The 64,909-nt window shown below is 36.9% G+C and overlaps 1 protein-coding gene across 1 annotated transcript; it reads left to right on the top strand.

The window, feature by feature from the left end:
- The first annotated feature begins 5,628 nt into the window (after nt 1-5,628).
- LOC122310298 lies at nt 5,629-17,314 on the top strand. Its single transcript, XM_043124180.1, has 11 exons — nt 5,629-5,743; nt 5,897-5,964; nt 8,302-8,523; nt 8,611-8,649; nt 8,983-9,112; nt 14,172-15,275; nt 15,384-16,014; nt 16,114-16,371; nt 16,466-16,571; nt 16,676-16,850; nt 16,956-17,314. Exons 1-11 carry the CDS (start codon nt 5,629-5,631, stop codon nt 17,312-17,314), a joined length of 3,207 nt encoding a protein of 1,068 aa, XP_042980114.1.
- The last annotated feature ends 47,595 nt before the right edge of the window (nt 17,315-64,909 follow it).

The raw sequence follows: 64,909 nt of genomic DNA, 5'->3' as shown, positions 1-64,909 counted from the left end.
ATCGCTTATATGATCTCAACACTCAATAATTTTTTTCAAGACGTGATGTCATTTTCCATGAATTCATTTTTCCTTTTCTTGCTCCAAAAAAACCACTAGAAAACAATGTTTCCCAACATGAGATCTCTAAATTTATCATTGATTCACCTCCACTTGCCCCTCCTCCTATTTCTTCATCATCCGAGACCACTCCTACATCATCCAGCTCTACTCCTTCTTCCCCTATATTCCTTACTGCACCTCCCCTTCGTAGAAGTGAATGTGTCAGACAACCCTCCATTCTCCTTCAAGATTTTCATTGTGGACAAGTTAGCACAATGCCATCAACTGTAGCTTCAAAACAGGCATCTTTGACTAAGTCAGGTACTCAGTATCATTTAAGTACCTCTATTTCCTATGATACTTTGTCTTTTGCTCATAAAAATTTTGTTGATACCATTTCAAGTGTCCTAGAACCCACCTCCTATACCAAAGCTGCCTTAGATCCCAAATGGCAAGAAGAAATGCAACGAGAACTTGATTCTCTCACTACCCAAAAGACTTGGTCTTTGGTTTCCTTGCCTGCTGGTCATCACCCCATTGGCAGCAAATGGGTCTATCATATCAAATATAATTCCAATGGCACAATTGAATGCTACAAAACTCGATTAGATGCTAAAAGATTTTCTCAACAAGAAGGATTGCATTACACTAAAACATTTTCTCCTGTTGCCAAATTAACTACTGTTCATTGTGTTCTTGTTGTTGCTGCTACAAGAAATTGGCCATTGTATCAAATGAATGTGACCAATGCCTTCCTTCATGGTGATTTAAAGGAAGAGGTGTACATGATTCCACTTCCTAGTCTTTGTCGAGAGGGGGAGAAACTTGTATGTTGATTGCATAAGTCCCTTTATGGGGCTTAAACAAGCTCCTCGAAATTGGTTTTCAAAATTCCCTCATGCTATCAAAAGGGCTGGCTTTGTTCAATCACATGCAGATTATTATTTATTTGTGAAGACTAAATGCTCCTCTACAACTATGGTGCTTATCTATGTAGATGACATAGTGATAACTAGAAATGATGCAACTGCTATACAAAGTCTCAAACACTTTCTTCATCAACACACTACAAAAAAAAAAAAAAAATTACTTGCATTTATATTATCGGCATTTGTCTATGTGCCAGTAAAAATATATTATTTGCCAGTGCTTATTTTGTATGCTGGTAAATTATTGAGTTTTCCGGCACTTATATCGTTACGCTGGTAATAATATATAACTTTGGCAACGTTTAAAAAAATACCAACAATTGATCAATTATATGCCAGTAAATTAGTAGTTTGCCGGTATTTATATTGTTACGCCGGTAATAATATATAGATGTGGCGGCGTTTAAAAAAAATGCCGATAATTTATTAATTATATGCCGATAAATTTGTAGTTTGCTAGCATTTATTGGTTACACCAGTAATAATATATAGTTTTGGTGGCGTTTAAAAGAACGCCAATAATTGAGCTAAATCTATGCCAGTAAATTAGTAATTTGCTGGCATTTATATTGTTACGCCAGTGATAATATATAGCTTTGGCAACATTTAATAAAATGCCAAAAATTGATCAATTATATGCCAATAATTTAGAAGTGTATCAGCATTTATATTGTTATGCTGGTAATAATATATACCTCAAAGATGCAAGACTATTATAAATTTATTGGTACTTAAAGAAATATTAAAAAGAATAAAAAAAACTTATTTAAATTATACAAATAAAAAAATACTTAAGTTCTTGCAAAAAAAACAAAAAAAAAAAGGAAAAAAATCATAATGTGTCATTGCCACCACCTCTCTTACTCAAAAAACGAAACTAAGAAATTAACCATAAATAAAATATGATGAGTCCATATATGGCATAACTATAAAAATTATCTCAATTAAGGAAAGTTGCAAATACCATTTAACTAAAATATTAATATAATTACTGCTATTAATGCAACAAGGAAAAAAGACAAAAAAAAAAAAAAAAGAAAAGAAGAAGAATAATCAAACACAAGTACTACTGCTAGAGAGGAAGGCTACGTGGGAATAAATGAAAAAAAGGAGAAGAGAGTTTGCTAGAAGCCAAAGCTGAGGGAAGAGAGACGGTGTGTTTGCAAGGAAGAAAATAGAAGTAACATTTGACAGCCTCACGCCAACCTACAATGCCACTTTGCCAGGTCTAGAGGCTTCAAATTTAAAAGTTAGGTTTACATTTTAATAAATTTGTACTTAGAGAAAATTTAAGAATCTTCTCTATTTTCTATAAGTAGAGCTTAGTGCGCTTTATTTTAAGGGTTTATTTCTTGATAAAAGACTAGCTTAATTTAGTTTTGGACAAATAAATGGTTCTAGTAAATTTGAATGAATTACATTTCATACATTATAACTTGAAACTAAAGTTATTTTACGGTTTAGTGGTCAAGTTGTATATATCCGTCTTATTTCAATGTCTATTTTTGCATTAATCTAACTACATTCTATTATTTAAAACTAGGATTTAAGAGTTTATTTAAGATTTAGTGGTCAAGTTCTATATATTTACTGTCGAAGATCTTAAGCAATTTCTTGATCATTCAATCTACAAGCGTTAGCCTTGTACTCTAGCTAGGTGGCCATAATTTGATTGACAATATAGTACGATGTTGTAAAGTTGGTGTTGATAGTATGTTCATATCATTAATAATATTAATATTACTATGTCACTATAGTTAATAGTACTATCATAAATGATATAGTATTAGTGTAACTAATACTATAGTGATTTATATAATAATTTAAATATATAGATTTGAAGTATATTATTAATAGTAATATAAGAATGTTAGTATAAGACCATAAAGTATAAATTGTAATTAATATACATTATTTACTAATGTATATTAGTATTACTAATTTACCGATATAATTATCAAAATAAATATATTGAAAATTTATTAAGCGATAAAATGTTATTAATATATATATATTATATTTAAAGCATATGATCAAATAAATATTCATATCTAAAATTATAATAACATTATTATATATTTACATATTAACATAAAGTTATAATAACATTATCTTATATATAATAAAATATTATTATATATAATATATAATATTTGGATTAAAGAGTACTGAGCAAGCTAGTCAAAACTAAAACTTAATATAGTACATTTCCTTCAAAATATTGTCAAAACAAAAGCTAATGAATGGCGCCTCCATTGCCTCAAATTTTCAGGAAATTTAAATTTCCCTCTCACAGCTTAACACACTGCAATCTCCCAAATTCCCTTTCTCCCCCAAACTCCCTTTCTCCCCTAAATGACCTTCACTTTCTCCCCCAAACTCCCTTCACTTTCTCCCACTTTCTCCCTTGCTGAATGCACTTCTCTCTCGATTTAAGAGGAAATCGACATCTGAGATCAAGAAGGAATGACAATGGGGTGAGGAAATCGCGATTTGAGGTATGCTGATTTGGTAGAGGAAATCGGCATTTGTGTGTTTGCCCTAGATTGCCTCTCCAAGTCTCCCTTCCTTCGAAATGTAGGTAAGCTTCACAATATTGTTTGGTCTGTGTATTCCTTCGAAATCTAGATTCTGTGTTTGCCCAAATAGCATGGTTGGTCTGTTATACAACAGTGATTATTGTGTGGTCTCATGTTTGCCCAAATAGCATAATTGGTTTGTATAAAAACAATAATCCACTTTAAATTTTTTTGTTCCTTTGCTGATTCCTTCTGCTTTGGTAGTTTCTCCTTGTTTTTGTTTTCTTGGCTAATCCCACTCTGAAATTCAAGCAGCTTTCATTTTCATTCGAACCCACACCTCTCTTGTCCTCTCTGGCTGCCAGTGGACGAGAATGAATGATAGAGGAGCTCAAGAGTTTCTTTTTCAACACTATTGCCTCTGGACAACATCCATAGGTGTTAGTGGGCTTATTTAGGGGAAGTTTAGATAGTGAGTTGAGATTAAATGAGATGAAAATTGAATAAAATATTGTTAGAATATTATTTTTATTTTGAGATTTGAAAAAGTTAAATTCTTTATTGTATTTTGCGTGGGAATTTGGAGAAGTTGTAATAATTAGATGAGATTAGTGTTTTTTAATGAAATAGTTGTTACTTATATAACATTATTTTGTTTTATGATTCTGTGGACTGTTATGGTGCTGCATGTTTTGTTATCCCCTTTCTGTTGACGCTTCTCTTACTCTAGTACCCACCATTGTTGCTGTTGCAGGTGGACTACAAGTTTAATACATCAACTAGCACTCAAGAAATACTATGTGCTAAAGAGCATTTTATGTCTAATCTTTCCATACTGTTGCAGTGGTCTCCATTTTCAACAAAATTATAGCTTTCGAAGCAAGTAAGATCATTTGACTTTTTTTTTCTTCCATTACATCTTGCTCTTTTCCCTTTTTTGTGCATATTCATTGTGTTAGTATTTAAATATTTAAATATGTTCATTTGGTTAACTGAAGTGGTTTTACTCTGAGCTATCAAATGGGAAGAAAACTCAGAATTGTGGTGTTAGTGTGTGTACTGATCAAGATGGCCTTGTTTGGTATGGCCAATTAACACGCATAATTGAGGTTATGTATTATGATGGGTCCCAATATGTGTTATTCAAATGTGATTGGGAAGATGTTGCTCGGGGTAGAGGTTTCAAGGAGGACAAGTTTGGCTTTACTATTGTAAATGTTTCTCATCTAGTACACACTGGTAGTCGGATAACTGATGATCCGTTTGTTTTATCTCCTCAAGTATCTCAAGTATTTTATGTAGCAAATGAAAGATGTCCAAATTGGGTCGTCGTCGTTAAGACAAAACCAAGAGACGTGTATGACACTGGTGAAGAGGAAGTGACTGACGACGATGAGGATGAATATTTAGTCAATGAATATTGTATTAACACTTCCAACGATGAAGTACTTGGTATTGATGATGTTGTGTGGACGCTAAATGACATAGATGGAATGACAATTGAAACTCGCTAATAGTGTTGAGGTTTCGTTTATCTATAGGTTTGTTTACATCAATTTTCTTTTATATAGGCTTGTTTAGTGGTATTGTTTTTACTATATCATTTTGTTGGTACTTGGGTTCTTTAATTTTGTTCCATATTTTTGTAAAATCCAAGTACTTTGATTGTTACTACGGTATTCCTCCGCCACAAGTGAGGATTTATTAATAAATCCAGGCGGAGTCACTAATGGACATGTGACTACCCTCTAATTAATTTTTTTTTTTTTTTTAAATATGATATCTCTTATCACATAAATCTATCTCATATCATGCTCAAAATATTATTATTTCTATTGATTTGCATATATGCAATTTTTTTTTTTTTTTGTATAGGTACAATGGGTACAAAAAAGAAGACAAAGACTACCATACCACACTTGCGAAGACAATCTACAAGACTACAGGGTGTCCATAGAGAGATACAATCTGATAGGGCGGCGCATTCATTACCTTCTGTCGATGGGTCACCCCTTTCCGTTAATAGGATGGTGGAGTCATCACCTTCTATAGATTGTCATTCACAGCCATCATTATCTTTACAGTAAGAGACCCAACCTTCTACATCTAGCCAAATGGGAGGACAACTATCCACACATATGGAGATGAGCAGAGAGACTGAGCCATGCACATCTGTACCAATAGCACCTAGTTCAGAAGTAGAAAATGTCAACTCATGTTCCGACATTAGAGATCGCTTTGTTGTCATCGTAGGTATGTTTATGTTTTTCTTACTTATTATTTATTTAACTATGAATGAAGATTTACAAAACACTAACAATGTAACTAAATCCATTTTTGCAGATAGTAATTGCGATCGAGTAAAGAGACCATTGCACTTGATTCCTGACATTTGACATCTTCCAGAAGGGGAGCGCATTGAAATGGAGCTCAATATTCTTGGTCAACCTATAAAAAAGCCAGACTCAAAGGTGGTAAGGTTTGGTGGTCTGATAGCGAGAAGTAATAAGTTGGTTCCAATAATTTACAAAGATGGAGGTTGGTACTGTGACGCCCCCAAATCCCCACGCACGGACACGGGAAAATCGAGACGTCCGGATGATGACATCACGGGTCACCACCCTAACGACGTGTGCCAAGTGTGTGCAAAGGCAACATATGTGCACAAAGAAACACGCAGCGGATAAGCAAGTCAATAATTAAGTATCAGAATTTTTCTTGTTTAATACAAAGCTATTCCAAAACGTACATAAATAAAATATTACAAAACACGCATATAATAAAATATCAAATACAAAGCATAACTTCAGCAACCCGGCGGAGCCGCATCCTCGGGCTCAGCCTCCTCCTCCTCATCCTCGAACTCTGTACCAAAAGCTACGGAACCAAAAATGGTACTGCAGGTAAGTAAAACCCAAACACTACCAGATAAAAACACATAGGACTCAAACAATATGCATGAAACATGCCCAATGCACGAAGCCCACAAAACACGATTTTTCCACACACGCCAAAAATCCCATTTGGCCCAAAAACACATCCTTTCCGAAAAACACGCCAAAAGTCACATTTGGCCTTTATCCGACTCAAACCAGAATCCATATTATCCGTATGCACCATGACCTCCCCTAGGGGTCATCCGCACACCCTGGCTCCAGTGCCACACCGCAGAGTACCACTACGTATGTGACACCTAACGAGCGATGCCCAGTTCCACGCCCCGCGTGTTCGTAGCCAAGCATCCTCTAGCCCTCACCAGCGAAGGGCCACGGAGTCAGTGCATAGAGCGATGCCCGGTTCCGCGCCCGGCGCGTTCGTAGCCAATCAACCCCTAGCCCCCGCTCCTGTCATCGCCCTGCGACAACCCAGGGGACATCACTCAGTTTATTCCACTCCCGAGTGACCAGAGGAGCTCCACCGAGATAATACCTCATCCCGGCTTGGGGTCGTGATACACACGCACTAGTAAGACCACTTACGCCAATACACAGGCTTTTCACACTATTTCACAAACACACGTGCATGCACCATGCAATGCCATAACAATGCATAATAAAATAATCCAACAACATAAATCAAATAAATAGGCAACTCCGTCCTCCATCCATCCGACCCCCGAACTCCTCGGACTCAGTCCGGAATCAGCCAACCAACAGATAAAATAAATTGAATGAGCAATATATATTTAAATCTGAAAATAGGGTTTGGAAAATACTTACAGCGCTATATGGCAATTTTAGAAAACACGCGGCGTTGCAAACGGCGGAGAAAAAGCAATGTCACAGTGAAAATTCACTGTGGCCATGGGTTGTGAAAAACCCACTTTTGAACGGGGACAAACTAGGGCTTGGAATTGATAGGGAATGGTCTAGGGATGATTGTGAAGCTATTGGAAGTGGTGGTTGGCCGTGGGTGGCGGCGAAAACGCCGGAAAGAGGCCGGATTTCCCAAAAAGGAAAGCTAGCTCGTAGGAGCTGTTCCGGTGGTCGTTGGTGGCCGAAAATAGGTGGGTTAGGACGACAAGGGACCGGTGATGAAGTGGTGAAGAAATGGTGGCAGGAGGTGGAGCGACGGCGGTGGATCGGAGCAAAAGCCGTGCGGGCTTTAAAGAGGTTTTCCGGCCAAACGGCCGGCCGGATGGGGGTGAGTTTTGGTGGGAAGGTGCGCCGGAGGGAGGGGAGTCGAACGGTGCCGACGGTGAGCCGCACGATGGCCGGACGGCGGCGATTCGACGGGTTGAAGATTTTCGGCGTGAGGGAGAGAGAAGAGAGAGAGAGACCGGGGGGGTCGACGCGGGGAGAGAGAGGGAAAAAAAAAGAAAAAAAAGAAAAAAAAGAAAAATAAAGGAAAAAGAAAGAAGGAAAAAAGAGGAAAAGGAAAAAGAAAAGGAAAAAGGAAAAGAGGTGTAGGGAAAAAAAATGAGGTCTAATCCTCATTCCGGAAAACAAAATAAACCGCCGAAACGAGATTAAAACCACAAAACAACTAAAAGAAATAAAATACAACATCAATTAAATAAAATAAAAAAAACAATTTTAAAACGCAATAATTTAAAATAAATAACTAATATATTAATTAAAATAAAAACAACCATTTCAGCGAAAATACACTCAAAAGCGGGTCATCACAGGTACCTAATACCGTAAAGGAGGAAGCGTGAGGTCTTATAAATGTATGATTTTTTATAAAATCATATTAAAATATTATTAATAATTAATAGGTATATTTTGAATTTTTTTTAAAATATCATATTAAAATACAAGTGGAGGTCGGTATACTCACACACTTGTGTAAAGTTATTTTGACTGTAGGGCATGTTTAAAGTTCCTGATGACAAATTGGATGTATTCAAAAAATGGATACTAAAGGACTTGGGGAAGAAATGGAAAGACTACAAGCATGAGTTAAAGAAAAAGTTACTTAATGAAAAAGACACCTTTGTAGCACAAATTGTGGCAAGGGCAAGTCCCGATATGGTGGACTTAGAGCAACTGACAGAGTTGGCCAATCTTTGGTTCGATCCAGAATATATGGTAACAATGCACACATTTTTGTTATAGATTTATGAAGTCAACCAACTAGTTAGTTTCATAATTCTCATAATCTTTGTGATGTTGTAGTCAAAATGTAATAAAAACAAGGAGTGTCGTAAGACGCAGGTGATTGTTCACAGCGGAGGATCGAAAAGTTTAGCAAGATATGCCCATGATGTGGTATTTATTTAATTAATATTTATTTATTGTTGAATATTTGTTAGTTCTTTGTTTTCGATATATGTGTTTAATCCAAAATATTGGAAGCAAAAAGAATTAATTAGGGCATTGCCAAATCGAGACCAGTTTTTTGTCAAGACCCATAAAAAAAAGGATGGTATACACTACAATGATGAAACAAGAAAGAAAGTGGTATGTTTATTTTCAAATTTATTACTTTTTAATTTTAATGGATTTATAAGATGGAGAATAATGTGTATTTTTTATTGTCTATTACAGGTTGAGATGGAGAAACTTTTAACACAGGACACAAATCCTATAGAAATGGGGTCTGAAGGAACCATGAATTGGAAATCAGATGATATTTATTCAAAAGTTGTGGGCCTAGAACGGCCTGGACGTGTGTGCGGTTTGGGGTTTGGGCCAACTCCTACAAGGCAAACTTGTCAACATTCACTACCAACTTCAAACCAAGAAGATGGTATATCAAAGGAAGAGTTGGATAAAATATGGAACGAATTAACCAAATTGCGGAACTTAGTAAACACATTCGTGCATGCACAGGTGAGCACCCCACATATGTTTAGTTGATATCAGTCAACCCTATTTTGGAATTTTTGGACCCTAATTTGAAGTTATATTCAGGCTTCAGGACAAAATCAAAATGAGAATGAAGAGGAAGAGAAAGATGAAGAAGAGGAAAATGCTGAAGAGGAGGAAGACTATATTAATTGAGACTATATTTATGGTATTTGTCATATATCGACGTTTGCTCTGTTTAATGGTATTTGCAACTTTCCTTAATTAAGACTAAATTTATGGTTATGCCATATATTGACCTTTGCTCTGTTTTGCTAAGTTGGAATTAGGACGGATTATAAAAGGATAAGTGTTGGATTATGCATATGTTTTACTACTCTTTTTGGAAGTTGTGAATCTTAGTGTGATGTTTAACATATTTTGTCATAAAGTTTGCAAACACCACATTCTTTTTTAAAAAAGAATAAATATGAGATCCATATTAAAAGATTAAATTTTTAATAATACACTATTTTTTTTTCAAAAGGAATATTGTACGACACTTGAATAATTTTTAAAAGGAATGCACAATACTTACATTACTATATTGTACATTACATATTAAATATTAAAGGATAAATATTAAAGGAAAGAAATTAAACGGTGTCACATTAAGATCTCGATGCACGAACTCTCTTCTTTAGTTCTATTTAACCTCCCTCTCTCTAGAGCTGGAATGCAATATATGGCATTTACAGGTAGGGCATCCTAGAAATTCAACTAAGATTTTGTAGGTATTTTCGTGTCATTTGAATAAGTTTTTTTATTATTTATTTTACTATCAATAAATTTATAATAGCCTTCATCGTTGGCACTATATATTATTACCGGCGTCAGAATAAATACTTTAGCGCATTTATCAATTACTGGCATTTCATTGATCAATTTTCAGGATTTGGTAAACGCCGCCAATGCTATATAATTATTACCTGTGTAACAATATAAACACTGGAAAACTACTTATTTACCAGCATAAAGTTAATCAATGGCTGGCATTTGTTCAAACGATATAAATGCCAAAAAACTCAATACTTTATCGGCATAAACTCTATCAGTTGTCGGCATTTTCTGAAATGCCGCTGATGCTATATATTATTACTGGTGGTAGATTAAAAAAGCCAGCAAACATGATTAATATAACGGAGTATAATTAATAATGTATTGGCGTTTGTTTAACGCCACCACAACATATATTACCACCGGTGTAACAATCTAAATGCCCGGAAACTAATAATTTTCCGGTGCATAATTGCTATTTTCGCGGCGTTATTATAAATGCCGCTAAACCTATATATTATTATTGGCGTAAAAATTTAAATTCTGGGAATCTCAAAAATTTACAAGCAGAAACATTAAGCGCCGGTAAATTTATATAACTACCGGCGTATAAACAAATGCCGCGGATGTAAACACTGCCAAATTTGTTTTTTTTTTTAGTGCAGGTGGGCTTATTTTTACTGGGTTTTGAATTATGTTGTGGGCCCAGCCCGTCTAGCCCTATGAAGCCCAACCCCTTTTTCATTCCAGCCAACCCTCTCTTTGTCTCTATGCTATGCATTTTGGCTTCAGCCCTTAAGGCATTATTTCACCTCTTTCCCTCTGCTGTGCTGACCTTTTCTTCTCTTTCATTGGAAATTTTCTACTTCTTCTTCCATTATGCCATAGCTTTCATCTCCTTTCTTTCGAATTGCAACGCCGTCCTCTGCAGCCAACCTAGCCTCACCCCATAGCCTCATTGTGACTTCTTCCACCGTCGATCGCGCCACCACCATTTTCCCCTCATTCCTTGCTCAATTTTGGCCCTTTTTGTGCCCTGTTTTCTCTCCCAAAGTCATGAGCCTCCATGCCATTTCTCTCCCTTAATTTCTCCCTTGGTTATTTTATGTTCAAACTTGTGAAATCCCCTTGCATTCCTATTTGTTTTGGTTTGACCGTTGCCTTGTTTTGACCCCAAACTGTGAGCTTCTAGTTTTATTTTGCTTGGTTATTTTCTCTCTTGTTGTGCATGCCATTGTCAAGCCTTTATTTTCTGGTTTTTATTTTATAAATCAGCCCCTTTTTTCTTGAAAATTCCCTTCAAAATTACTTGTTTTCAAAATCCATTTTCTATCCCAAAAAACGTGATTTTTTGTGATTTTATTTTCAGGTTCGCTTTTGATGTTAAATCTGGTGTTCGTGCACTTCATCTTTCAAAATTGTCTTTTAGCACTATAAATAATTTTCCAAATACCTTTTTGAGATTTAAATATATTTTGTACAAATAATTTTTTGTGATCTGGTTGGTTTTGCCGGACGTTGAGTCCGATGAGTCCGGGGGTTGGTTGGATTGGAGGATGAAGTTGTTTGTGAGGTTGGATTGCACTTGGTATTTTCATGTCTTGCTTGGGTTCATGTTATACACTGCATAATTGCATGCATGTTCATGAGCATGAATGAAAACTGGGTTTTTATGTGAGAAATGGTTTTGGGCTGTGTGTATCATGACCCCAAGCTGAGATGTGATATTATTTTGGTGGAGCTCTTTTGGTCACTCGGGAGCGGAATATACTGAGTGACATCCCCTAGGTTGTCGCTGGGCAACAATGGGATCAGACAGGAGTGTAACGCTCTCGTGCCGACTCCATGGCCCCTCTACTAGTGGGGACTAGAAGATGCTGATGGTCATTGCTCGTTACAATAGGAGCGAAACTGGACATTGCTCGTTATGAAGTCACACACAGGGTCGTTAGCCGTGGTGTAACAAAAGGAGTCAGGGTGTGCTGATGGTCCCTAGGGGAGATCGGTACATATGGTAAAAATGGATAATGAGCCATTTTCTGGGAAAATGGCAAGTTTCGATAAATGAATTTATGTAAACCATTTTCTGTGAAAATGATGGATTTTTATACCAAACTATTTTTTGGAAAAATGGTGGATGTTATTTAATGGATTTGGTTTTTGGGCCAAAATGAGATTTTGGCTTGTGTTTGAAATAATTATTTTTGGTAAAGGATGATTTTTGGGTTTCATGCATATTTCATCATATGCACACATTTTGTTGGTTCAATGAATGTATTTATATCTCTTGGGCTGTTTGGTCTATTGCTTACCTGTGGTACCTTTTTTGTTACTGTAGATTTTGATGCAAATAAAGATGCAAAGCCTGAGGATGCGGCTCCACTGGAAAAGTGATCTGGGATCACTTTCTAGTGTATCGGAATTTATTTCCCACTTTTGGTTATTGTATTTTGGCTTTATTATATTTTTATTTAGATAACTGTAATAGTTTTTGAAACGCTTGTATTTAACAATTCTGGTACTTAGTTAATTGACTTTAACTTATCCACTGCGTCTTTTGTCTTACACATGTTGCATGTGTGCACACTTAGCACTTGTCGATGGGGTGTGTGACCGGTGTTGTTATCATCTCGATGCCTTGATTTCCTTGTGTCTGTACATAGGAGTTGGGGGCATCACAATGGGCAAGGTTTTCATATACAAATCTGAAAATAATCTTCACATAAATCCCAGAATACACATGTGAGAAAGTCATATACATAAGCCAAAGTTCGACCAAGATAGGCATCAATCAATTTGCTACTTATTAGCTTTCAACACTCGCAATCCCACACATTTGAGCAATACCCTCAATTTACAAGCCCAAAATGAGACTCGGTTCACCATACAAGTCACAAAACTCAACATTAGCAACTCAAAATTCAAATAAACAAGGATCATAAATCTTAGTACCAAAATCATGTTCTTAACTTATCAAACCAAATTTACCAAGCAACTCCTAGGGCAACATGACACTTCAAGTTGCAACTCCAAATTGAAACAAAATTCATGCAAGCCGAATTGAGCATATTCTAACTTCACCAAAAGTGAAATCATTTTTCTCAAGAAGCGATATTTGCACATAAGCCATCATGCTCTAAGCTTGAGTACCAAATGAGGAGAAATAGAAGAAGAAAATAGGCTCATTGAGATTGCACTTGGAGGAGAGAAACTTGCTCCCAACTACTCTCCCAACTTACACACTCGGTGAAGTGGTGAAAATTGTGCAAGTGAGGATGAGTGAGGGTGGACGGGGTAAACAAAGGCACATGAGATGGGAGGGGGTACAAGGGGTAGGGTAGGGTGCTTGAAAAAGGTGTAGGGCTTTGTAAGAAAGCATGGCCTTGCCTTATTGTACACTACACCTTCTTACACTTATGTACTAAACTTGACATATGTAAATGAAGTCTAAATGGAAGGTAGTGATAGTGTCATGTCTAAAGTGAGATTTTCTAGTGATTTCAGGCCAACTTAGGCATCCTACATGGCATGGTGACAACTAGTTGATGATGTGGCACACTGGATGCCACATGTTCCCCAATTGGCATTCGGAAATCACAAAAATTACTATTGCAGCAAAAAAATTCTAAACATTCTAACGAATCAAATGGTGCAATTCTTTTTTTCTAATTATGATCCTAAGTACCATAAGAAAATCCAAATAGTAATATGGTCTCTTTACGGATCATAACTCAACTATGCTTCCGAACTAAAATCCTAACTAGTTTTAATCCATGAATTTTTCTTAAGTTTTCATGGAATAACCAATTATCCAAATTAAAGAAATTCTTTTAGTTGAATTTCTTTCGGGGCATTACATTACTCAAATTGGAAAGCTACTTATAAATTAATCTTTTTTATGTTCCCCCGAAATTGAAAATTATTGAAAGGTGGATATAATATAAGTTTAATTAAAGGGAAAAAAACATCTAAACGAAGGAGGTTTTTTAATCTCTAAAACTATAGCTGATCACATCGTGTTTATTAAATTAACACTTTCGGATATATTTTACAAATCAAATTTGCACAAGGTTCTAGTGAAAGAGTTAATAAATTTTACAATATGTTGAAAGATGCTGATGAGCCATTATATGAAGGGTGCACAAAACATACTAAGTTTAGTGCTATCGTACGTCTCTGGAATATGAAGTGTTTGGGTGGATTGAGTAATAGCATATTCACAGAATTGCTTGAATTTGTGAATGAGTTGCTCCCACCAGGAGCATCATTGCCTAAAAATGCATATGAGGCGAAGAAGTATATGAATGAGTTAGGACTTGGATACGAGAAGATATTAGTATGTCCCAATGGTTGTATGTTATTTTGGAAGGAAAATGAGAATTTGGAAACATGCGTGGTATGCGGAGCGTCAAAGTGGAAGCAAAAAGAGTCTATGAATGATATGTCTAAAAAAGGTAAAAGAAGTCCAGCGAAAATATTAAGGTGGTTTCCGTTAAAAACAAGGTTGCAAATGCTTTTTATGTCATCGAAGACTTCTTCACAAATGAAATGGCATGCTGTGGGCCGTACAAATGATGGGGTATTAAGGCATCCAGTAGATGGCATGGCCTGGAAGACGTTTGATACACAACATGATGATTTTGCCTCTGACCCCCGCAATGTTAGGCTTGGTTTATCTGCAGATGGCTTTAATCCTTTTGGGAACATGAGCATTTCTTATAGTACTTGGCTGGTTATGTTGGTACCTTACAATTTACCTCCTTGGATGTGCATGAAACGATCAAGTTTCATGCTATCGTTGATTATACCGGGACCATCATCACCTTCAATGAATATAGATGTATACTTAGAGCCTCTAATATCAGAATTAAAGGAATTATGGGAGGTTGGAGCACCAACCTATGATATTTGCTCTAGAGAGATCTTTACAATGTGCGTAGTTTTAATGTGGACGATAAGTGATTTTCCTGCGTATGGTGATTTGTCTGGGTGGAGTATGAAAGGTCGTTTAGCATGTCCTATTTGTATGGGTAACACACGATCTAGATGGTTGAAACATGGAAAAAAGTTTTCCTATATGGGGCATAGACGATTCTTGCCAAGTAATCATAGGTGGAGAATGATGGCAAAAACATTTGATGGTACACGAGAAATTGATCCTTCACCTACTATGCCAACACCTGATGAAATCTTGGAACAATTAGATGATTTAAATTGTAATGATAGAACAGATCATAAAAGAAAAAGAGTTGTGGGGTCGACTAGTGTTAAGGAACACTCATGGAAGAAATGTAGTATTTTCTTTAGTTTACCATACTGGAAAGATAATTTATTGCGTCATAATCTTGATGTGATGCACATTGAAGAAAATGTGGTGGATAATATTGTTGGCACACTATTAAATATTGATACAAAATCAAAAGATGGCATAAAGGCACGCCTTGACTTACAAGAGATGGGTTTGAGACCACAACTTCATCTGATTATAACAGATGCAAACAAGACATATTTGCCTCCTGCTATTTTCACAATGAGTAACAAAGAAAAAGAAGACTTGTTAAAGGTTATACAAAATGTAAAAGTACCAGATGGTTATTCTTCAAATGTTTCACGTTGTGTCAAGCTTCAACACCGTACTATAGTGGGCATGAAGAGTCATGATTGCCATATACTGATGCAACAGCTCCTGCCAATTGCATTACGTGGATCATTACCTAAGAAGGTAATAGAACCATTAATCGAGCTATCTGGATTCTTCAGGGGAGTTTGTTCCAAAATGTTGCGGCTTGAAGATTTGGACCGATTGGAATCTAGAATACCTTACATATTGTGCCAATTAGAAATGATATTTTCGCCATCATTTTTCACGGTTATGGTTCACTTGACTATACATTTAGTTGCAGAATGTAAGCTTGGAGGACCCGTTCATTATCGATGGATGTATCCCGTTGAAAGGTATGCTTTAGTTATTGTACTAAAAGTCATGTGCGTCCATTAAAGTAAGAACATATTTTTTAAAAAATAATAAAAGTAATCTAATGATTTATGTGGTAGGTACCTTCACCGACTTAAGTTTCATGTGCATAACAAAGCTGCGCCAGAAGGTTCCATTGCTGAAGGATATTTGCTGGAGGAATTATTGACATTTTGTTCTCGTTATTTAGAATCCGCTCTAACAGTTTTCAATAGACCATCTAGAAACCCGGATGATTCTAAAGGGAAAGTTGTTGACGTTCGCCTTGATTTTATGTCGTGGACCCAAGCACATCGCTATATTCTCTTCAACTCTGATGATTTCACTCCATTCCGCATGTGAGTTGCAATGCTTGATACCTATGAATTAAATTATATTTAATTTATATTTGTGAAATTGTAACAGACATTTCCTATATGAAACATATAATAGGATGCACTTGGAAATAATGAGGCATACAGTTGATGGGAATCATTTATCGAATGATGAACTACAGAAGAGGCACGAAGACCAATTTTGTAATTGGTTCCAAGACTATGTATGGATTAGACACCATTCAATATTGTATCACAATATTAATTTATTATGCCTCTGTAGCTAGTTTTTATCATTTTAATCAATGCTAATAATCCAACCTTTCAGGTAATGAAAATGGATGACAATGGAAGAAGCAAATTGGGCCAAAAAGTTGTAATGCATTCTAAAGGACCCATGCGAGTTGCCAAAGAATTTAAACGAATTGTCATCAATGGCATAAAATATCGCACTAGGAATCACGAAAATGGGAAGAAAACTCAAAATTGTGGTGTTAGTGAGTGTACTGATCAAGATGGCCCTGCTTGGTATGGCCAATTAACACGCATAATTGAGGTTATGTATTATGATGGGTCCTGATATGTGTTATTCAAATGTGATTGGGCAGACGTTACTCAGGGTAGAGGTTTCAAGGAGGACGAGTTTGGCTTTACTATTATAAATTTTTCTCATCTAGTACACATTGGTAGTCGGATAACTAATGATCCGTTTGTTTTATCTTCTCAAGTATCTCAAGTATTTTATGTGGCAGATGAAAGATGCCAAAATTGGGTCGTCGTCGTTAAGACAAAACCAAGAGACGTGTATGACACTGGTGAAGAGGAAGTGACTGACGATGATGAGGATGAATATTTCGTCAATGAATATTGTATTAACACTTCCAACGATGAAGCTATTGAACTTGGTATTGACGATGTTGTGTGGACGCGAAATGACATAGATGGAATGACAATTGAAACTCGCTAATAGTGTTGAGGTTTCGTTTATATTTCTATAGGCTTGTTTACATCAATTTTCTTTTATATAGGCTTGTTTAGTGGTACTGTTTTTGCTATATCATTTTGTTGGTACTTGGGTTTTTTAATTTTGTTCTATATTTTTGTAAAATCCAAGAACTTTGATTGTTATTACAGTATTCCTCCGCCACAAGTGAGGGTTTATTAATAAATTCGGGCGGGGGTCACTAATGGACATGTGACTACCCTCTCTTTAATTTTTTTTGTTAGGAATATGATATCTCTTATCACATAAATCTATCTCATTTCATGCTCAAAATATTATTATTTCTATTGATTTTCATATATGCAATTTTTTTTATTATTATTTTTTTTTGTTTATAGGTACAATGGGTCCAAAAAAGAAGGCAAAGACTACCATACCACACTTGCGAAGACAATCTACAAGACTACAAGATGTCCATAATGAGACACAATCTGATAGGGCGGCCCATTCATTACCCTCTGTCGATGGGCCACCTCTTTCCGTTAATAGGATGGTAGAGTCATCACCTTCTATAGATTGTCCTTCACAACCATCATTATCTTCACAGCAAGAGACCCAACCTTCTCCATCTAACCAAATGGGAGGACAACTATCCACACATATGGAGATGAGCAGAGAGACCGAGCCATGCACATCTTTACCAATAGCACCTAGTTCAGAAGCAGAAAATGTCGACTCGTGTTCCGACATTAGAGATCGCTTTGTCGTCGTCGTAGGTATGTTTCTGTTTTTCTTACTTATTATTTATTTAACTATGAATGAAGATTTACAAAATACTAACAATGTAACTAAATCCATTTTTGCAGATAGTAATGGCGATCGAGTAAAGAGACCATTGCACTCGATTCCTGACATTTGGCATCTTCCAGAAGGGGAGCGCATTGAAATAGAGCTCAATCTTCTTGGTCAACCTATAAAAAAGCAAGACTCAATGGTGGTAAGGTTTGGTGGTCTGATAGCGAGAAGTAATAAGTTGGTTCCAATAATTTACAAAGATTGGAGATCGGTGCCTAATACCGTGAAGGAGGAAGCGTGGGGTCTTATAAATGTATGGTTTTTTATAACATCATATTAAAACATTATTAATAATTAATAGGTATATTTTGAAATTTGTTTTTAGAAAGCTACTGACACACTTTTGTAAACTTATTTTGACTGTAGGGCAAGTTTAAAGTTCCTGATGACAAATTGGATGTATTCAAAAAATGGATACTAAAGGACTTGGGGAAGAAATGGAAAGACTACAAGCATGAGTTGAAGAAAAAGTTACTTAATGAAAAAGACACATCTGCAGCACAAGTTGTGGCAAGGGCAAGTCCCGATATAGTGGACTTAGAGCAACTGGCAGAGTTGGCCAATCTTTGGTTTGATCCAGAATATATGGTAACAGTGCGCACATTTTTGTTATATATTTATAAAGTCAACCAGCTAGTTATTTTCACAATTCTCATAATCTTTGTGATGTGGTAGTCAAAATGTAATAAAAACAATGAGTGTCGTAATAAGCAGGTGATTGTTCACAGCGGAGGATCGAAAAGTTTAGCAAGATATGCCCATGATGTGGTATTTATTTAATTAATATTTATTTATTGTTGAATATTTGTTAGTTCTTTGTTTTCGATATATGTGTTTAATCTAAAAGATTGGAAGCAGAAAAAATCAACTGGGGCATTGCCAAGTCGAGCCCAATTGTTTGTCAAGACCCATAAGAAAAAGGATGGCACACACTACAATGATGAAACGAGAAAGAAAGTGGTATGTTTATTTTCAAATTTATTACTTTTTAATTTTAATGGATTTATAAGATGGAGAATAATGTGTTTTTTCAATTGTCTATTACAGGTTGAGATGGAGGAACTTTTAACACAAGACACAAATCCTATAGAAATGGGATCTGGAGGAACCGTGACTTGGAAATCAGATGATGTTTATTCGAAAGTTATGGGCCTAGAACGGCCTAGACGTGTGCGCGGTTTGGGGTTTGGGCCAACCCCTACAAGGCAAACTTCTCAACATTCACTACCAACTTCAAACCAAGAAGATGGTATATCGAAGGAAGAGTTTGATAAAATGCGGAACGAATTAACTGAATTGCGGAACTTGGTAAACACATTCGTGCATGCACAGGTGAGCACCCCACATATGTTTAGTTGATATCAGTTAGAATTTTTGGACTCTAATTTGAATTTATATTAAGGCTTCAAGACAAAATCAAAATGAGAATGAAGAGGAAGAGAAAGATGAAGAAGAGGAAAATGCTGAAGAGGAGGAAGATCAAGAACAGGAAGAGGAAGATGAAGACAATGATTGAGGGTCAGGATTACAAGTTAGACTATACTTGAGACTATATTTACGGTATTTGTCATATATCGACGTTTGCTCTGTTTAATGGTATTTACAACTTTCCTTAATTAAGACTAAATTTATGGTTATGCCATATATCGACGTTTGCTCTGTTTTGCTAAGTTGGAATTAGGATGGATTATAAAAGGATAACTGCTAGATTATGCGTATGTTTTACTACTCTTTTTGGAAGTTGTGAATCTTAGTATGATGTTTAACATATTTTGTCATAAAATTCGCAAACGCCACATTCTTTTTTAAAAAATTAGAATAAATAAGAGATCCATATTAAAAGATTACATTTTTAATAATAGACTATTTTTTTCAAAAGGAATATTGTACGACACTTGCACAATTTTTAAAATGAATGCACAATACTTACATTACTGTATTATACATTATTTATTAAATATTAAAGGAAAGAAATTAAACGGCGTCACATTAAGATCTCGATGCGTGAACTCTCTTCTTTAATTCTATTTAACCTCCCTCCCTCCAAAACTGGAATGCGATATATGGCATTTACAAGTAGGGCATCCTAGAAATTAAACTAAGATTTTGTGGGTATTTTCGTATCATTTAAATAAGTTTTTTTATTATTTTTATTATTTATTTTACTATCAATAAATTTATAATAGCCTTCATCGCTGACGCTATATATTATTACCGGCGTCACAATAAATACTTTGGCGCATTTCTCAATTACCGGCATTTCATTGATCAATTTTCAGCATTTGGTAAATGCCACCAATGCTATATAGTTATTACCTACATAACAATATAAACGCTGAAAAACTACTTATTTACTAGCGTAAAATTAATCAATAGCCGGCATTTGTTCAAACGAAATAAACACCAAAACACTCAATACTTTATCGGCGTAAACTTTATTAATTGTCGGCGTTTTGTGAAACGCCGCTGATGCTATATATTATTAACGGCGGTATATTAAAGACGCCGGCAAACACGGTTAATATAACGGCGTATAATTAATAAAATATGACGTTTGTGTAAACGCCACCAAAAATATATATTATTACCGGCGTAACAATCTAAATGCCGGGAAACTACTAATTTCCCGGCGCATAATTGTTTTCTTGGCGGCGTTGTTATAAATGCCGCTAAACCTATACATTATTACCGGCGTAAAAATGTAAACGCCGGGAATCTCAATAATTTACCGGCGGAAAAATTAAGCGCCGGTAACAATTTATATCTACCGGCGCATAAACAAACGCCACAGATATAAACGCCGCCAATTTTGCTTTTTTTTGTAGTGATATTTCCTAATGGGAAAGAAATCACGATCATTGAAACACAAACATGCATGCTTTAGGGGTGGGTTGGGGATTGCTGCAAATTGGATTAGAAGATATAATATTTGAGTGTTCAAATTCAGCTACACCATATCGACTTACAAAATTATTTTCTATTTCATATAGAATTGTAAAGGAATTGTAAGCTGATAATTTTCTATTTTCCAATATTGATGCCAATACGATGTTAGTCGATTAAGGAGATGATGTAATTACGACCATTTATTGAAAGGTCTTGGAGGCCTAAAAACGCAATATGGCAAGGTCTTGGAGGCCTAGCTACACTACAAGAAAATTGGTTTTTGGAAACAAAAAATTTTGTCTCAAAAAATCCAAATTTCGTCCTTAGAAGTTTTTGGAGATGAAAAAATTTTGTCTCTATTTTGTCTCTGAAAGACCGTCTCAGAAAGTATTCGGAGATTAAAATCAATTTTTGTCTCCAAAAAGTACTTTTAGGGATGAAGTTGGACGAAACCAATCGAAACTGTTCGAACGGGTTTTCTTTTTAGACAAAAAAAAATTCGTCTCAGAATTCAGTTCGAATGAAAAAATTTATATTCGAACTGAAACTTTTATTTGAACAACATGAAATTTTTATTTGAACTAATACCCATATTTGATCCTGTTCGTTCGAACCAACACATTTTCCAAGGGACTTTTCTTCCAAGATAAATTCTTCCCATTTGAACAGACATTTCAAGTAAATTTTTTGTTCTAACGTGGTTTTGCAAAATAAATTTGTTTGAAGAAATATTTTATTATTCAAACGGATGTACGAATGGGTTGTTTTTGTTTGAATGAGTCTATTTTTGTTCGAATGGATGCATAAATGGTAATTCACCATTCGAACGGGTTATTTACCATTTGAATGGTATTAGTCAAACAAATCAAAATTTAATTAAAAAGAACGTACCAATATTACACAAATTGTAATCATATATATCAATTGTTCAAATTTTTACGAAAACTAACTAAAGGCAATTAAAAAAAATTAAATGAATTATGATTGTGGTGGTGGTGGCGGCATAGAGTTTTGGGACATCATTGTTTGGAATTGTTTAAACATTTTTTGGTTATTTAATTGTAACCTCTCTTCTAATCTCGCTTCTAAATCTGCTATTTCATCTAATCGGGTCAGCAACTCTTTTTCTTGGGATGATGATATTGAGGATAGCTTCATGAAACGTCCTAAGCCCCTCAAATATCCAGAACGTCATCCAAGAACTTGAGAAAGGATTTGAGCATTGTTGATAGATGATTCATTAGATAGATCCGCAGCAGTTTCCTTAAAAGATATCATCTTTTCCTAAAAAAAAAAAACATTTAAGTTAGTATAGATAACAAAAATATCTTTAGACAATTGAATTAAAGAAACTTAAACTTACATAATTTGTCTTTGCCTCAGAATTGCTCTAAACACCATCACAATTTTTATATGCTTTAGCCTACAATTGGGTCAGATCATAGTCAGTAAGACTTTCTTCTTGCTACAAAATAATAATCTATAATAGAACTTAGATAAAAAAAAAAAAGTGTATCTGTTAATATTTAATGAGGATTATAATAACTTACCATTTTTTTTAAAAAGCAATGAAAAGATTGAGGACCTGCATAATCGTGTATCGTTAAATTTTATCTATTTGCTTTGTTCACCATACTCCATTGCTAAAAAAATATTATAACTATATGTTTACTGCTTCTACCTTATATTATTAAAAAAAGACAGCAACGAAATCACCTTATAAGCAGGATCTTTAAATATATTACAAACTTTCTTCTATTCATTTGGTGGCATTGCTTGAAATGGACTTTGACATGCCTCTATTGTAGTACTGAATTTCTGATGGTGTACATGGCATCAACCTTTGTACCTTTGGAATGCATTCGACATCAGTTCCCCAATCATTAGTCGATCCTCTCGCTGGCCAAAATTTAGTTCAAACTCGTCATTTAAAAAATTATAAACAATTTGTATAAATAAAAAAGTTATTTAAATTAACATGTTATACAACATAGCTTATAACTAGGCAACAATTTTTGAACTGGTCTTTCACATCTTGGGGAATTTTAGCCCATGAGGATGTAGTCATCGATGCATACGTACAAGTAATGGTACCAACGTAAGAAGCAAGCCAAGCTGCGGAATCCTCAGAGCCACCGGTGTGATCAATGTGTATATCAACTTTAATTTTACCCACTTTCCATACTTTCTTTATGTAGACACCCCTCGTAATGCCTCTAACTCAGCGCTGGTTTACAACAGCTATATATACAATAATTAAAGTATATATTTTAATTAAATTATTTTATTTTAAAGATATATAGTGATAAAATATCTTGTTCTGGTTCTGGTTCTAGTAATGTTGGCCTACTATTGTTGGCAGGTGAACCACATAGAGAGTTAGAAAGGGATGGAGATGGCTCACGTGTTCTTTTATGTTTAGGAGGCATATCTGTTTGAAATTATAATAAATTATAATTCAAATAAGGTACATTATAGATTCTTATAAGAATTATACCTACACAAATATCTATTTGAAAATCATTTAGTATCAGTTTTATTGGACTAGTCATTCTCATTCTCAGTAGACACTTTAGTTGATTCATGTTCTTCCAATACTTCACCTTTAATTACTTCAGGTTGAACATCTTCTCTGTGCAGTGGGACCATGTCATATTAGCTTAGATCAACAAATAGATTTATGCTTGATTCATTTTCTTGATATGCTTCTTCATGGTCTAGACTATCAACTTCTTCATGTGGTTCGTCTACCTCTAGATTGTAATCATATACATTTCTTGGTGCAAAGTTCTCGACTACCCACCATGGATTTCCGTATTCCAGATCATCTAAATAAAAAACTTGATTTGCTTGGCAAGCGAGAACGAAATGATCGTCATCATACCATTTACGAGATGTATTGGGACTTACAAAATATTCATCCTTACGCACTCCCAGCCTAGGATTTGAGACATCGCACCAAATACATTTAAAAAACCATAGCATATATCCCCCCACATACTTTAACGCTATAATATCTTCCACAATTCTGTAAAATTTAATATTTTCATCCCCATAGCTTCTTTCAACTACGACCTCGAAATTTTGAGTTTTCCTATATTATTCTCTATCTGCTGTGTGAAATCTATATCCACGCACCTAACATCTTAAAATATTGGATGGCCCACTTAGACGGACCACATGTCAAAGCATACACTTTTGGTTAAATTTTACCTGAATTTTCACTATATTTCGATACAACCTACATCAATAATATTATTCTAGTTATATCAATATCATATATAAATATGGTGACATTCAAGGTATGAAGTTCAAAGAAATTGTGCATGTTCTTTTTAGTAATACCGTATGTTCAAACCACGAGGCAAATTCTTCTTCATGCGTCTTTTCTACGTCAATTACACCATTTTTGCGAAGTAGTTCTATATGTTCACTGCGCATGTTAATGTGAACTATTAATTTGTATCTAGTTATATTATATTATTATAAATGCACTTAAAAATACTATTGATTTAAGTGATCATCACTAACATCAAATATTGGTCAATCTCTTCGCAGTTATTCAAGACATACCATCGAGCTCTTTCAAACTATCACCCACATAGGTCAAAGCCCCCTTGTGTGCATATGGGAAGTACTTTTTGGAAAAACACGGTAAATGCTAACGAAACTCCCATTTTTCCACCTTCATAATTTCGATTCGATCTCGTAAATCTAGTATCAACACCATGGAAATACATTGAACAAAATGTATGCCACTCATTATCAATGTATGACTCTGCGATCGATCCTTCAAGACTAGCCTTATTCCCCACAGATCACTTAAGTTTTCCCAGAAACCGTTCAATAGGATACATCCATCTATACTAAATGAGGCTAGCAACTAAAGCCTCACGAGCTAGGTGCGCAGCAAAATGAACCATTACATCAAACAATGAAGGCGGGTACAAACTCTCCAACTTGCACAATATCATAGCAATGTCAGCTTCCATTTTTAATAAAGCATGCACCTTCAACGTTCTACAGCAAATACTCTTGAAAAATTTCCCTAATTCTGTGAGAGCTATACGAACATCTCAAGCAAGCTTTCTGTGCACACCAACTGGCAACAATTACTGCAGAAATATATGGCAGTCGTGACTTTTGAGACCAGTTATCTTCCAATTATTAGTTCGGACACATCTTGACATGTTCGAAGCATAACCATCGGGTAATTTGATTGTCATGAACCAATCACAAAATTTCTTTCTCTCATCACTTGAAAGTGTATAGCATTCAAGGGGCATATAGGCTGACGGGTATCTTGCAAATGCAACCCCGATCTTATCCCCAACTCCTTCAAATCTTTACGAGAGTTAGTTGTATATTTTGTCTTCCCTTGTATTGACATCAGGTTTCCCAAAATATTCTCACATATATATTTTTTCAATGTGAATAACGTCTAGATTGCGATGCAGACCAGTATGGCAACTCAAAGAAAATACATTTTTTTGTCCAATTCAATTCCACTGCTTCTCGTTTCCTCTTTCGACATCTTGCATCCTTCCTAAATCTGTTGTCTTGAACATCTTCCAATTGCATGAGAATATCAACATTAAAATACTCTGACAGTGATGACCTGGGCTCAATGCTTCCATCAAATATTACTCTATTTGAAAGTAATCTATGATCATGAAGTAGATATCGACGGTGTTCCATGAAACATAATTTTTGGCCATTCATTAACCACTAAGACTGTGTGTCTTTGTTATAGACAGGACGAACCATTTAACCTTTTGTGCTCCACCTAGACAATTTCTCGTATGATATAAGATCATTTTTTGTCCAAAGTACTGTAGCATGCATCTTGAATTCACGCAAGAAGGCTGCATCATATGTACTAACACCCTATTCCCACAACTCTTTCAACTCTACCATCATTGGTTGCAAATATATGTCTATTTCATTTCATGGTGACCTTGGCCCTTGGATCAGTAGAGTCATCATAAAATAAGGATCCTTCATACACTTCCATGGTGGCAAATTATAGGGCATTAATACGATAGGCCAAGTGCTATGAAAAGTGCTCATGCTACCAAATGGATTAATGTCATCAATTGCTAAAGCAAGACATACATTGCGAGGTTCTCCAGCAAACTATGGGTACCCGTTATCGAATTTCTTTCATTGTAAGGAATCTGCAGGATGTGAGAGGAATTGATCATTTTGGACTCTTTCTGTGTGATGCCAAGTCATATCTATCGCAATCATCCCAGAAGTAAACAATCTCTAAAGTCAAGGAATCAACTTACCACTTTATGGGGTGCATTACGCTTATTTGATGTCCATCTTGACTCATGACACGCTGGACATGAATCAAATTCTGTATATTGCTTCCATAAGAGAACACAATTATTCTCACATGCATGGATGATATTCTAATCAAATCCTAACCCTTGCTTCAATTTCTTCACTTCATAAAAATTGTGAGGTACTACGTTATCCTGTGGGAGAGCCTCTTTAAATAATTCTAGTAGCATATCGATAGCCTTTGCATAAATACAACAAATATACTTAATATGGAGCAGCCTGACAGTAAATGACAACTTGCTATGATAGATGCACCCTTCGTACAATTCTCATTGTGAATCCTCCAACTGTCTTCCAAAGTTTTCATTTTTCTCAAATGCTTGTGTAGATGTTCCTTCTCCATCTCTAGCACCAAATATACATGCGCCAAGATCCCTTAACATCTTAATCATATCCTCTCCATTATCATAACTATCATAAAAAAACATCAACATTTATGTCGTCCATGTTGATCTCGTTAGACTCCATCTGATTGAACTAACTACCAAATCTAACTCCTTTAGGAAATTGTTCACCATGTAAGACCCAATGTGAGTATTTAGGGTCAATTCCATTTACAAATAAATGATCCTCCACTACGATCATATTATATATTTTTCTTTTGAAAATGTAATTCATTTAGATTAGCAAATGTTGGATACAAGGAGGGACTCCCTCCAAACTGATGCTCTCCTCAGAGAGTTTAAGTGCATCCTTAGCTAGACAATGGGCAATACCGTTAAAATTCCTAGATACATGCATCACATACCAGTTTTTCATTTTCTTAAGCAGTGTTCTAGTATCTTGAATGATCATTCATGTGCAGCTCCAATTCATCTCTTCACCCTTGATCTATTGAACTACATTGAGAGAGTCTCCCTCCAGAATTATATCTTGCATGTTCAGTTGGTTGCATAGGATGACAGCTTTTAAGGCAGCAATGGATTCAGCTAACAAAGGATCAGGGAAAAGGTCCCTTTGGGATCTAAGGGTAGCAACCACTTGACCATTCTAATCTCTAATCACCACCCCAATTCCCACTTTGCACTGTACTTTGTCTACTGAAGCATTCCAATTGGCCTTAAACACGTGCGAAGGAGGGGCTGACCAGCTTTGAACCGATGAAACTACTAGTTTGTCTTTACTCCCCTGGATGCTGTTTGCTTCCTTGTACTCGAGTGCTGTCTGAGTGGCAGTTTTCACCACTGTCTCAGGGCTTCAAACTTGCCTTCGAATACATATAGGTTCATTCTCTTCCACAATCGGTGAGCTATGGAAGCAAAGGTTGACATGTCATTTTCATCCAGTACTGAAAACATGTGGCATACTATGTTTGAGAATTGAGACTTGACCACTCTCTCTTTTTGTGGTTTTCTCGAGTTGACACCCCAGGCATCTTGAGTTGAGAGACACATCCATAAGGCATGTTTAGTTGATTCTGGTTCTCTGGTACATATAGGACATAGTGCAAACTCCCTTATCCTTCTTTTGTTTAGGTTCTGGTTTGTGGGTAGGGACTCATGAGAGGCTCTCCAAAGCAACATTTTGGTGGCATTTGGCACATTAAACTTCCAAAGCTTGTGCTAGAAATCACTATTCCTCAAACTAATGGATGCTTTCCCCTTTGAACACACCTCCATCTCCCCTAGAAGATGATAAGTACTTTTGACTGTGAATAGTCCATTCTTTGTGAGTCTCCAGATTAGTTGGTTAGGGCTCCTGCTCAGGCTTATAGGAATCTTGCTAATAATAGTAGCTTTTTCCTATGAGAAGACCTCCCTCAATATGGACCTGTTCCATGTCTTCTCTTGCTTATCAATCAGTTCACTCACTTGCCATCTTGAGTGCCTGTCAGTTAAAGGGGACTGAACCCGATATGAAGTGGGTTGGGGTATCCACTTGTCTCTCCTTATGTATACTGAGTCCCCATTTCCTATTCTCTAGAATAGGCCTTCTTCCAAGACTGGTTTAGCCTCTATAAAGCTCTTCCATAGGTATGAGGCATTACTGCCCAACTTGGTACACATGAAGTCAGTTCTTGAGAAGTTCTTTGCGTTTAGAACTCTGGCTACAAGGGAGTGGGGTTGCTATATGAGTCTCCATCCCTGCTTTGCCAGGAGCGCTATATTGAAGTGATTAAAGTCCCTATACCCCAGCCCCCTACATTTTTTGTCTGTACAATCTTCTTCCAAGGAATCCATTGGGTTTTGACTTTGTCTTCTCTAGTTCCCCACCATAAGTGTTACATTAGCTTGTTGATGGTCTTTAGAATGGCCTTGGGAGCTTAAAGATGCTCATGCAGTAAGTTGGGATGGCTTGGACAATAGATTTTAGGAGAACTTCTTTTCCTACTTGGGATATGAACTTCACCTTCTAGTTCTAGATCCTGTTTCTAATAGAGTCCAATATGGGCCTGAAGGCTGCTAGTTTATGCCTCCCCACATACGAGGGAAGGCCTAAGTACTTCTCAAAAGCCTTTGCTTCCTTCACTTGAGTTGCAGTTAGGATGGTTTCTTTGTTGATTGTACTGGTGTTCTTGCTAAAGAAGATTGCTATCTTGTCCATGTTTAACCTCTGGCCAGATGCATTTTCATATGAGTTCAAGCTCTTGAGTAATCTACTCCATTCCAGTGCATTGGCTCTATAAAAGAGCAGGCTATCATCTGCAAAAAAGAGGTGGTTAACTAATAGAGAGCCCGCTGGCAAAGGGAAACCCAGTTACTAGTCCTTTCTCTTCAACCTTATCAAGCATCCCACCAAGAACTTTAGAGCACAGGATAAAGAGGTAAGGGGATAGGGGGTCCCCTTGCCTCAGCCCTCTGGTTGGGAGGAAGGTTTCTTGAGGTTCTCCATTGCTGAGAAGAGAGTACCTCACTGAAGTTACACACTCCATGATAAGCTTAGTCCATGCTTACACAAATCCCATCTTTCTCAAGGCAGCTTCCAAGAAGGCCCACTCTATTCTGTCATAGGCCTTGCTCATGTCCAGTTTCAAGGACATATACCCTTCTTTCTTGCTTCTCATCCTGTACTGCATTGAGTGCATAGCCTCATATGCCACAATGATATTATCTGATATCAACCGCCTTGGTACAAAGGCACTTTGTGCTGGTGAAATGATGGATGGCAGGAAGGCTTTTAACCTGTTTGCTAAAACCTTGGCAACAATTTTATATAGGACATTACAAAGGCTTATAGGCCTGTACTCAGTAACTAAATCAGGACACTTCTTCTTGGGAATTAAAACAATGTAAGTATCATTTACCTCTCCTATTCCTGACCTGGTTGAAAAAAAATCCTTCACTGCTGAGAACACCTTGTCTCCTACTATAGTCCAGTTGTCTTGATAGAATCCAGTAGATAATCCATCTAGGCCTGGGAAGCTCAGGGGTTGCATCTCAAACACAACACTTTTAACTTCCTCAAAAGTGCATTCCACTAGCAAATTTCTGTTCATCTCTAGTGTCACCATTGGCTCCATATCTTGAAGTACCTCTTCAATGCCTTTCGGGTGAGAAGATTGGAAGAGGTCCTGGTAGAAGCTTTGGAAGAGAGAGCATATGCTTTCATGTTCTCAAGCACATTCCCTTCTATCATTCTTCACTACTTTTATGGTATTGGTTTATCTTCTTTAGGATGCACATTTGGAATTCTTATCCCCTTCCTTGAGCCAGAACTGCTTGGACCTTTGCCTCTATTTGGTTACCTCTCCTGCCAGCATTTCATCCACCTCTCTTTGCAGGTCTCTTATGGTGTCATTAAGGTCCCCTTGGTTTGACTCCTACAGATGTCGAATCATGTCAGTTTTCAGCCTGATTTGTTTGGTCTGGTTACCTGCACTTGTCTTCTGCCAGCTTCTCAGGTGATGTCTGCATTTAGCCAGTCCAATTTTGATGGAGCTTAGGGAATGGCCCCTATGGAAGGTATTCATCCAAGCCATTTCTACTGTATCCTTACACCCTTCTTTTTTGGATCAGCTGGCTTCTTACCTAAAGAACTGATGCCCCTTCCTCAACATACCTACCCCATTGTCACATACAATCAGCAAAGGGGAATGATCAGAATTTATGACAGGTAGAACATGAACTTTCCAATTGCTGTAAAGTAATGGCCAGGTTACATTTCCCATAGCTCGATCCAATCTTTCTTTAGTGAAACTGCCTCCATCTCTTTTGTTGCTCCATGTGAACTTAGAGCCTATGTAGCCAAGGTCACTAAGCTCATAGGCATCTAAAGCTTCCCTAAACCTTTCCATCTGAGCGAAAGGCCTATAGGCAGCCCTTGACTTCTCAGCCATACTGAGAATTTCATTAAAATCGCCCATGCATAGCCATGGGGTTTGGTTCTCAGGCTTTAACATTCTCAACAACTGCCAGCTACCTTTCCTTTTCTCAGTTGATGGGTTCCCATAAAAACCTGATAGCAACCATGGTCGTCCCCTATATTCAGGTGTTATGGTTACTGCGATGTGACTCGTAGAGTAGGAAGTCAACTGAGCCTTCACTTCATTTTTCCAAAACAGTGCCAATCCACCACTCTTGCCTTTACTGTCAACCACAAAACTTTGATCAAGTCCAAGCTTATTCCTAGTCTTTTCCATCCTCTCTCTTCTGCATTTAGTTTCTGATAGGAACACTACTAGGGGGTTCTTTTGCTTCACCAATAAGTGAAGCTCACGAACTATCTGAGGGTTCCCAAACCCTCTGTACTTCCAGCATAATATTTTCATGAGGGTATGCAGCCTCAGCCCCTGCACTGATTCCCTCAACCTCTTCCTCATCAAGAAGCCTTAGCGTCTTCTTAGCTCCAGTTGCTATCTCAGGTTGGGCCTTTCTTTTCTGGGCTTTGTTGAGTTGTGCAAGGCCCATCATCCCTCCCTTTGGTTGGTCCATATTGCTAGATGGGGCAACTCGTGCTCTAAGCTTCCACCTCTTATTAATTGGGGACCCTTTTCCACCTACTGGGCCCTTCTTGCTACTTTGTCCCCTAGGAGATTTCACCCTACCTTTCACGGGAGTGGACTGCTTTGGAGATTTTGCCTTGACCTTAAGGCTTTGCTCGACAAGCCTGCAGGAGCTTTTCATAGAAAAATGTAGTTTTTGGCTCTTGTGTACTGACTTGTGTCCTGCAATCCCATGAATAGACAAAAATTCACCATTGTACACTTTCTGGTTCCTCATGTTTTGAGTTGCCTCATAGCCGTGTGGCAAACTGTAGGCCTATGCAAAAGGGGAGCTGTTATCCTCGTTGGACAAAGATGTGGACTGATGGACAATACCTGGTGGTTCCTGCCATGTGACCTCCACCTCTGGTGGTGGTTGAGAATTGCCACTACCACCCTGCTGGGCACCTTCCTCTTGGCTTTGTTCTTGTGTGGGAGATCCCTGTGAAAGGGATGAAGGTGACCCTCCATACTTCTTCACCGAGAGTTGGTGATGAGGGGCACTGGATGCCCTCAGCCATTGACCATACTGCTCTTGGGACTGAGGGGCCAGGTTGAAGTTAGGACACTTGCCGTTAACATGCTTTAGTAATCCACACTTGTAGCATATCGTGGGAAGACGTTGATATTTGAAATAAGCCCAGCATTGTTTCCCTTCCAGGTTGATCTTTCTGCCTCTCTTCAGAGGTTTAGTAATGTTGACTTCTACCCTTATTCTTAGAAAGCTCCCCCATCCACACCCCTAATCATCCACCTCTACCAGGTGCACCCTGCCTATAGTTTCACCTATCCTCCTCCCCACTATCTCGTTCATCCCTGCAAATGGTAGGTTATGTATTTGTACCCAGAAGAGTTCTGTGTTGAATTGCACCTCGTTTGGAGTCAAAACTCCTTCAAACTCCTTGAGATTGATAAGGTGACGATCAAAGGACCAGGGTCTTCCCTGTAGGACCTTCTCCTTATCAGAAATGAGTTGGAACTCGAGCAAAAACTTGTTGGAACCTAAGTCCCTGAATGATAGCCATCCTTTTGTGTTCCACACTTTGGACATGGTGGACTTCCTGTTAGCATATCGATCATTGAGAATCGTAGCCTGGAGGCAGTGGTTACCTCTAAGCTTAGTAGTCGTGACTGCATCCTCTGGCAGATGGAACTCTTGTAGCTCTTCTTCAGTAAGTTAAGGTTGCACCAGCGTTGGGTGATGTCATTCTCCATTGTTAAGAAAAAACTCTAAAGGCTTGCACCTAAGAGACACCATCTTAGTCACAGGACTAAGCGAGAAACCTCAACCTTCCGTAAGAGAGGACCAAAACAAGGGATTTGTTATTGCATGTAAAATGCTCCTTTGACCACTACGATCATATTATATGAACTAAGGTTTTTACACTTCTTGCACAGGCATCTTATAAATCTTTGACTGTCAACACTCCTGCAAGCAAATTCTAAGAAAGACTTCACCCCTTGTGCATATTCCTTAAAGTCTCGACCAAGTCTTTCTCCCAACAACATCTAACTCTTATCCATCTATAAAAAAAAAACCCAATTCATGGGATAAACACTATCAAGAAACTATTGATTTAAGGTAGTTGGTCCTATCCCATTTGAGAGACTATCATCTATATCGCATATATACTCAGTCCAAAATTCGTATGTTAGTAAAAATTTAGGCAACATTTTTCTACAATTCTCCAAGTATGCTAGTCATAATAAGTCGTCGACCCTATTCATGGGCCTAGAAACTTACGAGCCACATACACAAATAATGTAAGATAATGCACAACTAAAATTTTAATTGACTAACACAAGAGTTTTAATTGAATATATTTGCCATATAGATGATAGAATCCCAAACTGTTCATTTTGGACAATTCAAGAGTTGTATCCAAACATTCTTTAAAAGAATGCTTGGCCATAACTCTCGACAAGGTCTAAGCTTTAACTGCATATAAAAATAATTTTAAAATCAGCAGCTCAGTAGTAAACACAACAATTGTTATAATCACATTCCAAATCACAAATATTTTGCAAAATTACATCACAAATCACTTATAAGATTATTATTTTATAAGTATATTCTAAGTATTAATAACTTTAATTAGACTGCACAAAGAGTTTTAACTATACATTATAGTTTTTTAATTAAATATTTTATAAGCATATTTTAAGAATTAATGTGACGCCCCCAAATCCCCGTGCACGGACACGGGAAAATCGAGACGTCCGGATGATGATATCACGGGTCATCACCCTATCGACGTGTGCCAAGTGTGTATATAAGCAATGAATGTGCACGAGAAATACGCAGCGAAAAGCAAGTCAATAACTAAGTACCATAATTTTTCTTGTTTAATACAAAACTGTTCAAAACATACATAAATAAATATTACAAGACACAAACATAATTTTAAACTAAATACAAAGCATAAACTTCAGCACCCCGGTGGAACCGCATCCTCGGGCTCAGCCTCCTCATCCAAATCCTCGATCTCTGCACCAAAATCTACGGTACCAAAAATGGTGCCGCAGGTAAGTAAAATCCAAACATCACCAGATAAAAACATATAGAACTCAAACAATATACATGAAGTGATGTCAATGCACAAGACCCATAAAATCATATTTTTCCACACATGCCAAAAATCCCATTTGGCCCAAAAACAAATCCTTTTCAAATATCACGCCAAAAGTCACATTTGGCCCATATCAAACTCAAACCATTAACCAAATTAATCTGTATGTACCATGACCTCCCCTAGGGGTCATCTGCACTCCCTGGCTCCATTGCCACACCGCAGGTAACGACCACGCATGTGACACCTAAAGGAGCGATGCCAAGTTCCGCGCCCCGCGCGTTCGTAGCCAAGCATCCTCTAGCCCTCGCCAGCGACTGGCCACGGAGTCGGTGCATAGAGCGATGCCCGGTTCCGCGCCCGGCAAGTTCGTAGCCAAGCATCCTCTAGCCCCCGCTCCCGTCGTTGCCCAGCGACAACTCAGGGGATGTCACTCAGTTTATTACGCTCCCGAGTGACCAGAGGAGCTCCACTGAGATAATACCCCATCCCGACTTGGGGTCGTGATACACACGCACCCGAAAATTCACTTACTCCAAAAAACAGGATTTTCTCAATAAAATTAAAATGCACGTGCATGCACCATGTAAATGCAATATCAATGCACAAAATAATCAACCATCCATAAATCAACAAAACCAAGCACTCCATCCTCAAACCATCCGACCCCCGAACTCCTCGGACTCAGTCCGGAATCATCCAACCAACAACAAATAATTATTGAATGAGAAAAATATATTTAAATCTAAAAGTAGAGTTTAGAAAATACTTACAGCGCTATATGATATTTTTAGAAAATACGCGACGTTGCAAACGGTGGAAGGAAAGCAACGTAACAGTGAAATTTCATTGTGGCAGTGGGTTGTAAAATACCCACTTTTGAACGGGGATAAACCAAGGCTCGGGATTGATAGGGAAGGGTCTAAGGATGTTTATGAAGCTAGTGGAAGTGGAGTTTGGATGGCGGTGGAAACGGCGGTTGAAGGCCAGATTTCCCAAAACGAAAACTAGCTCGTGGGAGCTATTCCGGTGACTATTAGAGGCCGGAAATGGGTGGGTTAGGACGGCAAGGAGTCGGTGATGAAGTGGTGAAGAGGTGGTGGCCGGAGGTGGAGCAACGGCGGCGGATCGGAGCAAAATCTGTGAGGCTTAAAGGGCTATTTTCGGCTAAACGGCGGCACGGCTGGGGCTGGGATTCGGTGGGGTGGTGCGCTAGCTGGAGGGGAGTCGACCGGTGGGGGTGGTGTCGACCATGGTGGCCGAACAACAGCGAGTCAAGGTGGATGGGTCAAATGGCGTGAAGGAGAGGAGAGAGAGAGAGAGAGAGAGAGAGAGAGAGAGAGAGAGAGAGAGAGAGAGAGAGAGAGAGAGAGAGAGAGAGAGAGAGAGAGAGAGAGAGTCGATGCACGGGGGGCTCGGGGGAGAAAGAAAGAAGGGAGAAAAAAGAAAGAAGAAAAAAGAAAAAGAAAGAAAAGAGAAAAAGAGAAAAAGGAGAAAGGGAAAAGAAAAGATGTAGGAAAGAAATGAGGTCCAATCCTCACTCCGGAAACCAAAACGGATCCGCCGAAAACGACATTAAAAACCGTAAAACGACTAATTAAATTAAACATCGCATCAAATAAATAAAAAACCAATTTAAAACGTAATAATTTAAAATAAATAAACCAATATATTAATTAAATTAAAAACAACACTTCAGTGAAAAACACGTAAAAGCGGTCATCACAATTAATAATTTTAATTAGAGTGCAAAAAGATTTTTAATTATACATTTTAGATTTCAATTAAATATTTTATAAGTACATTTTAAGCAATAATAATTATTATGTTTTTTATTATTTAACTATTAATAATTTTAATTAGAGTGCACAAAGATTTTTAATTATACATTCTAGTTTTTTAATTAAATATTTTATAACTATATTTTCAGTATTAATAATTTTAATTAGAGTGCAAAAAGATTTTTAATTATACATTATAGTTTTTTAATTAAATATTTTATAACTATATTTTAAGTATTAATAAATGTTATGGTTATTATTATTTGAGTATTAATAATTTAAATTAGAGTGCACAAAGATTTTTAATTATACATTATATTTTTTTAATTAAATATTTTATAACTATATTTTAAGTATTAATAATTTTAATTAGAGTGCAAAAAGACTTTTAACTATACATTTTGGTTTTTAATTAAATATTTTATAAGTATATTTTATGTATTAATAACTGTTATGTTTATTATTATTTAAGTATTAATAATTTAAATTAGAGTGCACAAAGATTTTTAATTATACATTATAGTTACTCCTTCAAATATTTTATAACTATATTTTATGTATTAATAATTTTAATTAGAGTGCAAAAAGATTTTTAATTATACATTTTAATTTTTAATTAAATATTTTATAAGTATATTTTAAGTAATAACAATTGTTATGTTTATTATTATTTAAGTATTAATAATTTTGATTAGAGTGCACAAAGGGTTTGATTCTGTTCGAACAAATTAGCCAAATGTTCGAATAGAAGCTAATTTGTTCGAATAGAATTCCAGGAGTAAGATTTTGTTCAAACTGGGTTGGTTCAATTCAAACTAAATTTATAGTATTTGAATAGGACCAACCCAGAAATCAATCACGAAACAGAGCAAAAAACTGAACCACAAAACTCAATTTTCACATACATGGTAGCATATTTCAATACAATACATTGCATATAAGATTACACAAACATACTTACACCTAAATATGATTATTAAATAAAACTTAAAAAACTATAAAAGCTTACCTCAAGTTTTTACAATCCAATAAAAGTATCAATGCACAATACCTATATATGCATAAAACATATTAAACCTCTCTTCTCTCCCAAGAATAAATGCAATAAACATCAATAAATGTTTACTTGAAAATCGGAAAGAAAAATAACAAATAAAAACCCGTTACCTCTTGGTGCACCTCTCTTCTCTATCAAGAATCTCTCATCTCTTACTTGCAATGTTGCTCTCTCTCTCTCTCTCTCCACAACACTAGCTCAAAGTCATCTGGAACACTCTCTCTCAAACTTCAATCCGAGTGAAAATGAAATAAAAGGATTGACTTAATAATTTGTGAAGTTCCATTCGAATGGATTTTTTAGCAGTTCGAATGTGAAAATCAAAAACTGCAAAATTTTCCCACTAAATTTTTCTGTTCGAATGGATAACATTTAGCGTTTGAACCAAAAATAAAATATATAAAATATTCCCCAGCATATACCGATTATCTGGCTCAAAGTTTCCCTCCAAACAAAAAAAAAAAAAAATAGTTCAAATAGAATTTATCTATGTTTGAACAGATTTAAAATTAGTTTGAACGTATTTGAAGTTAGTTCGAACAAATAAATTATAGCAATATATAAGTATACATAATACTTAAAATATTATTATTAGTATATATTAAAACTATATACACTATATAATACTAAGTGTCACTAATAGTATAATACTAAGTACCATAATAGTACAAATAGCATAAATATATGAAAACTAATAGGACTATAATAATTTATAATATATTCTAAGTACTTAGTATATTACTAATACACAATATAAGTATATTAAATATAAGTATACTAAGTATCACTATAGAATACACTTTTTTTTTTTTTTTAAAAGAACCTCACTTCCTCGTTTCATTCACTATCACCATTCGTTACATGCTTATCAAAGAGTACATGAGAAAAAACTTCTTCTGGACAATCCTCCATCCAAACTATTTCCTCATCTAAACCAATTGCTTTCTTGGCTAGGCTATGTGCTACCTTATTTCCTTCTCTATATATGTGTTTCAACTTCCAACTACTTACACCAGAAAATATACTCCTCAAATCATCTACTATTTGTCCATACCAAGCCCAGTTTTCATCTCTATTGTTTACATCATTAACTATGGTTAGGGCATCACCCTCAAACTCAACATTTAAAAATCTCAGTTCTGTACATACCTCGACAGCTCACCATAATGCTTGTAGCTCAGCAACTATTGGACTGCAGATATTAGTTCTAGGCATACACAAACATGTAAGGACTTCACCTTCCTCATCCCTTATCACCACACCAGCTCCCATCTTTAGTGATTTCTGATCATAAGCTGCATCCCAGTTGATTTTCACTATATTTTCTCCAGGCCTCTTCCATTTCACTTCTCTGCCACCTGCTGTAACTGACTGCCTATTCACCTCTCCCACCCTTTGAGCTTCTCTGTATTCTTCCGTGTCTTCAATAGCCTGACTAATCAAACCCTTTGGCCCTGTAAATTGTTCTTCAAAAATCAATTTGTTCCTTCTCAGCTAGATTTTTCGCATAGACATAGCTACCATTTCCACTTCCATTTTAGGCAACTTCTGAATTATTCTTTCCCATACTTCACTTAAGCTCTCATCACTGCAGACCACTTCCTTAGAGGACTAGCATTTTCTGCCCATACATCCCTTGCAGCTTCACAACTCCATATAGCATGGCCACATTTTCAACTTCTCTATTGCAAATGGGACATGAGTCATCTTCCACCATCTTTCGTTTGACTAAATTCTGTTTAGTAGGAAGACAGTCATCCAAAGCTCTCCACATGAAGTTTTTAACCATTGCTGGAACTTCCATTTTCCATAAAGCCTTCCATCTACCACTTCACTGATTCCTACTAGAGGATTCCCCTTTGTTTCTGTTTTTCAGTTCCATATCTAAATGATATGCACTTCTTACTAAGAAGATCCCATTTCTTGTGTAACCCCAAATTTGCTTGTCATTGGCACCCTTTCTGCTTACGGGAATCATTTTCACAATATTAGCTTCTTCACTTCCCAACACAGCTTCCACTGCCTCCATCTTCCATTTACCTTCCTCCATCAACTCAGCAACCTTTGCATCCCTACTAAGAACCTGTACAGGAACTTGAGATGGTCTCCAAGAGGTCCATGAGGGTATCCATTTGTCTTTCCAAATGCCTATCTGTTTACCATTCCCCACCCTCCAAACTACTCCCTTTTTGAGTAATCTCAAAGCACCCCATAAGCTTCTCCATATAACTGAAGGGCTCCAACCAAGCTTCGATGACATCAAATCCCTTCTTCTAAAGTATTTTTCTTTAAGAATTGGGCTGACAAGGATCCCAGATCAGTTAAAACTCTCCAGCATTGCTTGGCTAGCATTGCTGAGTTGAAGTTGTCCATATCCCTAAAGCCTAAACCACCTGAGTGTTTTGCAGCCCCCATTCTTTCCCAACTTCTCCAATGTGTTTTCCTGTCATTTTGTTTGTGGCCCCACCAAAATCTTGCCATTAATGAAGATACTTCAGAACACAACCTCTTAGGAAAACGAAAAACACTCATGTGGTATGTCGGGATAGCTTGAATTACAGCTTTTAGAAGCACCTCTTTTCCAGCCTGAGATAGAAACTGATTTTTCCAGTTATTTAGTCTCTGCCAAATCCTCTCCTTAATACCTCTAAAAGCATTGTATTTCGACCTTCCAACCATTGTAGGTAGGCCTAGATACTTTTCACTGTCACTATATAGCCTTGCCCCAATTACTGCCCTTAATTGCCTCCTCTCCTCCCTTCTTGTATTACCACTGAAAATAATTGAGGTTTTCTGATCATTGAGGCATTGACCTGAGGCTGCCTCATATATTTTCAGCAACTCCTTCAGTCTTCTCCATTCTCCCAAGTTGGCTTTACAAAATAAAATGCAGTCATCTGCAAACATTAGATGGGTTACAGCTGTTCCCCCTCTAGTTACAGTAGCCCCTTTCACCTCCCCCTTCTTCTCAGCTTCATTGATCAGACTACTCAGCCCCTCAGCACAAAGTACAAACAAAAATAGAGACAATGGATCTCCTTGCCTGATCCCCCTTGAAGGCTCAAAATACTCACCAACTCTGCCATTAACTAGTGTAGAATATGATACTGTTGAGACAGTTCTCATGATTAATTGCACCCACTGATCACAGAAGCCTAGCTTGTGCATCACTTCTTCCAAGTACCTCCACTCTACACGGTCATAGGCTTTGGACATGTCCAATTTGACCGCCATGCTCCCCTCCTTCCCCCTTTGCCTATTTCTCATGGAGTGCAACAACTCATAAGCTGTTAAAATATTATCTGAGATCAATCCTCCCCTAATAAATGCACTTTGTTGGTAAGAAATCACATCAGGCAATACCACTTTCAACCTATTTGCTAGTGTCTTAGCCATTATCTTATATAAGACATTACACAAGCTTATAGGTCTGAATTCTCCAACTGTAACAGGCTCTTTAACCTTAGAAATCAATGCTATAAGAGTCTGATTTATACTTTTTAGATCCCCTTTTCCTTTCATGAACTCCATCACAGCCATGCACACATCCTCCCCTACTACGTGCCAATATTTCTGGTAGAAGCAAGCACTAAAACCATCACTTCCCGGGGACTTATAAGGGCTCATCTGAAACACTGCATTTTTAATCTTCTCTCTAGTAACTTCTTTAGTTAGGAAATCATTCATACCCTTACTCACCTTAGCTTTAATAAATTTTGTACCAGCTTGGATCATCTCCAAAGTTGGTTCTCCTGATGATAAGACTTCTGCAAAATGCTTCTTAAAAGCCCATTTAATCCCTTCCTGGTCCTTCATCACTCTGCCATATGAATCAAACACTTGAAGGATTCTGTTTTTTTTCCTTCTTTGACTTGCACATTCATGAAAATACCTTGTGTTTCTATCCCCATGCTGAAACCAGTTTCTTTTGGCCCTCTGTTTCCACTTCACATCCTCTTTTTCCAACAACAAGCCAACTTCCCCCTTTAACCTTTTTATTTTCCCACTTATACTTCCATCCTCTACCTCCTGTAACTCCATTAATTTCTCAGTTTTTTCTCTCAACTCCTCTCCCTCTTTTTTATTTTTTACTCTGCCCCAATTCTGCAGGACAACACCACATTTTTTTAAAGCTTTCTTCATTTTTTCAATATAAGAATCTCCCCCTTCATTCATCCTCCACTCCCCTTTTATTACCTCCTCACACTCCACATCCTTAGTCCAGCAGGCTTCAAACCGAAATATTCTTTTCCTTGGTCCATTTATCCTATTCATAGATAAATGCAACACAATTGGCTTATGGTCTGAGCATCTAGCAGGTAACACCTCTACCATCACCTCCTTATACAGCTCATTCCACTTGCCATTTGCCAAGCATCTGTCCAACCTTTCTTTTATAAAAGTATCATCCATATGGCCATTGCTCCAAGTGTATCTACCTCCACTATAGCCCAAATCAAACAGTTCATTCTCCTCCATAGCCTCCCTGAACATCCTCATCTGACTCTCTTCCCTTTGTCCACCTCCCCATTTCTCGGATTGGCACATGATCTCATTGAAATCACCTGCCACACACCAAGGAACTTCTGCTTCTGGTTTCAACATGTTCAGCAAATCCCAAGATAACTTCCTCTTAGCTGATTCAGGATGGCCATAGAAGCCAGTGAATAACCACCTCTTCCTCAAATCCACATCAAGAATCCATGCACTTATATGCCATCTAGAATAGCTAATAATCTCTACTTCCATCTCATCAAACCATAGTAGAGCCAACCCTCCTGCCTTTCCTACAGGATCCACAACAAAACTCTGCTCATACCCCACTCTTCTTCTAATTCCTTCAATCTTTTTTGTAACAATCATTGTTTCAATTAGAAACATGATCTTGGGCCTCTTATCCTTTGCTAGGGAGAAAAGGTCCTGAACTGTCCGAGGGTTCCCAAGCCCTCGGCAGTTCCAACATAGGATATTCATTGTAATAGGTGGGGCTGCTTCACAGCCACCACCTCTACATTATAAGAGTCAATCTCCCCTAGCTCTTCTCCCTTCTTTACTCTTTTAGCTTCTGTTTCCTTTACCTCCCCCCCTTCTCTTTTTTTCAAGACAGTTTGGTCCCCCTCAATCCCTCCCTTTTTCTGTTTACCCCTTGCCCTTCTTTTCCACCTCCTCTCCCTTTCCAGCATATTTCCTCTTCCCTCACCCTCACTGATCACTTGTGCATCCCCCACAGTGTTCCTCTCCCCTCAGTCCCTTTCATCCCTCCCTTCATTCCCCTCCACAATAACTCCAACTTCCTTCATAATAATCTTCCCACTCTCCTCTCTGATTACAGCATCTTTTTTCACCTCCACTCCCTCTTCCTCACTCCTCTCCTTCTCCACTTCTTTCTCATTTTTTCTCTCTCTACACCCTTCACCTTCTGTATTCCCCTTCCACCCCTTAAAGTTCCCCCGAGAGCCTCCACTAGCTCTAAGCCAAGGGCCAAATTGAGTTTTCCTCTCCCCCTCTATAGCCTATGACAGTTTACCCCCTGTACATCCCTCTTCCCCATGGACAATACAACCACACTTGAAACACAACTTAGGAAGTTTTTCATAAGTAAAAGGAACCCATAGCTTCTTCCCTTCCACCTCTATAGTTCTCCCTCTCGCCACAGCCTTTCTTAAATCCATCTCCACCTTTACTCTCAGGTAACTCCCCTACCCTACATCATCCTTTGGTACATCCACCTCTTCCACTTTCCCTATGGATTCACCAATTTCTTTCCCAACACTATACTCCATACACGACAGAGGCAAGTTGTGCATATGCACCCAAAGAGATGCCAGATCAAAGTTAATCTGAGATGGCTGGGTCAATCCATCAAATGGCTTCAGTGCAAACATCAGATTATCAAATAACCAAGGGCGACCTTCCAACACACGTCTCTTATCACCCTCTATTGCAAAGGTAACTATAAAAATATTCGTACGAATCTCGGTAAACACAGGAGATCGACTTACCTTCCAAATCTTGGACATCGTAGCACTCACCACCTCCTTCCCCTTGGTGCGATTTGAACACACCTTCCCTATCAAGCTGCACTCTCCTCTGTTCTTCAATTTCATCAACCCTCCAATCGCACACTGATGGCCTCATTTTCCTCTTCATTCAGACTCAGCCTCTTCCAGATGCTTTCCAAATCCTCCATCAAAACCCGTTGTACCACAATCGTGAACAGCACTCGGAACCTCACCTTCTACGGTGAAGACTTTGAACTTCTCCTCCTTTCGCGCCCTCAGGCCGTTATAGAGAGAGAAGACTCTGGTTTAACAGAGCCAGATGACTCGACTTCGAATGTGCTTCCAAGTGCAGAAGTGTCAAGTTGTATCAAGGATAAGTCCAGGATCGTATTCCACAGGGACAAAGGGTTATCAAAGCATATATGAGTTTTTTTGGGGTAACATGGTGTCGATTATAAGAGATGAAAATAAAATTAAAATGCAATGCAAAAAGATAATCGAAATTGAAATTGGAGTTTCTTAAGAAAAAACAAATTAACGAACACTTGGGTTGGGTTTGAGACTCTCTTTATTTCGGATTCTAGATAATTTTCTCGATTAACAATCCAGTCAAGGCATTGATAAACGGAAGATAGAAAGGTTAAGCTCACGTTTTTGCAATATTTTCTTAAGGGATTTTCTATTTTACGAGCCGAACACACATTAACAAACAAACGAGAGAAGCCTTGATAATTTTCAAGCTTTTGATGTGCCTTACGTCAACAACAAAACAAGAGCAAGAGCTTCAATCCTTTTTTTTGAATCCAAAACAAATCACGTCCCATTCAAGCTTTTGTTGTGCCTTACGTCAACAACAAAACAAGAGCAAGAACCGTAATCTATTTTCAATTTAAATCCGACTAGTAATATAGTGAAATCAACAATCAATCACAAAATATTGCATCGATCTAGAATCCAAAAATAAATTAAATCTCATTCCACAACCCAAGTTTCTAAAATTTAAAACGAAATCAAAACTAAAACGTAAATTGCAGAAAATAGAATGAAGATCAATCATGAAAAATAAAATGAAGAAACAACTGAATAAAAATAAAGATACTGTCTGAAACGAAAATGAAATAAAACTGCTGCAACACCGAATGAAAATGAAAGCAAGTCATAAAATGAATCAAACTGAAATGATAAAAACGAATGGAAAAAGACTAAGGTTTCGAGGATCCGTTTAATAATTTATAATATTGTTTCCGATTGATTTACTTCAATTAAACTAGAATAACGATTCCGTTTAATTGGTAGATTTAGCATTTAAGATCGAGAAAAAAACAGACGCTTATGATTGAGCGTGAACGATTGATTTAAAACATTTACAAATCTATTTGAATACCACAGGGATTCCTCAAGCATTCACTGTATTCGGAAATCACAATGAATCAAGACGAGTATATAGATAATCAAATTACCCAAATAAAATCTTTCAATCAATCAAGCTCGCAAAATAGATTTTACGTCGATTCGGAAACAATATGTAAATCATTAAATTTCACCTCTAACCTTAGTATGAAAATTTAGCCAAACATATTTATTACAAATACTATAGAAATATTGTTCAGGATAAAAATAAAATACAATGTAACCACACAATAACATAAAACTGAAAAGAAAATAAAATAAAAATTACAACTCCAAACATTATCCATGATAATATTAAGATAAAACTCAAGCTAAAATGAAAATTAGATCATAAAAACAGGAAATTGAATGAAAAAGAAAACTACTCCACTCTTTGCTTAAACGAAAAAAAGAAAACAAATGAAGGAAAATAAATAAAACCTAAGCTAAGCTACTCTACAAAATGAAAGAAAACAAAACAAACTTCAAAGCCCAAAACTCTAAGCTACTCCACCACCCCTATAACTCCTCAACCGGTCTCAATTTATAGCAAAAGATTTAATGGCCGAATGACTCCACTTACCTCTTGAAAATCATTTAATTGGTTGTTTAATCTTGCACCCACCGGTTCCACTCTTCCACCAATTTTATTCCACTAACCGGTCCCTCTCTCTTTGTCATCTCTATCCTTTTTCTACTTCAGAACTTGCCTCTTTCTATAGAAGAAAAATCAATGTGTCGTCCCTCTCCACTTGCCTCTTGAAGAATCAATCAATTGGTTGTTTAATCTTGCACCCACCGGTTCCACTCTTCAATCATGCATTTAATAATTAATCCTAGCCAACTACTCCACTTGCTGCCTTTGATCCTTTCTTTCCTTTAAACCATTCGGCACTTTCTTTCTCTACCAAACCAACCCCACACATCACTTCTATATTCATGCATTCACTTTCAGCGACTCCACTCTCTCTTCATCTTAGGATAATTAACTAATAAAGGCTAAACACAACAGCCCCACATCAATTGTTCTCCTCCATCACGGATGATCTCTTCAATCACCTCTCAACCGATTGCTGCCTCTCTTTCCAGCACAACTCACCAGCTCCAATATCACCACTCTCTTCCGTCCATCGTGCTTGTGTGCTGCTTCCAATTTCTTTAATGAGGGGCCCATGTTTCTTCTTTCACTTTCAGCTCATTTTCCATCTTCTCGGCTGGCTGCTCTTTCCTTTAATGAATTCAGCTAGCTGCCCCACACATCACTCCTCCTTCGGCTCTTCAATGTCTTTCAGCTAATATCCTTTCCGTGTGAGTGGCTGTGTTGCAATGATGTGTTTGTTTGGGTCCCATGCATGGTTGCTGTCCGAATGCTTTCTGCAGCTTGGTGTGATCCGAATGAGTTGAGTGATGATTGCTTCTGTCGTGTGTAGCTGAATGTGTGCTGTCCGAAGCTTGTGTGAGCTGCTTGCATGCATGTGCTGCTGTCGTGTGTATCCTTTGCTGCACTTGTGCATGTGTGAGTGTCATGTGAGCTGCATGTGTGAGGTGTCAAAGCTGGTCTGCTGTGCATGTTCATAGTCTGTCCGTGTGTTGCATGGTGGGTGTTACTTTTCTGCTGCTCTTTGGTAAGCTGTCCAAATGTGTTTGTGTGAGTTGAGTGCTGCATGTGAGCTGGTTGATTGAGCTGAAATATTGCATATTTTAGCTATTTAAAACCAATATTTTTTTAAATTCTTCATGACACTATTATTGGTTTTAAATAAAAAAATAGTTAATAAGCATAAATACGAGTTGCGATTTTTAATTGATTAATATCATGTTTATGCTTAATTTTATAACTATGATTTAATGGGACAATATTTCCTTACATATATAGTTTATTTGTGATAATCTATTTTTCTTTTAATTTATTTTTGAGTGTTATTTTTATTATTTGTGAACAAGTGACAACCATATGTGCATGATGCAGTGTAGGTGGTGATATTGAGTTGGAAGAAAGATAGAGGATGATGGTGAAGAAGCTTTCGGCAACATGCAACAAAAACATGCAGACCATTCATTCGGACCATGCATGGGATCCACAGCCACTCAACTTGCATCAAAACAACAAATACACATGCAGTTCACATGCACACATGCTCACATGCAGCAGACCACTCGGACAGCCAACAGCACCACTCACACGATGCAACCACTCACACATGCTGCAGCAAAGAAAAGTGCAAAACCAGAAAAACATTCGGACAACACCTTGCATGGTATCACGAAACAAAAAGCAAAGAAATCAAGAACAAGCAAGTGGGACATGAGGACACTAAACATCAAGGCTGCAACTCACAGAGCAGTACATGCAGCAGCCAAAGCAGACCTGCAAGAGCCTGCAACACTCAAGGAAAGCATGTAGCTGAAAAAGTAAATAAAGTGTGCTGCAAAGCACAAAAAGAAGAAAGCAACAAAAAGCAGAAAGTGTTGACACAGAAACACAAAACATCAATTGAAGGAACACATGACTGCACAGAAAAAGAAGTCAGGATCTCGATGCACAAGGCACTGCATACACCATGCTGAGATTTACAATCTGCAATGCAGTAGCAGAATAGAAAGATGTATTTTGGAAGTTTTCTTTTTGCATTTTAGTTCTTGTAACAGTGTATATATATATCAGTTCTATGTAACATAAATGAGAATGAGAAAAGAGTTTCTCCACACCACTTGTTCATCTCAGATTTTATGTTTTCTATTTTCTGTTTTAACATGGTATCAGAGCAGGACTTCAATCCTGTTTTGTTTCCTTAAAGCTTGCAAACAGAACATCAACTCATAAGTCATGACATCCTCTTCTTCTTCTTCTCCTCCTTCCCTCGAGGACCCAAATAGTCCCTTCTTCCTGCATCACAGTGACAATGCCAATACTGTCATTGTTTCACCACCATTAACTGGTTCAAACTATATTTCTTGGAGCAGATCATTCATGCTCTCCATTTCCATAAAAAACAAATCAGGATTTCTGGATGGCTCCATTACTACTCCTGAATTGACAGATTCTTCCTATGTTTCATGGCTAAGATGCAATAACATACTACTTGCATGGATTCTAAATTCTGTTTCAAAGGACATTGCATCTAATGTGTTTTTCATGACTTCAGCTAAGCAAGTTTGGGACAAGCTCAAGGAACGCTTTGCACAACCTGATGAAGCTCGGATCTATCACCTCCAACACAAGCTCAGTGGCATTGTGCAGGGACACCTCTCTGTAAGTGATTATTTCACTCAGCTTAATGCCATTTGGGAAGAATTACATAGCTATAGGCCTCTTCCATGCTGTTCTTGTGGTAAATGCACCTGTGATGCCTTAAAAAATGTTGGTGAAGTCCAACAAGGAGACTATGTGTTTAAATTTTTAATGGGATTGAATGACAGCTATGATGTTGTAAGGGGACAAATCATTCTCCTAAGTCCCTTGCCTTCATTAGATAAAACTTTTTCACTCATTTTGCAAGAGGAAAGGCAAAGGCAAGCAAGAAACACAGCCTTGCCTACCTCAGAACCTTCTGCCTTACTTGCCTACCAGAACTTCCCAAAGAAAAAGGATAGGTCAGAACTGGTTTGTCACCACTGTGGTAAGGTTGGGCACACGAAAGATAAATGCTACAGATTGGTGGGATTTCCACCAAACTTCAAATTTACCAAAACAAAAGGAACTTCTACTGCACCTTATTCTGCAAATCAAGTCACTGCTCAGCCTGCTGGTTCACCTCATGAAGCATCTACTCCAAGTGTTTCTCAGTTGAAACTCTCTCAGGAACAGGCACGACATCTCATGCATCTTGTCAATACTCAATTTCCACAACTAAACTTGGGACAAGACAAACCTGTACTGCCTACTCCTGCTGCAACCTCTGAACCAAGCTCATCGACCATTTCTTTTTCAAACCCTGCAGGTAACCACCACTGCCTCTCGTCTCCTTTTACTCTAAAACACAACTCACCTCCTGAACACATTGGCAACTATGAGACACCATGGATCATGGACACAGGAGCCACTGATCACATGGTGTGCTCCACTTCATACCTTGATGAACTTGCCCCTTGCACACAAACCTTTGTCCAACTTCCAAATGGCACAAAGGCCCAAGTCACACACATTGGGACTGTCAAGCTATCACACTTCTTGATTCTGACTGGTGTCCTCTGTGTGCCTTCATTCACATTCAATCTCATCTCAGTCAGTAAACTCACTCAAAAACCAGATATTTCTCTGTTTTTCTCAAAAAACCTTTGCTTCATTCAGGTCCTCTCTACATGGATGATGATTGAACTTGCTAAGGTCTATAATGGCCTCTATCATCTGCTGCCTCCTTCCCATAACAGCAACAACAACCTTTCTTTAGCTTTCCTTAATCAAGCTCGAGTCAACCAAGCAGCTGTGCCAACAACAACCCTTCAGGCTGTGCAACAGGATTTTGATTTATGGCATTTTAGATTAGGACACTTGTCCTCACAAAGAATGAATTTAATTCATTCTCTTGTTCCTAATGTAAAATCCAAAGACTTGCCTTGTTGTAAGATCTGCCCTTTGGCTAAGCAGAAACACCTTCCTTTTCCTTCAAGTGTATCCACTAGTACTTTCCCTTTTGACTTAATCCATTGTGATATATGGGGCCCATATTCCCAAGCATCGATTCAGGGTTTTCATTATTTTTTAACTATTGTGGATGATTATTCAAGAATCACATGGGTTTTCTTAATGAAACTAAAATCAGATACAAGGCCTATTCTACAATCCTTCTTCCAATTAATTCAAACTCAGTTCAATAGCAAGGTCAAGAAAATCAGAACTGATAATGGCCTTGAATTCGACATGAGGGATTTTTATAAAGAAAATGGCATCATACACCAAAAGTCATGCGTGTATACCCCTCAACAGAATGGTGTAGTTGAGAGAAAACACCAACACCTCTTGAATGTTGCCAGGTCACTCCTTTTTCAAGCTGGACTTCCTACTTCATTTTGGGGAGATGCCATCTTGACTGCAGCCTATATCATCAATAGGCTCCCCACTCCTCTCCTTTCAAATAAAACTCCCTATGAAAAGCTCTTTGGATCACCTCCTTCCTATGACCACCTTCGGGTCTTTGGCTGCCTAAGCTATGCTAGCACTTCTAAGCACCAAAGAACCAAGTTTGAACCTCGAGCTAAGCCATGCATTTTTTTAGGATACCCTGCACACATCAAAGGCTACAAACTCTATGATATGGAAAATCACACCACTTTCATTTCTAGAAATGTAGTGTTCCATGAATCCACCTTTCCTTTTCATTCCTCCACTTCCACTCCTTCTTCTCAAACTTCTTCAGACCTTCATGCTTCCTTCCCTCAGAATTTGGTTTTACCTCCACCACCACCAGATGATTCTTTTTCACATTCTCCTATTCTGCAGTTTGACATATCCCTTCCACCTGAACTACCATCCGAGCCACCTGATCTTGAATCACCCTTAGCTGCCACCTCCCCTGATACACCTCCTGCTTCACCTCATCCTAATGAAATGCATACCACCTTGCCTCTTCGAAGATCCACCAGAGATAGGCACCAACCTGCCTATCTCCATCAATACCACTGTCAGGTTGCAGAAACTATGCCTCTACAAGCAGCCTACTCACATTCCACATTTCACCCACTTAGTCATCATCTCACCTACAAAAATCTCTCTTCATCTCATCAATCTTTTTCAGTTTCCCTCTCACTCTCTTCTGAGCCTAATTCCTACAGTGAAGCTGTAAAATTCAAACATTGGCAAGATGCCATGCATGATGAACTCAGTGCCTTAGAGGAAAATAACACTTGGACTGTTACTTCACTTCCTCCCAATAAAACTGCCATTGGTTGTAAGTATGTTTATAAAGTCAAGCTTAAATCAGATGGCTCTCTCGAGAGACACAAAGCCAGGCTTGTTGCCAAGGGATATACACAAAGAGAAGGGTTTGACTTCCAAGAAACATTCAGTCCAGTGGCTAAACTCACTACAGTCCGTGTCTTCCTTGCATTGGCATCTATTCATAACTGGTCCTTATCTCAAATGGATGTCCATAATGCCTTTTTACATGGGGATCTTGATGAGGAAATTTATATGGAAATGCCACCAGGTTATCACACTCCAAGAGAGCAGATTGAGGGGGAGAAACTTGTATGCAAACTGAACAAGTCTCTTTATGGACTTAAACAAGCTTCAAGACAATGGTTTTCCAAATTTTCTAACTCCCTCACCTCTATTGGTTTTCATCAATCCAAGTCTGACTATTCTTTGTTTACTAAGGTTAGTCAAAAAGGATTTATTGCTCTCTTAGTATATGTTGATGACATCATAGTTGGAAGCAACTCTCAAGATGAAATCGACTCAATCAAAGCTCACCTTCACAGCAAATTCAGAATCAAAGACCTTGGACCTCTTAAATATTTCCTAGGCCTAGAAGTTGCCAGATCATCCTCTGGAATCAACATCTGTCAAAGAAAATACACCCTTGAAGTCTTGGAAGATGCAGGGTTACTTGGCACAAAAGCAGTCTCTACACCCATTGAATTGAATCACAAGCTAAGTCACAACTCGAGTGAGCTTCTACAAGACCCTACAGCCTATAGAAGGCTTATCGGAAGGCTCATTTATTTGACAATCACTAGGCCAGACATCACTTATGCAGTGAATGTTCTGAGCCAATTCATGGATAAGCCCTCACAGACTCACATGCACTCAACCTATAGGGTTCTCAGATATCTTAAAGGCTCCATTGGCCAGGGAATTTTCTTGTCCTCAAAATCATCCTTGCACTTAAAAGCATATAGTGACTCTGATTGGGCTGCTTGTCCCGAAACTAGGAGATCTGTCACAGGTTTTTGTGTGTTCATTGGAGACTCATTGATAAGCTGGAAATCAAAGAAACAAGCAACTGTTTCTAGGTCCTCAGCTGAGGCAGAGTATAGGGCTTTAGCCTCCACAAGTTGTGAAATCATATGGCTCATTGGTTTGCTAAGAGATTTCAACATCAAGCATGAGCAATCTGCCCTCTTGTTCTGTGACAATCAAGCAGCCATTCACATTACAAGGAATCCTATTTTCCATGAGAGAACTAAGCACATAGAGCTAGATTGTCACTTTGTTCGAGAGAAGGTCCTAGCTGGAATCATCACTCCAGTCCACATAGCCTCAAAATTCCAATTAGCTGACATTTTCACTAAGGCTCTCACATCTTCTACTCTTCAGTTCCTATTGTCCAAGATGGGAATCTTAAATATCTATGCCCATCTTGAGGGGGAGTATCACGAAACAAAAAGCAAAGAAATCAAGAACAAGCAAGTGGGACATGAGGACACTAAACATCAAGGCTGCAACTCACAGAGCAGTACATGCAGCAGCCAAAGCAGACCTGCAAGAGCCTGCAACACTCAAGGAAAGCATGTAGCTGAAAAAGTAAATAAAGTGTGCTGCAAAGCACAAAAAGAAGAAAGCAACAAAAAGCAGAAAGTGTTGACACAGAAACACAAAACATCAATTGAAGGAACACATGACTGCACAGAAAAAGAAGTCAGGATCTCGATGCACAAGGCACTGCATACACCATGCTGAGATTTACAATCTGCAATGCAGTAGCAGAATAGAAAGATGTATTTTGGAAGTTTTCTTTTTGCATTTTAGTTCTTGTAACAGTGTATATATATATCAGTTCTATGTAACATAAATGAGAATGAGAAAAGAGTTTCTCCACACCACTTGTTCATCTCAGATTTTATGTTTTCTATTTTCTGTTTTAACACATGGGACCCAGACACATGGACAGCAACTCCACTCACACGAAGATGCACTCAACAAACCACACACATGCAGATCACTCGGCTGCTGCAGCACTCACACATGCATGACAGCATTCAAATTCGGACACATGCAGGCGTGGCTGGAGGACCTGCTCTTTTTTTTTATTTATTTCTTTTTCGAGTGCTATGTTAGCTGGCTACTTTTTCGTAGAGTTGGCTGGCAGACTTCACGGAAAGAGGTTTTCGTTTTTCATACTTTTCGTTCATTTAAGGGAGAGACGTGTGAAGAAAAGTCGAGCAAATAAAAGAAATAAAAAGCAAAAGAAGACAAGCCAGCTGAAATGAATGGGAGGCACATTTCAACAACCAAAGAGAAGAAAAGGGAGTGCAGCTGAGAAAGAAAAAGAAGTGTTCTCATTCAAGTTGGGGAAGACCGGTTAGCTGAACGTGTCATTAAAGAAAAGAGATTAAAGAAAAGAAAGGAACCAGCCAGCCGAAGTACTCATCAATGTTTTGCCGTGATTGAAGGAGAGTGGGTGAGCAACGTGTAGTCAACTAATGGTGCTGGAATTTTATTAAAAGTATTAATTTGATGGTGCAGCCGAGATTGAAGAAGTGATAAGTGGGGTCAGTTTGGTAGAGTGGAGAAGAACCGATTGGTTTAACTTGAGAAAGGAAAGGGCATTCTTCTTTTTCGGCTTGGACTGGATAGCTGGACAGCAGGGGACGGACGAGCAGCAAAGCAGGGGTAGGCAGCAGCAGAATTTGGAGGGGGAGTCATTCTTCTTTTTCGGCTTGGACTGGGAAGCTACTGCAGCAAGAAAGAAACTCACAATGCAACCACATTACACATGCAATGAACACAGCAAACACACGGCTATAAAAGAAGCAGCAGCAGTTGTTTTCAAGGGAGGAGGAGTTTTAGTTTTTGACTTGTTTACTTGTTTTCTTTAGAAGCTGGAGGCAGCAGAGTAGAGTTTGAGTTTTATTTTCTTCATTCAGTGTTTATTTTGTTGTTCAGGCGATAGCAGCAGATTTTCCTTTCTTTCCTTCTTGTTTTCGTTTAGCTCTAGCAGTGGTAGCTTGTTATTTTTTCTTTACTTTTCGTTTGGACCTTGCAGTAGCTTGGAGTTTCATTTTATCTTTCTTTCAGTTTGACTGAAGGCGAGCTGTTTGAATTCTATGCATTTGTTACTTTTCGTTTAGAAGCTAGAATCAAGCAGCAGAATTTTATTTGATCTACTTTCTTTTTCGTTTTAGTTTCAAGCAGCTGGGTTTTTGGTTTTCCATTTTACTTCCTCTTCTTTCCGAACAAAACAAGTTTATTCCTTACAATTCCTGTTTTTATTTAATTTCAGTTTAATGTCTTTTATTTTTCCTTTCACCTTTAATTTCTGTCTATTTAAATTACTGTCATTTATTTCTTCTTGCACCTTTAATTCCTCTATTTAAATTAATGTCATTTATTTTTCTTTCTCCTTTAAATTTCAGTCTATTAATTTCCGCAATTTTAATTTACTTTCTTGCATTTTAATTCCTTACATTTCATCGCTGCACTTAAATCCAACAAATATCACTACAAGAGATATGATTTTTTGAGACAAAAAATTTTGTCTCAAAAAATGGAAATTTCGTCCCTAAAAGTTTTGGGAGATGAAAAAATTTCGTCTCTATTTTGTCTCAAAAAGGCTGTCTCAGAAAGTTTTCGGAGACGAAAATTGATTTTCGTCTCCGAAAAGTATTTTTAGGGACGAAATTGGGCGGAACCGGTCGAAACCGTTCGAACAGGAAATTTTTTCTGAGACAAAAGAATGTCGTCTCAGAATCTAGTTCGAACGGAAATATTTTTGTTCGAACAACATGAAATGTTAATTCGAACCAATAACCATATCTGACCAAGTTTGTTCGAAGAAAAATATTAACTGTTCGAACAAATAATCTATTTACAGAAATCTTCTGTTCGAACGGACTTTTAGAAATGAATTTATTCGAACGAGTATTTAGTTGTTCGAACGAACGCATGGATTGTATTTCCCGGTAAGTTCGAATGGGTATATTTTTGTTCGAATGGGAATTTATTGGTTCGAATGGATATGTTTTTGTTCGAATGTATGCATAAATGGTAATTTACCATTCAAACGGCATTGATCAAACAAAATGAAATTGATACTAATACAAATTGTAATCTATATACATCAATTGTTCAAATGTTTACAAACATCGTAAATATAAAAGGCTATTAAAAAAAAACAAATGAATTATGATTGTGGTGGTGGTGGTGGTATAGGGTTTTGGGACATCATTAATTGAAATTGTTCAAACATTTTTTGGTTATTTAATTGTAGCCTCTCTTCTAATCTTGCTTCTAAATCTGCTGCTTGATCTAATCGGGTCAACAACTCTTTTTCCTTCGATCTCAATCGTTCTATCTCAAGTGCAGCTTCCTCTAATTTTTTAGTGTTGTCGTCATTCGATCTGGCTTTAGAAGATGATGAAGATGTTGAGGATGGCTTCACGCAACGTCCTAAGCCCCTCAAATATCCAGAACGTGATCCAAGAACTTGAGAAAAGATTTGAGCATCGTTGACAGATGATTCATCAGATGGATCCGCAACAGTGTCTTTAAGAGATATCATCTTGTCCTGGAAAAAGAAAAACATTAAAATTAGTATATGTAACAAAAATATATTTAGACAATGAAATTAAATAAACTTAAACTTACATAATTTGCCTCTGCTTCAGGATTGCTCCAAACACCATCACGATTTTTATGTGCTTTAGCATACAATTGGGTCAGATCATAATCAGTAGGATTTTCTTCTTGCTGCAAAATGAAAATTAATATCATAATTTATACGAAAAAAGTGTATATATTAAGATTTATTGGAGACAATAAGAACTAACCATTTTTTTTGCCAAGCGATGAAAAGATCGAGAACCCGCGTGATGGTGTATCGTTAAATTTGATCTATTTGTTTTGTTCACTGTACTCCGTTTCTAAAAAAAAGAATTATAATTTTTATTTAATACATCTATTATATATTATTAAAAAAAAGATGGTAGCGAAATTACCTGATAAGCAGGATCTTCAAACAGATCACAAACTTTCTCCCATTCGTTTGGTGGCATTGCTTGGAATGGATTTTGACGCGCCTCTATCGTAGTACTGAACTTCTGGTAGTGTGCATGGCATCGACCTTTGTACCTCCGAAATGCATTCGACATGAGTTCTTCAATCGTTAGTCGATCCTCCCGCCGACCAAAATTTAGTTCAAACTCGTCCTTCAAAGAATTATAAACAATTAGTATAATTTCAAACATTCGCATTTAAGTAAAAATGTTATACAAAGTAACTTATTACCAGACAACGATTTTTGATGTGGTCTTTCACATCTTGGGGAACTTTAGCCCAGGATGATGTAGCCATCGGTGCATACGTGCGAGTAAGTGTACCAACATAAGAAGCAAGCCAAGCTGCCGAATCCCCAGAGCCACCGGTGTGATCATCAGATATATCAACTTTAATTTTACCCACTTTCCTTACTTTTTCTATGCAGACACCCCTCGTAATGCCTCTAACTCGGCGCTGGTTTACAACAGCTATATATACAAATGGCTTAGAATATATTTTAATTAAATTAATCTTATTTGAAAGATATACATTGAAAAAATACCTTGTTCTGGTTCTGTTGACGGTGGCCCACCATTGTTGGCAGGTGAAGCACAGGGGGATTCGCTAAGTGGTGGGGATGGCTCACGTGTTCTTTTGCGTTTAGGAGGCATATCTGTTTGAAATTACACAATATATTATTATTCGAACAAAATACATGAAATATTTTTATAAGAATTTTACCTACACAAATATCTGTTTGAAAATCATTCGGTATCAGTATTGCTGGACCAATCACTCTCATCCTCAGTAGACATTTCAGTTGATTCATGTTCTTCCGACATGTCACCTTCAATTACTTCGGGTTGAACATCTTCTCTGCGCAATGGGACCATGTCATAATGGCTGAGATCAACAAATAGATTGATGCCTGATTCATTTTCTTGATATGCTTCTTCATGGTCTGGACTATCAACTTCTTCATGTGGTTTGTCTACCTCTGGAATATAATCATACACATTTCTCGGCGCAAATTTCTCGACTATTCTCCATGGATTTCCGAACTCCGGATCATCTAAATAAAAAACTTGATTTGCTTGGCATGCGAGAACAAATGGGTCGTCCTCATACCATTTGCGAGATGTATTGACACTTACAAAATATTCATCCTTACGCACTCCCAATCTAGGATTCGAGACATCCCACCAGTTACATTTAAATAACCAGACCATATATCCCCCCACATACTTTAATGCTATGATATTCTCCACAATTCCGTAAAAATCAATATTTTCATCCCCATGGCTTCCTTCGACAACAACCCCACAATTTTGAGTTTTCCTATATCGTTCTCTGTCTGCTGTGTGAAATCTATATCCACGCACCAAACATCCTGAATATTGGATAGCCCGCTTAGACGGACCACATGCCAAAGCATATACTTCTGGTGAGATTTCACCTGAATGTTCATTATATTTCGATGCAACCTACATAAATAAATTTTATTCTACTTATATCAATATCATATATAAATATGATGACACCTACAAATTAAATAAAGTTTAAAATACTTTCAAGCATAATTTTTTATACTATCAATACCGTATGTTCAAACCATGAGGCAAATTCTTCTTCATGCGTCTTTTCTACGTCAGTCACACCATTCGTGTGAAGTAGTTGTATATGTTCGCTGCATATGTTAATGTGAATTATTAATTTGTATCAATATATACTATATTATTAGAAATGCACTTAATACTACTACCAAATTAGATGATCATCACAAACCTCAAATACTGTTCAATCTCTTCACAATTATTTAAGACATACCATCGAGCTCTTTCAAACTCTCGCCCACATAGGTCATAGCCCCCTTGTGCACCTATAGGACGTACTTTCTGGGAAAACACGGTAAATGCTGACGAAACTCCCATTTGTCCACCTTCATAATTTCGATCCGGTCTCGTAAATCTAGTATCAACCCCACGAAAATACATTGAACAAAATGTATGCCACTCATTATGAATATATGACTCTGCGATCGATCCTTCCGGACGAGCCTTATTCCCCACAGATCGCTTAAGTTTTCCCAAAAACCGTTCAATAGGATACATCCATCTATACTGAACGGGGCCAGCAACTAAAGCCTCACGAGGGAGATGCACAGCCAAATGAACCATTACATCAAAGAATGAAGGCGGGTACAAACTCTCCAATTTACACAATATCAATGCAATGTCAGCTTCCATTTTTAATAAGGCATCAACTTTCAACGTTCTACTGCAAATATTTCTGAAAAATCGCCCTAATTCTGTTATAGCTGTACGAACATCTGGAGTAAGCTTTCCCCGCACACCAACTGGCAACAATCGCTGTAAAAATATATGGCAGTCGTGACTTTTTAGACCAGTTATCTTCCAATCATAAGGTCGGACACATCTTGACATGTTCGAAGCATAACCATCGGGTAATTTGATTGTCATAAACCAATCACAGAATTTCTTTCTCTCATCACTTGAAAGTGTATACCATCCAATGGGCATATAAGCTGATGACCCAGTATCTTGCAAATGCAACTCTGATCTGATTCCCAACTCTTTCAAATCTTTACGAGAGTTGACTGTATCTTATGTTTTTCCTTGTATTGACATCAGGGTACCCAAAATATTCTCACATATATTTTTTTCAATGTGCATTACGTCTAGATTGTGACGCAGTGTTAAGGTAGACCAGTATGGCAACTCAAAAAAAATACTTTTTTTGGTCCAATTCAATTCCACTGCTTGTCTTTTCCTCTTTCGGCATCTTGCATTCTTTCCAAATCTGTTGTCTGGGACATCTGCCAATTGAGTGAGAATATCACTGCCAGAATACTCTGGTGGTGATGACCTACGATCAACCGTTCCATCAAACATTACCCTATTGTTTCGCCATCTATGATCATGAGGTAGATATCGACGGTGTCCCATGAAACATAATTTCCGGCCATTCGCTAACCACTGAGACTGTGTATCTTTGTTACAAACAGGACAAGCCATTTTTCCCTTTGTGCTCCACCCAGACAAGTTCCCGTATGCCGGAAAATCATTAATTGTCCAAAGTATTGCAGCATGCATTTTGAATTCACGCGAAGCGGCCACATCATATGTATTGACACCCTGTTCCCACAACTCTTTCAACTCTTCCATCATTGGCTGCAAATATACATCTATTTCATTTCCTGGTGACCTTGGCCCTGGAATCAATAGAGTCATCATAAAATAAGGATCCTTCATACACTTCCATGGTGGCAAATTATAAGGCATTACTATGACAGGCCAAGTGCTATGAGAAGTGCTCATGTTGCCAAATGGATTAAACCCATCAGTTGCTAAACCAAGACGTACATTGCGAGGTTCTTCAGCAAACCATGGATACTCGTCATCAAATTTCTTCCATTGTAAGGAATCTGCAGGATGAGTGAGAAATTGATCATTTTGAACTCTTTCTGTGTGATGCCAAGTCATATCTTTCGCAGTCATCCGGGAAGTAAATAATCTTTGAAGTCGAGGAATAAGCGGAAAATGTCTTAACACTTTCTGGGGTACATTACGCTTATCTGATGTCCATCTTGACTCAAGACACACCGGACATGATTCACATTCTGCATATTGCTTCCAGAAGAGAACACAATCATTCTTACATGCATGGATGATATTATAATCAAATCCTAACCCTCGCTTCAATTTCTTCGCTTCATAAAAATTCCGAGGTACTACGTTATCCTCTGGCAGAGCCTCTTTAAATAATTCAAGCAGCATATCGATAGCCTTTGCAGAAATACGACAAATAGACTTTATATGGAGCAACCTGACAGTGAATGACAACTTGCTATGACGGGTACACCCTTCGTACAATTCTCGTTGTGCATCCTCCCACAATGATCCAAAGTCTTCATTTCCCCCAAATGACTGGGTAGATGTTCCTTCTCCAACCCTGGCACCAAATATACCAGCGCCAAGATCTCCTAACATTTCAGTCATATCTTCTCCATTATCATAACCATCATCAGAAATATCAACATTTATGTCCTCCGTGTCGATCTCGTTACATTCACCCATCTGGTTGGTGTGACTGCCAAATCTAACTCCTTGGGGAAATGGTTCTCCATGTAAAACCCAATCTGAATATTTACCATCAATTCCATTTACGAATAAATGATCCTCCACAACCGTCATATTATAAGAACTAAGGTTTTTGCACTTCCTGCATGGGCATCTTATAAATCCTCGACTATCAACACTCCCACAAGCAAATTCTAAGAAAGACTTCACCCCTTGTGCATATTGTATATAGTCTCGACCAAGTCTATCTCCCAACAACATCCAACTTTTATCCATCTATAAAGGAAAACCACAATCATGGGATAAACACTATCATTCAACTATTACAATACATGTGTTTAATTACCATGTACTTTTAAGGTAGTTGGTCCTATCCCATTCGAGAGACTATCATCTATATCGCATATATACTCAGTCTAAAACTCGTATGTTAGTTTAAATTTCGGCAGCATTTCCCTACAATTCTCCAAGTATGCTAGTCACGATAAGTCGTCGACCCTATTCATGAGCCGAGAAACTTATGAACTACATACTCGAAGAATGTAGAAAAATGTTAAACCAAAATTTAAATTGACTAACACAGGAGTTATAACTAAGTATATATGCCATATAGATGATAGAATCCCAAACTGTCCACTTTGGACAATTCAAGAGTTATACCCAAATATTCTTTAAGAGAATATTTGGCCACAACTCTCGAACGGGTCTAAGGTTTAACTGCATGTAAAATAACTACAAAATCCAAACACTTAGTAATAAACATAACAAGCATATGTCACAAATACATGGGAAGATTACATTACAAGTATACATGATGGGCCTTGAAATATTTAATACTTGAGTACTCAAATATCTTCACATATTTAATTATAATTTTTTAATTAAATATCTTATTATTATATTTGGAGTATTAAGCTATTTAATTAGTGTACTTAGATATAATTAATTATACATTAGGTATTAATCATCTTATTACTTGAGTACTTACTTATGTTCAAATATGTAATTATAATTTTTTAATTAAATATCTTATTATTATATTTGGAGTATTAAGCTATTTAATTAGTGTACTTAGATATAATTAATTATACATTAGGTATTAATCATCTTATTACTTGAGTACTTACTTATGTTCAAATATGTAATTATAATTTTTTAATTAAATATCTTATTATTATATTTGGAGTATTAAGCTATTTAATTAGTGTACTTAGATATAATTAATTATACATTAAGTATTAATCATCTTATTACTTGAGTACTTACTTATGTTCAAATATGTAATTATAATTTTTTAATTAAATATCTTATTATTATATTTGGAGTATTAAGCTATTTAATTAGTGTACTTAGATATAATTAATTATACATTAGGTATTAATCATCTTATTACTTGAGTACTTACTTATGTTCAAATATGTAATTATAATTTTTTAATTAAATATCTTATTATTATATTTGGAGTATTAAGCTATTTAATTAGTGTACTTAGATATAATTAATTATACATTAAGTATTAATCATCTTATTACTTGAGTACTTACTTATGTTCAAATATGTAATTATAATTTTTTAATTAAATATCTTATTATTATATTTGGAGTATTAAGCTATTTAATTAGTGTACTTAGATATAATTAATTATACATTAAGTATTAATCATCTTATTACTTGAGTACTTACTTATGTTCAAATATGTAATTATAATTTTTTAATTAAATATCTTATTATTATATTTGGAGTATTAAGCTATTTAATTAGTGTACTTAGATATAATTAATTATACATTAAGTATTAATCATCTTATTACTTGAGTACTCAAATATCTTCACATATTTAATTATAATTTTTTAATTAAATATCTTATTATTATATTTGGAGTATTAAGCTATTTAATTATCACTGCAAATAATAAGTATTTAATTCTGTGATACTGTTCGAACAAACACTCTATAAGTTCGAATGGAACGCTGGTGAAGTTATATTCTGTTCGAACAAATAAAAATTAATTTGAACGGTATTCAGAGCGTTCGAATTAAACCAACCCAGAAACCAGTCACGAAACAGAGCACAAAACTGATAAACAAAACACAATTTCTGCATTCATGATGCCATATTTCAATACAACAAACTCAAAACATCATGAATATCTCTAAATATGATTATTAAAAAACTTAGAAAACTAATAAAACTTACCTCTTGTACTAGCAATTCAAACTTTAGTCAATCCACAATACCTATATATACATAAAACACATTAAACTGTTGTTCTATCCCAACAAATAAATGCAAAAACTCTATAGATATTTGTAAACGAAAATCGAAATGAAAAATACAAAAAAACACAACTTACCTCTTGTCCTTCTCCTTTCTCTCTCAAGAATCTCTTCTCTCTCAACGCTTTCAAGCTCTCTCTCTCCACAACACTCTCTCACAGCCTCTGCCACGCTCTCTCTCCTTTTCTCAATCTTCAATCCGAGTGAAAAATGAAGTGAAAGGATCGGATTAATAATATGTGCATTTCAGTTCGAACTAAATTTTAATCAGTTCGAACGCGAAAGTCCAAATACCGCTAATTTTTCCCACAATTTTTTCGCGTTCGAATTAATATTTTTCCAGTTCGAACAGAAAAAGGAATATTCTCCAGCATATACTGATAACTTGGCGCGAATTTTCCCTCCAAACAAAAAAAATTCGTTCGAACATGAATTATCTCTATTCGAACTAACATTATATTAGTTCGAACAGATAATTAGATAAATATATAACTATACACATAATACACCCAATATTATTATGTGTATATGTAAAAATTATATAGACTATATAATACTAAGTGTCACTAATATCATAATACTAAGTTTCTTATCAATCTATAATATTAAGTATTTAAAATAGTATAATATTTTATTTACAATCACTAATAGTGTTATACTTATAAGTTAGTATCACTATAAGTATAATACTAAGTATCACTAATAGTATAATACTAAGTGATATTAAAGTATAGATACCATCAAAATATGAAAACTAATAATACTGTAATATTTTATAATATAGTCCAAGTACTTGGTTTATTATTAATATACAAACTAAACATATTAGAAATATGTTTTTTATACTAGTATAATTAATGCAATGTTTTACTATATACTTACTATATTTACTTTATAATGCAATACTTTAGACAATACTATTTTATACTCATCTAATCCATAATATATATACTATTACATATATATATACTAGATACTTACAATATATATAAGTAACTAGTATAAAACTCTATACTATCGATATATAGTTATCTAATATATATTATTATATATACTAGTGAGAAATTTGGCCATTAGTACTAGTATACTCTGTATTATATACTATTATTACTAATACTTCTCAATTGTTTTACCTCTTGTACTTATATATATATTTTTATGAAGTATTATATAATTCATTCGAACTTATACCCTTCTAGTTCGAACTTATACCCTTTTAGTTCGAACTAATTATACTTCCGTTCGAACGAAATCACGTTATTTAAGCCGCGAACCAGTTTCTTCCCCAGGAGATTTCGTGCCTCCTCTCATTCGAACTTTTCGATTTCCTCCGCCGTTAGCAGCCACAACGCCGCCACCAACTCCGACCAACTCCTCAAATCTCCTAGAACAAGAGGTATGGGTTAAATGTTAATTATTTTTATAATTTTTTTAGTTAGTTTTGGGGGGGTCGGATTTTGAATCAATCCGGCCCCATTTTGTTGTTTTGGGGGCAAATGACACAACTATAATCGGTAGAAATGATAGGGATTTACTCCTAAATCATTTCTACCGATTAAAATATTGGATTCCTTCATAAAAATGAATGTGTCGGTTCGGTTCTGAGTCGACTCAGCCATGTCTGTTTGGCTCAGGTCCGTTCGAATGAATACAAATTTCATTCGAATTGAAGTCAAGTCCATTCGAATTAAATTTATGTTAATTCGAATGGAATATAATTTTATTCGAATGGATTTTAGGCTAATTCGAATGGACATATCTGAGGTCATTCGAATGAAAATTATGTTCATTCGAATGAATTTAAATTTCATTCGAATGAATATAATTTAATTCGAATGGAATTAAAGGCCATTCGAATAAGCAGTTGTCAACCATGATAGCACAATATCATCATTCCTCTAATTCACTTTAATTAGATCACATATATCTTTTATACATCAACAGTATACTAATGGCAAGCAGCAGCGGAAGAAAACGTTCCAGACCCCAGACAGTAGAAAGTACCTCCGCATCTCCTTCTCAGCCGGCCGTCAGGCCTATACTAGTTGAGCGGGAGATCATTTTAGGTGACTTCCGTGACCTCACTTGGGAGGGGCGGAGCATACATGACATCATCACCGATCGTGGATGGACCCCGATCTGTCAACAGAGGGGCACAGCATATCCTGAGATGGTCGGTGAGTTTTACCGTGCCATGGGTGAGCAGCCTGGTGATGCTCTATGCTATAACTTAGTAGTCCGGGGAGTGAGTATTATATTCTCTCCTCGCGTTATTGCTGAGTTCCTAGATTTGCGGCGAGAGCCCGGTGCCTATCCTGCAGCAGCAGCAGCGAGATCAGCGACTGCACCATCTGGAGAGGACACTACAGTCGCATCCTCATCGCCAGTGCCGGATAGACAGACCGCAGAGCTGGATGCTAGCTCGGATGATAGCGAGAGCGGTGATGAGGTACCTGATGATGGTCTCACAGACGATCAGGTTCGTGACCTAGTGCGAGACCCTGAGGCTCCTCCATATGATGGCGGTAAAGTGATCCGACAGGCCGACTGTATAGCATTTTTCAGAATGCTTAATTTGATTGTTGGGTATAACATTGATCCGAAAAAACACAAGACTGATTTCAGGATCGAGCGGGCCAGATTTTTGTTACGGTTAGCACAGGGGGAGCCGATTGATCTGGCATTATATTTCTTCCTCCGCATTCGCACAGAGTCACGCTATTCGGGTGGAGGTAGTCTACCATTTGCGCTTTTGATATCTAACCTCTTACTCCATTCAGGGGTTGCAGTGACTTTGACTGAGCGGAGGTCGCCACAGATGGGGCCCGTTAACAAGATCACATTCAGTAAGAGCAAGGGTCACTTGTCGAAGACTCGTCCAGTCCTACAGGATCAGCCTCCGCCTACTGATCCAGCTTCTACTGCTGCTGCCCCTATTGAGAGACACCCTGCTGGGGCTACTCCAGATGAGGTACGAGCTATATTGGCGGACCACCGCGACATTTTATTGAGGGACTTCATTCAGCCCATGATGGAGAAGCTTAAGGACCTAGAAGGACGGTTGCAAACTTTACAGGAGGATTTTGATTTATATAATAAATAAATATTGTTAGTAATTTTTTTACTTTTTTATATTGTATAGAACGTCTAACTCATTTTGGAATGTAATTAATGCAGTATAGTTTTTATTTTTAGTGTTTGCTAGCCTCTTTATTGTTAATAACACATTTCTTCTCATTATACTTAGTGTTCACGATAATTGAAAAAATGACACTATCTTTAAATTAATATTTAGTTAACTAAAATATTTTTAAATTAATTACATAAAATTAATTATTTATGAATTTGTAAATATTTTAATTCATTGTAAATCATAATATATAATATATAGAACTTTTTATTTACTTTGGAAATGATAAAAAATTAATAGAAAAAATATGTATTCTTACAATTTTAACAATATATCTTTTCAATTAAATAATACCGTTCGAACACGTTAATACTAATTCGAACAA

This window comes from Carya illinoinensis, chromosome 5 (genome assembly GCF_018687715.1).
Source record: "Carya illinoinensis cultivar Pawnee chromosome 5, C.illinoinensisPawnee_v1, whole genome shotgun sequence".
Classification (NCBI taxonomy): Eukaryota; Viridiplantae; Streptophyta; class Magnoliopsida; order Fagales; family Juglandaceae; genus Carya; species Carya illinoinensis.
This window is presented reverse-complemented; position numbering and strand designations above follow the sequence as displayed.

What these genes read in the sequence shown, in the direction of transcription:
- LOC122310298 (XM_043124180.1), top strand. Translation starts at nt 5,629, where the DNA reads ATGGAGATGAGCAGAGAGACTGAGCCATGCACATCTGTACCAATAGCA. An exon ending in ACAATTAGATGATTTAAATT is followed by an intron (nt 15,276 to 15,383) that starts GTAATGATAGAA and finishes CATACTGGAAAG; the next exon opens with ATAATTTATTGCGTCATAAT. An exon ending in GTAATTGGTTCCAAGACTAT is followed by an intron (nt 16,572 to 16,675) that starts GTATGGATTAGA and finishes CCAACCTTTCAG; the next exon opens with GTAATGAAAATGGATGACAA.